A 53,922-nucleotide genomic window follows, 5' to 3' on the forward strand; every position below is an offset into this window, starting at 1 on the left:
GTGTAGCTGATCTATTATGACAGAGGGCAGAGAACAACACACACACACACACACACACACACACACACTGAGGCGCAGAAAACACATTTATATCTTAACGGAGCATTTAAAACACTTAAAGAGTTGAGCTCACTTTTTATACTATTTGTCAAACTCTCTCAGTCATGAAATCACAGGGTTACTGTTAGTTTATTTAATACAGTTTTTGCAATTTGTTTTCTGGTAACAGTGTTTGCCTTAAAGGTCAAATGTCACAGCTATATTTTCCGCTCATCTTCAGTGAAACAAATGTCCGCTGTTGACTGCAGCTCCCTCACCACCAGAGATACTCAAGAGGACAAGTGGAAGAAAATGAATGAAGGAATGAATGAAGGAATGAAGGAATGAAGGAATGAGGGAATGAAGGAATGAAGGAATGAATGGATCATCACAGATTGCATGAAAAGGTTAAGACCCAAACAAATTCAGCATCCTCGACAAACCAGTCAGATACATTCTGCTAAAGGTTAAGTGAATCATCCAGAGATCTCACTTCAGCCATCATCTAGTCCATAAAAAGTCACACCACCAGAGTGTTGAGCACTTTTTTATTTATTTAACTTCAATCCATCACTACACCCCAACTCACAATATAATCTATTTCTTTATTTGGACAGTAGGACACTAAATTGACCCCAGTAAGAGCATCAGACTTAAAGAATATCTCTACTAAATCATGTCAATCCACTGTGGCGCCCTCTAGGCAAAGAGAAGCCGGAAAAAGCATGCGCTATTTTTTTTGTCTTTTAGTAAATTTTTATATATATATATTATTTGCTTAGCCAGTGCATTGGATTTCTTGCGGGTCCATTTTTTACATTTCTGCAATTTATTAAAACAAAGATGTATTCTCAAAACAATAACATGACCCATCATGATCCAGTGTTTGCTCCAAAAACACCTTGGCCGCTGTATTTGTTAGTACTTCTTTGTGATTGTTCTTAACATCGTCCCGTGTTCTGTTCCGTCAGAACGGGAGCTTAAAATCACGTCGAAATGTGCCGTCATGATATGCAGTAGCAAAATTCATGATGATATTCACAGGAATTTCAAAATAAAAGTGTTTGTTATGATGTTGAACGAATTACACACACACACACACACTCTGTTTGACAGTGTGTGATAGTTGTCTTTGTTTGTATGTTTATCTGAAGTAAGTGCGTTTCTTTTAGTAGCATTCAGTCACGGGCTGCTTCTCATCAACACTGTACTACTCTGGTGAGCCATGACACGGACAGATCCTCCTCCTCCTTCCCTGGAGATGACTGTGTGTGTAGTAACAACCATAAACCATTTGGATCGATGTCTTTCACACACACACACACACCTACACACACACACACACACACACACACACACACACACACACACTGCATACTGAGGACCAGCATTTCCACTTTATAAATCAACACAATTACAAATATCTACTTCATGGACGACATCAACAAAAAACTACTGGTTGCAGTACCATAAAATGTCTGCAGGTGGAGCCCCAGAGCAGAAAGGGCTGAAATTTATTTATTTTTTATTTTATTTTTTTCAGTCCAAAATTTGACAAAAACGTCATACTATACTATGTCGGCCAAAATGTAAAAAAAAAATTTGACCAAAAATTTGACAAAAACGTCATACTATACTATGTCGTCCAAAATTTGAAAAAAATTTTGACAAAAATTTTTTGGTCTAAATTTTGACAAAAAACTCATACTATACTATGTCGTCCAAAATTTGAAAAAATCTTTGACAAAAATGTTTTGGTCCAAAATTTTACAAAAACGTCATACTATACTATGTCGTCCAAAATTATTATTATTTTTTTTTTTTTACAAATTGAGTATAGCATGTTATAGCAACCTAAGGAAGTGATTTCAATAAAAACAAAGTGAGGACCGGACAAAATGTCCTCACTCGCAAGTACAAGAACACACACACACACGCACACACACACACACACACACGCACACACACGCACACACACACACACACACACACACACACACACACACACACACACACACACACACACACACACACATTCAGCTGCTGCACATCTCCTTGTGTGTGAGGTGTTATGATTGTTTCTTTTTTTGGGGGGGGGGGGATTCTCCTTTGTGTGTGTGTGTGTGTGTGTGTGTGTGTGTGTATGTGTGACAGGATATATTTTTTTCTTTTCTTTTTTCTTTCAGAAGACACATTTTCCATTTACTTTCTGTAAAATCTATATTTCTGCAGTGTAGTGTTTGTCCAAAGTGTTATTTTGAAGCCTTTTGTTTCACCCTTTTCATTTATGTTCTCCTGCTTTTCACTTTCTGAGTCTAGCTCAGCTGTTTGTCATTTATTTATTTTCTGTTTTTTCTTTATGGACGATAAGATGAGGTTCATTTAGAGGTTTGGTTTATTATGTTGGCATTGCTCTTCTCTGAAGTTAATAACTGCAGTTTCTTTGGCGAGAGAGAGAAGAGTTATCCCATGGTTTCCCCCCCAAGGCCATGCAGCACCATAACAGAGCTCATATAATCTGAAGTCTGAATCTGGGTTTTCTTCTCTCGGTGCAGCAGACAGTCCCATGTGCACACGCTCAGTCCAGCTTATTAAATAAGATGGATGAGTTTTCAGAGGATCAGAAGATTTGACCCTCCGCTCCTGTTAGTTTGATCTATCCAGCTTCTGTTAGTTTGATCTCTCCAGCTTCTGTTCCATGGAGACTCGTCACTTCATCGTATACGACATGACACGCATGCTTGTGTTGACTCATTATATTTTGCTGAGTCGTGTGTAATGACTAAAGGTTTTACCTCCTGGTTTCACTGTCAGAGGGCTCAAACTGGTTCTCCACTTACAATTGTACAAAAGTACTTTTTCAATTGTGAAGATTTTTCATTCCTTTATTATTGTTTTACACAGTGGGTTCCATGGGTTCTTATAAAAAAAAATCAAGTCTAATTATTAGAAATACAAGCAATGTAATGCAATTAAATCTATATAAAGTGGTTGTAGTTAATACAAATAATGATTTCACATATATGAAAGGAAAAAAAATTAATATTTATGACAACATTTTTTGGGGGGAAAAAATGTTTCAAAAAAAATAAAATTGTTTGTTTGTTGTTTTAGGTTCCTAAAAAAATATATATATTTTTCAAAAAGCCTAATTATTAGAAATACAAGCAATACAATGGAATTAAATCAATAAAAATTGGTTTTGCTTTATAAACGTAACTATAACATATTTTAAAGGGGGAAAAATGACAATATTTATTACATAAACTCAAGTAAGTTACCTGTGACATACTGTAAAATAGAATGAAAATTAACATATTTAAAGGCCCAAATCCTACATTTTGTTGCTTTAAAGGTTTATATATTCAAATTGAAATATTTTGCCATGTGAAGTTTTAAGTTGCGCCACTGAAAACCCAGTCTAAAGTTCTGAACTAATGAGCTACACAAGACTGTGCATGTTAAAAAGCTCCATCATCACGTAGGGAAAGTCAATTTAGTATCAGGCATTCAAGTGCTCGGCTTTGCAGCGAAAATCACTTGTCTGCTTTTATCTGATTGTCTTTTTTTGATTCTTTAGATTTTACTTTTAAAAAGGGAAAAAGATCAAATACGAAGGAGTGAAATAGGCTATAACTCAAATGCACCATTCACTTTGAATGGAGTGCTGCTGAATTGCCCTCTGACTGCAGCGCCTCACAGTATATGCTGGGGTTAGCCAGGCTTCAGTCCTGAATGCTGCTGCTCGCCTGTTGACTGGAGCTCACAGACACGAGCACAACTCAGCCATTGTGGCCTCACTTCGCTGGCTCCCGGGTTATGACAGGATCAAACTCCAAAATCCTCATGTTGGCTTTTAAACCTCTCCGACTTGCTTCAGTGCTTCAGTGCTATATACGCTCCATCACGGCCGCTCAGATCTGCTGATCAGCTGCTTCTGACTGTACCCAAAACCAGGCTGAAGCTCAGAGGAGACCAGTCATTCGCCGCCCGCCTTGACTGAGTTGCCTTTTAATATTTTTTTTATATATATATAAAGCTCGTCTTAAGACGCACTTCTTCTCCTTGGCCTTTGACGCAGCATGAGCTGTTGTTGTGTTGTGCAGAAGCCTTGTGAATGTGAGATGTTGTGTTTTTCCACCTATTTCATTATTTTAAATATATTTTCATCAATTTTACCTATTTTTTTTTAATGTCATTTTAATGTTATCGTACAGCGCTTTGAGCACTTTAAATGTGCTCTATCAATAAAGTGGATTAGATTTATGGAGGACCATAACTGACATATCAATAAATAAATAAATACATGCATTAATAAATACAGGAATAAATAAATAAATAAATGCACCAATAAATGCATAAATAAATAAATAAATACACAAATAAATGCATAAATAAATAAATAAATAAATATAGAAATGCATAAATAAATAAATAAATGCTTTATATTTATTTCTACATATCTGTTCACCTACATTTATGTATTTATTTATTTCTGTTCACCTACATTTATACATTTATTTATTTCTGTGTCCGTATGTATTTTCTCCCCCCATATAATAAATAAATACGTATGTATTTATTTCTGTATTTATTTATTTATGCATTTATTTGTATATTTATTTATTCATGCATTTATTGGTGCATTTATTTATTTATTCCTGTATTTATTTATTTATGCATTTATTTATGTATTTATTTATTTATGCATTTATTTATTTATTTATTGATATGTCAGTTATGGTCCTCCATATAGATTGTCTGCGGCAGAGTAATATGTAGTGAGTAACTAATTACACTTCACTGAGTGACTTGCCCTTCAGTGAAGTGACAGGGTTATACTGGGTTAAACATGGGGCTTCACATTCAGCATGTGGTACAGACTAATCTATTAATCCTTCTGATCTACTGCAACCTTTTGATGAGACAGCAGCATTTCAGCGGCAGTGACCCGACAGATGCTGCTAATTACTCAGTACAGGTCTCACCTAAATGCCACTGATGACGTATATTTCCTTATTCCTATAGAGAATACTAAAAAAAAATTAGAGCTACAATAAAGAGTTAGCTCACAGCGTAACTGAAATACCTAAAGAATCTCTCTTTAGGTATTTCTTTTTAGGTCAACTCACATTCCTACACTCTAAGAAATAAAAGTGCTATGTAGAACCATATGAGCTTCTTTGGCTTGTCCTCATAGGAGAACCCTTTTGGAGGGTTCTACCAAGAACCCTTTTAAAAGCCTTTATTCAGGAAAGGCTTTTTAAAGGGTTCTCTGGATCAAAATGGTTCTTATTGGAAACATTAGTGTTACCAAGAACCCTTGAAAAACCCTGTCTTCTGGAAAGGGTTTTTCAGAAGCAAATGGTTCCAGGTAGAACCTCAGCCCTTGTAGAAGGACCCTTTTGGAGTGTAGGACAAAGGACCGATGACTCAACTACGCAGACCTCCCCAAGGTCGGCTCTAAGATATCAGCAAAGGAGGCGCGAGACATCCTCTCGCCATTTTTTTCCAGAACCTTAGATACACCATAACTCTGGGATTGACAGGTAGACTGACAGACAATCAAATCTCCGCAACATAAACATTGTTGACTTCCTGTTGGACTTTGATCACCGATCCAAGAGATGTTTTAAACATCTACACCTGATGCTGTATATCTATAATCTGTGGTGTCCGCAAAAATACATTGTGGTTCATCGTGTGTGTGTGTGTTCTCTGTAACGCTCTTGCCGTTTAAAGCGGAACTAGACCGGAAGTTCCTATTATCGCTGTTTTTTGGTGTGTATCTGCGTCATTACCTTGTTTATGAAGCCCTGACGGTTCGAAACAAACAGTTCAGCCATTGGTGAGAACGTTGTGTTTTATTGTAATCTCGGGGCTCAACGAGATCACTGAAAATCCCGTAATAGTTACGTAAGCAGCGGTTCTCCTGAACAACCGATCGTCCTGCTCCGGGCACTAGTCCGGGCACATCCGGTTACATACATTGAACCGCAGAAGAAGAATAACGTCCGTTGTGGAGGTGTTTCACGAGCAACAGTGTCTTCTGACTCTGGGTCTGACTCCGGTTTAAAGTCATAAAAGGGACTGCGGCGGGGAGTCGTGAAGAAGCTATTTTTAAACACTGTTAAAACAATGTTTTGATAATGAGGAGCAGTGCATCCACCGTTCCAGAGGGGGGCGCTGCGCTTCTGAGAACGGATGTGCTGGATAGAAGACTCTGTCTTCTGGGGGTGAAAGTTCACTCTGAAATCTCGCAGCAGAAAAACACTGTCAGAAAAGAGGATTTCTATCGGCTAGTTTGCAGCAACTAGGAGGTTTTTGACCATAAAAACAAGTTAATATATCTAAGTAGACCACCATAACTAGCATATATTATATGTTAGTTAAGGTCACATAGACAGGACCACTCTATGTGACCTTTAAAAAAAAAATAAAAAAAATAGCAGGTTTGGTTCTTGTGTTGCACGTCCCACTCATGACTCTTCCAATGACGACACTCTCCGACCAATCAGTGGCCGGCAGTCTGCCGATGTCACATTTTAGTATCGGCTCAACTCGCTTAGAATCTCACCACAAGATAAAAGCAAAAACGAGTAGCGTCAAGTCGAGCCGAGTCGTGCTAGAGCTGTATAATGGAAAAGCTCCACCTACCTATATATAGTAGCTATTCTAACACTCTATCCTTCTCCTAAATGCAAATAACTGTCAGCTTTGTTGTCCATTTTGGAACTGCAGCCTTTTGTTAAACATTCTTAGTGCTGTTTTTTTTTAAGGAGAAAATCAAGTACAATGCTGAATCATATGTGTGTGTGTGTGTGTGTGTGTGTGTGTGTGTGTGTGTGTGTGTGTGTGTGTGTGTCACAGAGACGATAATTGCAAGAAATTCTGAAGTGAACTGAGAAGTACAAGACACCAGTCCTTCAGGTACAGATGGCACTTGAAGATGCACAAAATCAAGGAAAAATCCTCGAGTTGCTGCTTTGTGGTGTTCTGATTCTGCAGGAAAGACGTGGCGTAAACTGTTTAGTTTTAAAAAGGTACCCTCCAAAATTCTAACCTGCCGCCCTCTTCTTCACCACAGCACTTGGAGCGAGGTTTCGGCCAGATTGTTCATCGTCTTGTTCCCCTGCCGCCAGACTCTTGAACTCCCTTGTTCTATTTGACAGTCAGGTGAGGACACAAACCAGACGCCACAAGAGAAAAAGAGAAAAGAAAAGCATTTTAATTTGAGCAGGACTTTAACGGTGGAGAGGTCGATGTGCAGAGTGAGCTGGTACAGAAGCATCTGTCATGTTGGCATGTAAAGTTTACATGACAGCTGACCTCATCTCTCTGTGTGTGTGTGTGTGTGTGTGTGTGTGTGTGTGTGTCTGGGCCCCTGCTGGTAAGTTATTGTCTCACTTCACAGAAACTGTGAACCTTAATCCTCGTGTTCCGACTAACAATACCATGAATGGTATTTCAAAAGCCGGCCATGCAGGCACACAAAGGAAAGTTAACAGCTTATATATTAAAGCCATAAGCTCTGGCATTTCAACATGTCTGCGGTTGTTAAAGGGTGTGAAGTCACCTTCTGTCATCTACTGGTGGCAAGTGTAAGTTACTTTTATTACTTAGTAAGTAAACAACAAGAATAAAGAATCCAAACAACGTTCTGCCGGTTAGTTACGGGCAGCAAAACACAAAATGTATGTATAAATAAAAAGGGAAAACGTTAAACGTTAAAAAGTAAAAAATAATGAATCTGTTTGACAATTTAATTGATTTTAATTAACATTCACAAATTATTCTTACACATGTATACATATTTTATATATTTAAAAAAGTATTTTTCTTAATTGTATCTTCATCATCTTCATCTTCATCATCATCATCATCATCATCATTATTATTATTATTATTATTGTTGTAAGTAGTAGTACTAATAGTGGTAGTTAATGTTCTCCATTGAATAACTAGCAAGTGCCCTTGTAGATTTGTTGAATAATAATAATAATTATAATTATAATAATAATATTGCTATTGATGAAATGCACATACGAGAAATAGTAGTAGTAGTAGTAGTAGTAGTATTTGTAGTATTAGTAGTTGTAGTAGTGGTAGAAGAAGTATCTTTATTTTTGTCTCAAATTCTCCCTGTACTGTTTTGAATTTGTCGATAAAGTTAGTTAAAAAAAAAAAAAAGGTTTTAGCGGAAGTACACCTGATGTCATTTCCGTTCCGCGAAGCTGAAAATTTTGGCGCCGCGTAAACACTGAAACAAAACAACCTCCGGATGATGTTGTACGTTTCTGACCGGGACGCAAATGTGAACGGAAAGTATCGCGGATATTGGTCGGTAGCTACGCGGATAATCTCCGGGTTTTAGACGATGTCACGGGCGTTAGACATGAACCAAATTCGCCTTATGTACTTGTAGCTTAAGCTCGGTGTCATTTACTCGGTCCACGGTACCGTCGGTCCGTTACACACACACACACAGCTGCCTGCGGTTTGATCGAAATAATCATGAACCGGAGCAAACTGCAGAAAAACAAGGTGAGCGGTTTCTCTCTGTAACGTTCAGGATTAAACACTAAGCATAACTGTGTGTGTGTTTATTGCTTTTCAGTGCATTATAACAAATGTCCCATTGCAGTTGGACGACATTTGCTTTTAATTACCGATATTTATATGTCATGAGACGCTACTGTGTAATGACATTAAGAGATAATATAGACTTTTATGCATGGACAGTGTATGTATTCATGCATTTATGCACTTTGCCTTTGGTGCATTTCAGGTTTTTCCTCAATTGCAGCTGTAAAGAGATGAAAAATGATTAACTATCCACTGGTTAAAAGCCTCAGAGAGAGCAAACGATCTGCAGACTAATACAAATACATGAGCTTAGTCAATGTGAATATTTTCTAATTTCTTTGCTCCATATAACAAAAATTAATCATGAAAAACGGAATAATATTTTTTTCTGACCGATTAAGCGAGTATGAAAATAAATGGTTAGTTGCAGCTCTACAACAAACACGTGGCTATGTTTTATTTACTTGTGTGGTTTCTTCCAGGTGACTCTTGGAGGACAGAAGAACATCTCATCGTTCTTCTCCTGTCAAAACCAAAAGGTAATATTTTTCTTCCGGTTTAGCCTGTTTTTCTGTAATCTGTTTGTCTTCTGCTCTCATATAATCTGCCGCTCATTTTTTGTTTTTGTTAGGTTGAGTCGTGTTCAAATAAGATATCTGTCGCAGACGCAGCTTTTACCAAGACTGAACCTCGGATCAAAGATGACGCGACCGCTCCGTGTAGACTTCACTCCCCTTTAAAAAGGTGCATCCTTGAGGAACTTGAGAACCTGCAGCCCTCGTCCCCAGATCTTCTCCTCTCTGTTCCAGAGACCCCCAACAGTGAGATCAGGCGTTACGCCTCCTCTCCATCCAAAGAGGCAACTCCACGGAGTCCGCTTTCCAGCAGAAATGTGGTGAAGATTGCAGAACCGTCCTCCTCCTCCTGTCTCGGTCCCAACTCCAAAGGGTTGAGTGTACGGAAGACAAAGAGAACAGAGGGATGTTCTGCCTCCATAAAAAGACTCTTCAGCCCTCCTGAGGAGTCTCACACTGCCAAGAGGCCAAGAACTGTGATCAACTCCACAGGAGCCAACAACCGTAAAGAAACACTGTCCGTGAATGGACGAGACCGTTCAGAGACTGAGAAGACAAAGGAAGTGAGTGCTGGCACTGACGTTGTCCTCAATGGCAAAACAACATCACAGAAGCCTCATCAGTATTTGGAGAGACAAGGAAAACATCAGGAAGAGAGAGATGAAGGTGAGAACATTTTTACATCATTTTATTTGATGACAGTAAAACAGCAGCTGAAGTGTAAAACTCATTTTGTACGTCCTACAGCATCATTTTTTTAATGTATTATTTATGGACAGAAAATCAGCCATACATGTTGTCCACATTAGCTCAGCTAATAAGGAGTTGCACTTTGAGTCCTGGGTTCACAACCCCAGCCGTGACAGACCAACACATACACACAAACACTCCCTCAGCCAGGTGTGATGGTTTTGTTTGACGGACCCTGATTTCACATGAAACAATCAAACTATTTCATTTTATTTTATTACATAGCCCAAGCGCAAATGGTCACGACTGCACCATCGTTGGATCTAAACCAGAAAAGAGCCACGACGTCACCCAAAGGAGACCAAGACAAGGTGCCAGCATCCAAACAGGAGCAAGCTGGAGGTATGACTGCAGGTCACTGAAAGGATTACAATACGAGTCGTTATATCACGTTATTCTGATCCTATTGTTGCCTGAATGTATCAGAGAAATGTTTTTATTTATTATTTTAATTTTAAAGCAAGCACTTGTCCTGCATAAATGTTGTAAAAAAGTAGTAATTATTAAAATACTGTAACAATCCTGAAGGGGATTAGTTAGTGTGGTTAGGTGGTGAACGCCAAAGCCCAATTTATACTCCTGCGTAAAGTGCAGAGTCCTCTGCGTCGACACAGAACCTGTTGTAGAGCCTCTGCGTCGTCTCCGGCTGCACGGAATATTTTTTAAGTATCCGTCACTCCGTCAAGGGACAACGGAGACGGCAAGAGCTGCGATTGGTCCTCAGGACAGGCCGAGCGAAGCTGCTCTGTGCTGGCTCACAGTGAGCACCGAGCGTCCACAGAGGGCGGAGCTGAACATCGCCGACTTCGTCGCTGCCAAACTATAAATACGTCATATCTTAACACACACAGCACATGTTTAGACTCTAAATGGCCAATTTCTCGCCTCAAATTATCTTAAAACTGCGTTCCGGGACACAGAAAAGTGACAAACGGCCACTGTTTCAACAACAACAGTCTTTCTCCCTCGGACGCCATTGCTCACTGTAGCCAAAAGCACAACAACCTTGCACAGCGACCCCTACTGATCGGGCGGGAAATTGCAGCGCGTATCCGTCACCACGACGCAGAAGTATAAAGGCTCGAGTGGTCTACGTGGTGACGCAGATGGATAACGCATTACGCAGTCGGAGAAGTATAATGTGGCCTTAAGAGTCTGTGGGCTAAGTTTGAGGCACTTCGGGTGAAAGAAGGCGTGCTGCAACGGGCGTGGCGGGACCCTTCGATGGGGGAGTAGAGGTGGCGAGTTGTGGTTCCAAGAGCACTGAGGTCAGCTGTGCTTGAGGTTTGCCACGGGGGCTCAAGTGCAGGACACTTCGGCGTTACTAAGACCCTCCGCTGCCTGCGCCAGAGTTACTACTGGGGCCTGCAGCAAAGAAATGTGGAGGACTTCTGCCGCAGCTGCGATGCCTGTTCCTCTCACACAGGGCCTCTGGACCAGTCACGTGCTCTGCTGCAACTACAACCAGCAGGCGCACGCGCACCAATGGAAAGGGTCACTGTGGACATCATGGGCCTCTAGCAGCAATGGACTACTTCTCGAAGTGGCCAGGAGGCAGAGACGGTGGCGGATGCCTTGGTGGAGGGGATCTTCAGCCGGTTCGGCACTGCGGGGACTGTACACAGCGACCAGGGCAGAAATTTCAAGTCTCGGGTGTTTGCTGCCATGTGTGGGCGCCCTTGGACATGCACAAAACCCGCACCACCCCACTGCATCCCCAGAGCGACGGACTCGTGGAACGGTTCAATAGGATCCTGGGCCAGCAGCTAGCCATCCTTACTGAGGGACTGGAACGTCCACCTTCCCCTCGTCCTCCTACAGGATTCCACCCCCTACACGCCTGCGCTGCCGATGTTGGGCAGAGAGCTCCGGACACCCGCGGAGCTAGCCTTTGGAGGACCACCCGGGACGCCAATTGCAGATCCTGGGCCGGGATACGCCAGGAGATTGCATGTCCGGTTGGAGACGGCGCACACTTTTGCCAGAGACCAGCTAGCAAAAGCGGGTATGTGTCAAAAGAGAAACTATGATCGTCACCACGAAAGGGGGACATTTCAGTGCTGGTGAACTGGTGTGGGTTTACAGCCCAAAAAGGAAGAAGGGGCGGTGTCCCAAGTTGGACAGTAACTGGGTGGGGCCATGTAGAGTATTGGAGAGGGTGGGCGAGGTGGTCTACCGGGTGCAGTTGCCACCTAGAGGCAGGAGAGTGACCCTACATAGAGACAGATTGGCACCATACAGAGGACACTCTGTTCCTTCCTTTCCAGAAGGACGCCCACAGCTCCCCCCTGCTCTGGTGGACAGGGGCCCACAGAATGATCTGCCTTGTTCCCCAGGTAGCCCAGTTCCCCAGCCTGTGGGCTCCCCGGGTCCCTCTACCAGCCCCAGGCGGCCTAGGAGGGTCCGCCAGTTACCCCCCTTGTTTTAGAGACTATTGTTCCCTCGGGGACGAGGAACTAACTGTTGGGGTAACAATCCTGAAGGGGATTAGTTAGTGTGGTTAGGTTTGTTCAACTGTTCGAAGTGTGTGTTTCTGTTGCTGTCCCTTTAATGGGTTTTCAGAGTATTCCGTGTGCACATGCGCAGTGTTGTTGTTGTTGTTGTCGGAAAAGTTTTGGAAGTTAGTGAGTTCATGCTGAGCGGCGTGGGTTGTAGCCAGAACAACAGTCCTTTGTGTATGTGTTTCAGTTATAAAATAAAGCCATTCTGTGGTTGAAACACACTGCGTCTGTGTGCGCAGACCTTACAGTACTTTAGGACTTTAGAATTGTAAGAGGGTGAACCACTGCATAGGATATATTAAACATTCCATCATGGAATCTGTAATTTAATATACTGGTCATATCTTGTTTGTTTTTTACTAAATAACTTTTTAAAAATCAGAAACGATGTCGGCTTGTCTTGTAGACGAAGTGCTGGACGAAGTGCTGGACGAAGTGCTGGACGAGGACTGGTTTACAGAGCGCATGGACGATGATGAAGGTCGAGTTGTTGCGGATAAACCAAAAAAACCCAGGTGAGAAACAACATAAATCATAAAACCATAGAGGTTTTGATCTGGATTAGATATCTCTAGATTCTTGCCAATTATAATCCCAAACATGTATCCCAACAGATGATGACGATGATGCCTCTGTGTTTACAGGAAGGTGCCAGATCATGTGATTCTCTCTGGAGGCCTCAACAACCGCTACTGGGTTTTGGACGTGGAGGAGAATCCTGGTCACAAAACGCTGACCATCTCATGCCACAAGTCTCTGCAGCCGACTGAGACGTGTCTGCTGAAGGACGGATGGTAATGCTGCGTTTTTTTCCTATAATTCCGACATACACCGCAGACCTTTCAGCTTTATATACACTATTTTCTCATTATATGCAATGTAAAGTTTTTCTTCTTTCTTTCCAGGGAGATGACGCCTGTGCGTGGTGGCGATGTGGTGCACCTGGAGGGCAGCTCTGATTGTGGGTCCTGGTTAGTGGACAGGGAGAGTGGTTTCCTGGTTTTACTGCCCGATAATCTGATCTCAGGAACCAGCATCTCAAACTCCATCCGCTGCATGAGGCGTGCAGTTCTGAGTGATATGTTCAAGGTAAAAAACCGGCGGATAATTCCCAATAAATTTCCAGAAACTATCAATGGGAACTTTTGTTCAGGAATTTATGCAGAATTTAGTCTAGTGTTTGGATAATTTGTAGAAACTGTTTGGAACTATGACTTTTCTCGGCTCTTCATAGCCTTTAGGACGGGTTTACACAAATGAATTAAAAATATAGAACATACAAATCTATAAATGTCTTTGTCCATGTCTCGAGGTGTCCTGTTTTACAGTTTTACAGGCGTCTCTTTTTACTATTGTGGTCAATTTGAAAATTGCCTTTTTGGGTAGCTTGAGTCTTTTATGTTGCAGTACCATGAGTGGCCACTACAAAAATGAACTGCAAACCGGAGGGAAAGTTACTCTATCCAGTTCTTGTTATACATCCATAGCATGTGATGGAGGAATGCACAGTGCAAGATTATGCTACAATATGTTATTTTCCAACTATATTCAAGTTCCCAACCTTTCAATTTTGAAAGTTTCAAGTTTATTCCCCTGGATTGCCATTAAATCCTGTTAATTCTCATGGAAAATGTGATACAGAAGTCTGTGTAGTGACATTTTTGTAAGGTGTTGATCTTATTCAGCAATATTGGACTAAAATTTAAGATACTACTGTATCTGGTAATATCTAGGGTTATACATTGATATTATTATTTTGGATCACATTGTATTTATAGTCGGTTATTTATTTTAAAAACTTGTGTTTTTCATTCTTTTCCGTTTCCCCTGATGCAGAGTTTTGACGGCGGCTCAAAGCAGATGCTGAATGGCACCATGGTGCACGAGGTCTTTCAAAGAGCAGCCACCGCTAAAGACTTTTCTCTGGCGACTTTGTCCAAGCTGACGGATCAGGCCCTGTGCAGTCCTCGGTACATGGGAGACATGTAAGTGGTTTGTTCGGTGAAGATTATAAAGACATTTATAAGAAAGTGATTATTATTCAGTTGTAAATGATGATTTATCTCCTGTTAACTTATGTTGCGTCCCTCAGGTACAGTCTGGGTGTGAGTCAGGACGAGATGAAGCAGGAACTGTATGATTATCTGCCCTCACTGGAACATTGGTCTAAGGAATACCTCTGCAGCCCGACACCAAAATCTATCAGTCTCAAAATGTGTGTACACACACACACACACACACACACACACACACACACAAACAAAGACTTAAAGCTGTAGTGTGTCATTTTTAAAAACGTCCATGATATTCGCTCCAGTGTCAAATGAGTTCACACGATGCTGATGAAGCCAATGATCAGCTCAGCTCAACTCATTCTGTTTTTAAGATCCACACTGGAAGCAACAGAACGATTGCGCTAGTAAAGTGAGATGGCTGCAAAGGGGTTGGAGTGTGACTGAAAACACAAAGACACACCCATGAAAAGTTTCAGAATTAACTTTAAAAAAAAAACCCTATCCTTCAGCAGGTTGACGGGATAAACGATTCTTGCCCCGCCCACCTCTGCTCTGCTGCTGTGTACACACAAGTGCTCCCTCAGTCAGGTGTGATAGTTTTGCTTGGCAGAGCCTATTTCTAGATGGACACACCGTACAAAATTGTTCCATTGTTTCTTTTCTCAAAGACGGAAAGATGACCAAAAGTTACACACTGCAGCTTTAACTATATTTGACTCTTTTTTGTGTCTTTTTTGACATTTGTGATTCTCGGGAATGAGCTGATGATCACACGTTTGTCTCCGTCTCCACAACTCCAGCCCCAGCAGCTGCAGAGCTCCGAGCCGGGACCAGAACTCTGCAGCTGTCGTCACGGTTACAGAGCTCGCGGATATCGAAGAGAACGTGTGGGCGCCGAGATTTGGTCTGAAAGGGAAAATTGATGTCACGGCGCGTGTTCGGATCCAAAGGCCACGGAGCGGCCACCACAGAACTCCAGAGGAGAAGACTCTGCCCCTCGAGCTGAAGACGGGAAGAGAGTCCAACTCGATAGAGCATCGCAGTCAGGTCGGTGGGTCACACAGTGTGTCCAACTACACAGATGCACACATGCAGTGAGAAGTGTGGAATATACATGTGTGTGTTTCTGTGTGTGTGTGTGTAGGTGATCCTGTACACTCTGATGAGCATGGAGAGATACAACTCTGAGGCCGGCCTCCTGCTTTACCTCAAGACTGGCAACTTGCATCCGGTAGTGGCCAGTCACATGGACTACAGAGGTACATATGTATGTCCTTATGTGGGGGATTCCCACGGATCATTGAAGTCCTTGAAAGTTTGTGAATGTGAAAAAAAAAAAAAAAGCCTGAAAGCTTTTGAAAAATGCCCTAAATAGACATGGATCATTGAAAAGAGCAAGAAAGAAGTTAACCTCTTCTTCACGGTTGCCCCCGGGATGGGGGGCAGCGTCAGACGCAGCGACAAAAGCGTCGTAAAACCATATCTAACTTCAACAAACACAGACATGCTGCGTACCCACAGAAAGGTCAGAAACTCAGCTAGAAGCTCATATAAATCATTCTTATGTTCACGAAACACAGTTAAAACACCGATTGATCAAACAGCAGGAGCGGAAAAAACCGTCACAGCGCACACATTGAAAAGCGGCACCGGAGCGCCAGCGTGATTATGTAAACAAAAAAAACACGTGTCGGCTGGACAGCGGAGAATCTACAGATTCCAGCGTTACAATTTTCATCACTCTACGACCAAGATTCACGGATCCAGCCCCAAAGCCGATTTTAGGCGAGTTATTATACTTTTTTTTTTTTTTTTCAAAACAAGTTCCTTTTAGATCTGTAGTGACATATAAATAAAATTTAATTGGTTTTTAATAATTTGGTACCTAAGAAATCTCAAATGGCACAGATGGTGCCAAGCTGAGCCAAAAGTGAGAACGCCCAGACATCTCTTTACTAAAACCGCTGTAATTTCACTCTGCTTTATTTCAGCAGTATCAGACTTTGCACAGCTCATGTCCACATGTTGTTACATGACCTCCATGTGTTTAAGCTCCTACTGCATATTTTAAAGGTGATATTTCCTTTAAAATGCAATACTTTTTTAGGCGAGAGAAAAAAATCCTTCATTTATGCTGTGTTCCATGTACATTCACTCTGACACAGTGACATCTACAGTGAAACTTACACCTCTGGTGGAATCTCACAAGTGTTATCTTTATTTTGATACCAAGATAATCCACATAGAGCTTGTAACTGCATAGGTTTACTCTATTTAGTTTGGGCATGTCGTTTTCAAGCAGGGACTCCAAAAGGAGGGTCAGGGAATAAGAGGTTAAGTTGATATTTAGGTAATTGTCTCCCTTGTTTGTTACGACACCACCTACTGTTTCATGCCCTGCATTGCTTGATGTGCATAGATTAACGCAAGTTGATAATTACTAGCGGTGTTGTGGACACTGCCCACTGTCTCTCGACAGATTCCACCAAAGAAAATGACAAAGACTGACTTTGTCCCAAGGACAATCACTTGTCCAGATGTACAATAAAAATGGACACCATGGGAGAAGCATGGTGTCCATTGAATTTAATGTCAAGCAAGGTGTGGGACATCATGTCTCATCATGTCTCTTTTTAGATTCTGTAATTGTATTTCTACAAAAATGAAGGATTATGATTATCCATTGTAGGTATACAAAGGCCTCTGGTGAGCACCTCTGGTTATTGCATTTAAAACCAAAAACAAAACAAAAGCGATAGTGACAGCTGATAACAGAACACTATGAAACTATGAATTCAATTTTAATTTACCAGTGAACGTCCATTTTCAAGTCTAAAAACACAATTATGCAGTAAATCTCGTCACCAGCCTCGTCACTAAAACTGTCTATGTTTATATCAGAGCTGCTGAAGTTGAGGAACACTTTGGTTCATCACGTTCACAACTGTGTGAGCAAAGAAGTGAAGCCGAGCCGCCTGTCCAGACTCCCCGACATCCTGTCAAACAGACAAACCTGCCAGTATTGTCCCCAAAAGATCAACTGTGCTTTATATGAGAGGTAACAATTATTGGCATTTAGCAGAATTTGAAATGAAAAAGTATAAATAGTAGTTTCTGATCTCTGCTGCTTCTTATTTTTCCTCCGTCCGCCTGAACCTCCAGAGCGGTGGACAGCAGCTCCGCAGACGTCGACGAGGACGTCGTGCGTGACTTCCTGCAGCAGGAGACCGGTCACCTGACTCTACCGCATCTGACCTATTTCTCCCACTGGCTTCTGCTCTGTTGCCTTGAGGCGCAGACCATGGAAGCCAAGAATGGACGAAAGCGCGTGTGGCTTCAGACGGTTGAGGAGAGGTAAAGAAGCTTGTAGACGCGTAAACGGTCATCGTCTTTGGTCTTCGCTCAAATGTCCGGCTCCTTTTTGTGAGCCATTAAATCACCAGCCCTGTTGTTTAAGCTCATCGTTCCTGGGTCAAAACATCGATTTGGTGATATAACCTTGTCCTTCCCCGTGCAGTACAATAATGGACACGCCAGGTGCTATCTATGAATATATAATATAGAAATGCATTGACTTATTGGTGTATGTATATACAGTATAACACATACAGAATTCGATTTTAATGACATAACAATAATAATAATAGTAATAGGTCTAAATAGAGAATATTCGTCCATCATAATGTGTGCTTTTTTCCTTGCACACAATTAGTGCATTTAATGTGAACTAAAATAACAAAACAATTATACAATCATAAACACTTCAAAGTACGAAAATTCAAAGAATTGAAAATTGAAAGTTTAAATTCTCCTCCAAAATCCTTGATATGATAAGTGTCACATGATAATTTACAGCACATATGATTGATCCGTTACTAATGCTTGATTAAAAGTAGGTCTGAGTGTGTTAGTGACCTCTGCTGTAAACAGTTGAGCTCACTTTTCTGTGTTTCTTTTGTGTTTTGCAGTGAGAAGAACGGGAGCTGTGTGGGGAACCTGCAGCTCAGCGGCTCAGTGGTCGTCCAGTCTGCGGGAGTCTTCCTGCATCGCTTCCACAGAGGAGGTAGCACAGCTCCAGAGCAGGGATTGTCTCACACTGGCCTCACCAGTGGAGATCGCGTCGTCATCAGCGGCCAGGGAGGTCGGCTCGTCGGCTTGGCAACGGGTTATCTGTGCGAAGTCGGCAAGTCGCAGATCAGCTGCACCCTGGACAGGTGAAAACTAACATATGTATCATTGTCTTTCAAAACCAAGGACTGTTGCCCTGTTATGTTTTTATTCTACTACTTAATTTTAGTCAAACTTTTATTATAAATTCGGTAACACTTTAGATTAGGGAACACATATTCACCATTAAGTAGGTGCTTACTAACATATATAAGTAGTTTATTAGTAATCATTAAGCACGTATTAAAGCGGAACTAGACCGGAAGTTCCTATTATCGCTGTTTTTTGGTGTGTATCTGCGTCATTACCTTGTTTATGAAGCCTGATGGTTTGAAACAAACAGTTCAGCCATTGCTGAGAACGTTGTGTTTTATTGTAATCTCGGGGCTCAACGAGATCACTGAAAATCCCGTAATAGTTACGTAAACAAGGGTTCTCCTGAACAACCGATCGTCCTGCTCCGGGCGGTAGTCCGGGCACATCCAGTTGCGTACATTGAACCGCAGAAGAAGAATATAACGTCCGTTGTGGAGGTGTTTCACGAGCAACAGTGTCTTCTGACTCTGGGTCTGACTCCCGTTTAAAGTCATAAAAGGGACTGCGGCGGGGAGTCGTGAAGAAGCTATTTTTAAACACTGTTAAAACAATCTTTTGATAATGAGGAGCAGTGCATCCACCGTTCCAGAGGGGGGCGCTGCGCTTCTGAGAACGGATGGGCTGGATAGTACTGGCCAATCACAAGACTCTGTCTTCTGGGGGTGAAAGTTCACTCTGAAACATCGCGGCTGACAAACACTGTCAGAAAAGAGGATTTCTATCGGCTCGTTTACAGCAACTAGGAGGTTTTTGACCATAAAAACAAGTTAATATATGTAAGCAGACCTCCATAACTAACATTTATGTGCAACAGGACCACTCTATGTGACCTTTAACACCTTATTCTACCTCTATTACGACATGAATAAAGATTTTTCCTGCATAAGGTGGTAATATGTGCTTAATTTACTAATAAAGAGCTAGTATGCGACTTATATGCATGTTAGTATGTAAGCACCTAGGTAATGGTGAATATGTGTTCCATAATCTGAAGTTACCATAAATTAAATGAATCATTCTCATTCTCTGTTTAATCTTAATTACTCATACTATTCATACTTCTCTATCAGCAGCAGCAGCCGCTGACTTTATTTGCGCTCTGTTTTGCAGAGACTTGTCAAAGCTGAATGCCGGGTTGTTTCGTTTGGACGGTGATGAAGGCGTCGTCGGCCTCGGCACTCACCTCACTAATCTCTCCAGACTGATGGAAAACTCTCAGGACAGGTGCCAGTTCCAACAATAGCCACAAACATTTCATTGCTTTTTATTTCTTGTGTGTAATATGCTAACGTCAACTTTATTTATATAGCACATTTAAATCAACCTTAGTTTTATTGCATTGCAGTAGGAAAAAAAGGGCAATCTGTGTGAGTTTCATCCTGAAATGAGTGCCAAGGAGAAGAGGTGTGTTTTCAGGAGTCGAGGCTGCTCTTTCACGATAAGGCAAACTATTCCAACGACTGGGGGCAGCCGCAAAAAAAAGGCTTGATGATCACCTAATATAACTTTAGTTCAACTCCCGTCTGTCTTTCTGCAGTGATCGTCTGAGGGAGCTGGTTGTTGACCTTCGTCCTCCAGAGTTTATCTCCAACCTCAGTGCTGTTCTGCCCCGAGAAGCCAAGGACACGGTGGCCAACATCCTCAAAGGTGTCGAAGCTCCTCTAGTTCAAGTGCACGTAAACATGATTAAAAAATACATTCCTGGAATTGTCTCACGGGAGCTCCGCTTTGTTCCTAAAAGAACGCGAGAGTGCTGGCGAGGGCAACAGTATCCGGAAGAGCGGAATTTTGCGAAGTGTTCTATTCTTGGCTGCACAGTGCAACACAGAGTTCTACACAAACTTCCAGCCTCAGAGGATTTACGTGTTCAGTGGATACATTTTATATACGACGGCAATGTGCCGGCTAGAGTCGGCAAATGATGGCTTTTCCAAATGCTAACTGCTGTTAGCTGCCGGAGCCTCAGTGACGCTGTGTCTCATTTGCATTTAAAGAGACAGGCACTCAAAACGGAGCGTTCTGAACAGGGCTGTTTTGGCAGAGTGATTGAACTGCTGTGGTGCTTCATCCTTAAGGTATTTTGACCAACGCATGTCACAGACATGTTCATTAGGACACCGGGGAACTAGGTTAACTTGGAGAAATAGGATATAATATAAGACCTTTAGATCATTTAAAGCGGAACTAGACCGGAAGTTCCTATTATCGCTGTTTTTTTTGGTGTGTATCTGCGTCATTACCTTGTTTATGAAGCCTGACGGTTCGAAACAAACAGTTCAGCCATTGCTGAGAACGTTGTGTTTTATTGTAATCTCGGGGCTCAACGAGATCACTGAAAATCCCGTAATAGTTACGTAAGCAGCGGTTCTCCTGAACAACTGATTGTCCTGCTCCGGGCGGTAGTCCGGGCACATCCGGTAACGTTCATTGAACCGCAGAAGAAGAATAACGTCCGTTGTGGAGGTGTTTCACGAGCAACAGTGTCTTCTGACTCTGGGTCTGACTCCGGTTTAAAGTCATAAATGGGACTGCGGCGGGGAGTCGTGAAGAAGCTATTTTTAAACACTGTTAAAACAATGTTTTGATAATGAGGAGCAGTGCATCCGCCGTTCCAGAGGGGGGCGCTGCGCTTCTGAGAACGGATGTGCTGGATAGTACTGGCCAATCACAAGACTCTGTCTTCTGGGGGTGAAAGTTCACTCTGAAATCTCGCAGCAGAAAAACACCGTCAGAAAAGAGGATTTCTATCGGCTAGTTTACAGAAACTAGGAGGTTTTTGACCATAAAAACAAGTTTATATATGTAAGTAGACCTCCATAACTAACATTTATGTGCAACAGGACCACTCTATGTCACCTTTAAATTCAGCGACCTTCTCTGCTCTGGTCCACACTTCCCAGTTTCTTCCCAATTTGGATTTCTGTTGCCTTAGAGAGAAAGAAAACAGGCTTCAATTTGCCTGTTGGCTCAATGTTGAATGCTTTTGTTTTTGTGCGTAGGTCTCAACAAACCCCAGAAGCAGGCCATGAAGAAGGTGTTGCTCTCCAAAGACTACACGCTGATCGTCGGCATGCCCGGCACTGGCAAAACCACAACCATCTGCACTTTGGTAAAACACCGTAACCGGAATTCATTCTCCCCACCGTATGAACAGAACTCTTCTCTCATGTTCCGTCTTTGTCCTCTTTTTCTCTCACCGTCTCTCAGGTTCGCATCCTCCACGCGTGCGGGTTCAGCGTGTTACTGACCAGCTACACTCACTCTGCCGTCGACAACATCCTGCTGAAGCTCAAGCGCTTCCGGGTCGGGTTTCTGCGTCTGGGTCAGGGACAGAAGGTTTGCTGCTGTTGACTCTGTTGAACTGTTGTTTTCTGTGGACACTAGTACAGTACAGCAAATAAGTCCTCACTGAATATAAATGTGGACATTTTTAAGAAAAGCTGATAAACTGGTGTGGTCATTTGCATAAAAACACAAATCATCATTAAAGGAGCTTAAAAAATGTCAGGAAACGCATGAATATTTAATATAGAAGAGTTTTTAAAAATGACAAACTGTCTTGTCCGTTTCTGTAACTATAGCCATTATTTTTGGATATGAACCAGATGTTTCCAACCAATATGTTTCATAAATTAATCACAACTTAATTTTAGGCAAGGTACTTTATAAATCGTGGGTAAACGCTTGAAAGTCCCTCCAAAATTAATCTTCCACGACCCATTTGTGGGTCCTGTTGAGATGTTCAGATCGTCTTGTACATGAATTTCTGTGTGGATTTTTGTTTTTCTCCTCGACATGCACGTAATTTAATGCCGACATGTTGTAATGCAACATGTCAGCATTCATTGTTTTCTGCCGTGGCGAGCGCTCGTGTGCTTGTGTTCATGATTGTAGTTGTTTTATTCTGACGTGCTGACCTTCTAAATAGTATTGAAATGATGGGATGTAACATAATAGTTGTAATAGTCACAGTTTTTCTCATTTAGGTATACAAATATACATATACGGTATAATGGAACTGCAAAGGCCTAAAGCTCTGTATTATTATTATTAATTATGTTTCTTTCTCTTGTGTTGTGTTTCAGGTGCATCCAGATATTCTGCCGTACACGGAGGAAAGTGCCAGGAAAACGGGAGTTCACACTCCCACTGAACTGGAGCAGCTTTATAACAAGGAGGTGAGGAAGCGTCACACGGATGAATCAGTGACATCGCAAGGGGTTCATTTTATCACAGGCTTTTCATCTTTTACGGTCCAGGATTGCAAAGGAGAATGGAGCAGTTTTTTTTTTACTTCAGGTTATTTTTTGTCATGGTGACTTTATCTATTGTCTCTGTCAGTCAGATGCCTCTTTAGTTGTTGTTTGTTTAGTTGCAAATAAAGGAGCTGTATTTTGTTATAATCACAACTAACTTGACTACATGTACAACTACCGTGCAAAAGTTTGGGGTCACTTGGAAATGTCCTTCTTTTTTTCAATGAATGTAACATTAAATGGATCAGAAATACACTCTATACATTGTTAATGTGGTAAACGACTATTCTAGCTGCAAAACTTGAAAACCCTTGCACAACTGAAAACAGTTTTGCCGGTAAAGCAAAATTATTATTTTGAATGAAAAATCATTATTTCTAATCTTTGTCAATGTCTTGACAATATTTTCTATTCATTTTGCAACTCTTTTGGTGAATAAAAGTGTGACTTTTAATGGAAAACGCAACAAAAAAAAAATCTATAGTTGACCCCAAACTTTTGAACGGTGGTGCAATATTTGTAACACCTCGATGAACATTTATCCCCTTCTCTTTCCAGTTGGTAGTGGGAACCACCTGCATGGGCATCAAACATCCCCTTTTCACGCGTCGCCGCTTTGATTTCTGCATCGTAGACGAGGCGTCACAGATCAGTCAGCCGATCTGCCTGGGACCGCTGTTCTACGCCAAGAGATTTGTGCTGGTCGGAGATCACCAACAACTGCCGCCGATCGTGCAAAACCAGGAAGCAAAGTAACGCGTTTACTCTATTTGTTTGGATAAAGAAAAGGTATTTGGTGAAATTTGCATTGAAATATTAAGTAAGATTGAATTGATTTCCTTTTTTTTCCCCCCCAGGTCTCTTGGGATGGATGAATGTCTGTTTAAACGACTAGAGCTTCACCATGAAGCGGTCGTCCAGATGAATGTTCAGTACCGCATGAACCGGTAAACACACACACACACATTCTTGTACTTGCTGCATACTGAGGACTGGGTTGCTGACAAAGTGAGGACCAGCATTTCCACTTTATAAATCAACACAATTACAAATATCTACTTCATGAATGATATCTATAAAGAACTACTGGGTGCAGTACCACAAAATGTCTGCAGGTGGAGCCCCAGAGCAAAAAGGGCTGGAAAACTTAAAAAAACATTTTTTTTGTAATTTTTGGTCCAAAATTTGACAAAAAAAACGTCATACTATAATATGTCGTCCAAAATTTGAAAAAATCTTTGACAAATTAATGTTGGTAAAAAATTTGACCCAAAATTTTTGGTCCAAAATTTGACAAAAACAAAACAAAAAAATTCCCCAAAATGTGAAAAAAAATTGACCCAAAATGTGAAAAAAAAAATTTGACCCAGAATTTGAAAGAAAAAATTGACCAAAATTTGAAAAAAAAAATGTAGCCAAAATTTTTGCTCCAAAAATTTTACAAAAACGTCATACTATACTATGTCGTCCAAAATTAGATTTTTTTTTTTTGACAAATTGAGTATAGCATGTTATAGCAACCTAAGGAAGTGATTTCAAAGTGAGGACCGGCCAAAATGTCCTCACTCCGTAAAAATGACCTCACTTTGTTGGTTAAAAACCCTCACTGGTCCTCAGTATGCCGCAAGTACAAGAACACACACACACACACACACACACACACACACACACACACACACACACACACACACACACACACACACAGATACCAGTGTATGTATTGAAGTAGCTCGATAGGCGATCTACACCCTCCAATATTGGCGACCATCATGATTATCAGGTCACCTGGATTTATTTTGATTTTATGGCTGTAGAATTGTCCAAAAAAATTCAATAAGTGAGTGCTTCTGCTCCTTTTTTCCACGATAACTTTCACTTTCGATATCTGGTTAGTTATTCAGTTGTTTAGGAATTACGGTACTGAGAAAACGTTTGATGCGGTGGTGAATCTCGTCTGTGATTGGACGTTCAGTCGTTCAGCGGAAGTCCTGAGGGCTGCCGTAATAACAAGTGTACGGGCACAAAGCTTCATCCATCTTCTAGCACTTATCCTCCACATTGAGGGTCTTGTGGGAGCTGTGCCAATTTCAGCTGACATGGGGGCTGAAGGTGGGGTCACACCCTGGACAGATCGCCAGTCCATAGTTTTTGAATTTTCCAGTACGCTTGTCAAATCCTTCTGTGCAACAAGATGGCGGCAGAATAACTTCTTTACAACTGTTTGTGTATTCTTGTGTTTTCCAGGCAGATCATGTCTCTGAGTAACTCGCTGATGTACGAAGGCCGTCTGGAGTGTGGATCAGAGCGCACGGCCTCGGCCCTGCTCACTCTGCCGTTCCTGACCTCTGTCCAGTCTGAGCTCAGTTCCTCCCCTCACGCTCGTCCACAGCATGATCTGGCATGGATACACGCCACCCTGTCGCCTAACAACCCCGTTTGCTTCCTCGACTGCTCAATGGTTGGTCAAATATAGAGCAGTTTTCTTTATTTTGTTGGTTCATGTTCCCTCTTTCTCTTGTTTTCTCCCCTTCCATCTATTTTAAAGCGGAACTAGACCGGAAGTTCCTATTATCGCTGTTTTTTTAGTGTGTATCTGCGTCATTACCTTGTTTATGAAGCCCTGACGGTTCGAAACAAACAGTTCAGCCATTGCTGAGAACGTTGTGTTTTATTGTAATCTCGGGGCTCAACGAGATCACTGAAAATCCCGTAATAGTTACGTAAGGAGCGATTCTCCTGAACAACCGATCGTCCTGCTCCGGGCACTAGTCCGGGCACATCCGGTTACATACATTGAACCGCAGAAGAAGAATAACGTCCGTTGTGGAGGTGTTTCACGAGCAACAGTGTCTTCTGACTCTGGGTCTGACTCCGGGTCAAAGTCATAAAAGGGACTGCGGCGGGGAGTCGTGACGAAACTATTTTTAAACACTGTTAAAACAATGTTTTGATAATGAGGAGCAGTGCATCCACCGTTCCAGAGGGGGGCGCTGCGCTTCTGAGAACGGATGTGCTGGATAGTACTGGCCAATCACAAGACTCTGTCTTCTGGGGGTGAAAGTTCACTCTGAAATCTCGCAGCAGAAAAACACCGTCAGAAAAGAGGATTTCTATCGGCTAGTTCACAGCAACTAGGAGGTTTTTGACCATAAAAACAAGTTAATATATGTAAGTAGACCTCCATAACTAACATTTATGTGCAACAGGACCACTCTATGTGACCTTTAACATATTTGTTGTGCCATCTCTCATCTCTCCTCATTACTCCTCCTCTATTTTATGTTCACCCCAACCAGTCGAGGCAGATGCTGCACATCTTTGAGTCTGGTTGTGATGCTCAGAGTTCGGTCATTGTGTGAACCGTTGGGCCTTGAAGAAGCTTTATTTGACTGTTAAGCACTTTGTTAAAAAACTTATTATTATTATTATATATACATGAAGTATCCGAACTGATTTTAATCCCATTCTTTGCTCTGTTTCCTGCAAGGTTCCAGCGCTGGAGTCTGTGGAGCAGGGAGGTGTAAGCAATCACACTGAGGCTGCTCTCATACACAAGCTGCTTTCACTGCTCATAAAGGTACAGCATCGTCCTCAAATCAACCAAGGTATCGGAAATGATCGGCCTCGTTACTTATCGCGCTAACCTGCGTTATTTTCTGTTGTTTCAGGCGGGATGTCGACCCAGCGATGTAGGAGTTATTGCTCCGTACAGACAGCAGCTGAAGAGCATCTCTGCTCTGCTGCAGTCGTCCGCTTTCACTGGCGTGGAGGTGAACACGGTGGACAAATACCAGGGACGAGACAAGAGTTTAATTGTGTTTTCGTTTGTCAGGAGCACAGCAGAGGAAGGACACGTAAGTTGGGTTTTTTCTCTTTGGCCTTGTTCAGACTCAGACTGACAATTCTATCCCCAGTGGTTTTGTGAAAAAAACACAACATCAAATCAGATTTATTTCTTTTTTTGCTTTTGGATTTTTAATTTGATTTCATCCACTTACGGAGGTGGTTTCAAAGGGCAATTTAAATCAGACGTCTCTTCGTCTTTTTTAGAAAATGTAGCTTTTTCTGTGGATTAGGTTTCTGAAAAATGCACATTTTGGAGAACTCTTGCTGGGAGGAAGATTCTAGACTATGCTCACACATACACTACCGTTCAAAAGTTTGTGGTCACTTAGAAATGTCCTTATTTTTGCCATATATTTCTGTCCTTATAATGGAAATCATTTCATCTTTTACGGTCCAGGATTGCAAAGGAGAATGGAGCGTTGTTTTTTTTACTTTAGGTTATTTTGTCATGGTGACTTTATCTATGGTCTCTGTCAGTCAGATGCCTCTTTAGTTGTTGTTTGTTTAGTTGCAAATAAAGGAGCTGTATTTTGTTATAATCACAACTAACTTGACTACATGTACAACTACCGTTCAAAAGTTTGGGGTCACTTGGAAATGTCCTTCTTTTTTTCTAATGAATATAACATTAAATGAATCAGAAATACACTCTATACACTGTTAATGTGGTAAACGACTATTCTAGCTGCAAACGTCAGATTTTTAATGGAATATGTACATAGGTGTTTAGAGGCCTATTTCCAGTGTTCTAATGGTACATTGTGTTTGCTAATCACGTTAGTAGACTATTGGATGATTAGAAAACCCTTGAAAAACCTTGTGCAATGATGTTAGCACAGCTGAAAACAGTTTTGCTGGTTCTTTGATGAAAGCAAAGTTTGAAGGGCAAAATGATTATTTTGAATAAAAATCATTATTTCTAATCTTGTCAAATTACCTGAATGTATTTTCTATTCATTTTGCACATTTTGATGAATACTGACTTGACTTGGAAAACACAAAACAAATTGTAAATGTGAGCCCAAACTTTCTGAACGGTCGTGTACTAACGCCTGACCTCCCTCCTCTCTGTTTGCAGTTAGGTGAGCTGTTGAAGGACTGGCGTCGCCTGAACGTGGCCATCACCAGAGCCAAACACAAACTGGTCATGGTGGGCTCGGCCGCAACGCTGCGGCGCTACGCGCCTGTGGAGAAGCTCCTGAACCATCTCCAGCGAGAGAACATGATATCCTTTACAAATACTCATCAGATTTAATGTACTCTGAGCAGCGCTCCGTGATGATTGTTTAGTGCCACATGGACAGAATAACACAATCAGGATCCACTGGTGTGGGAGTAATGAAGGGAACTCCAATACATTGCCGACAATTTCCAACAGGGGGAGACATAGCATGTTCCGCCAGGGACTGGCGAATATACAGTTTATAGTGAATGTGTGTCATTTGTCACAATATACAATAAACAGTAAAGGCAGTATTTAAGTTGAAAACAAACTTGTTACTTATGACATATTGATGTATACTTTGTGGAATCTATCCTTATCTTAACTGACTCATTATAAATATTAATTTGTTATTATGGCTGTTAAAGTATCTGGACATTTATGTTCAAAAGTTCTAGTTTTAACTATAAATTACAAGGAAACTTCCAGGAAACCAGCTCCTTACTTTTACGTCGACACGTGACCATGGATGATTGAAGCAGCTTCAGTAGAGAAATGACCACTAGCATGAATAGGAGGATAGAAGAGTGAGCATCAGGCTTTTTCTCTTTCCACGTCCTCTTTTGTCTACAAGGTTTATTCCTTAACCTTTTGCGTTACATTATCCAGCTCCCACCAGCTGCACATAAGGCCTTACCCAGCATGCACCTGTGACAAGAAGACTGACGAGCCACGGCGGCGTTTTCCTTTGGCACAACAGAGCAGACGGCAGAAGTGAGCAACTTCCAACCAGGCAGCAATTCAGAACCGGATCCATGTTTGATGTTTTGAATTGTTAATCATTACACTAGTGCAGGTCTGAATATGTCATCTTTTTTTGTAGATTGTTGGTTGGTTAGTTTTCATTGTGTAGTCTTTTAGTCTTGTACCGACTACGGTTGAAAGAGACCTCACAGACTGAATCTAGAGACTGAACCTCAAACGGTGTCGCTCTGTTGATTTATCTTTAATGCCACACACTTTGCATTCCAGTTTTAACAAGTAATTATCTGACTGAAACGCTGAAGAACGACTTAAAAGCGTACAGCGCCGCTGCAGCTCGTGGGACTGAGTTCAAGGCACGGAGAATCAAATACTAAGCCAAATATCTCACTCCATACACTGGTCAACGTTTACAGAGAAGCACAGGAAACAAGTAAGCAGTAATGACAATATAGAGAAGGAAATGACACTACTATGTCAAATCAAACAGAATTACTGATTCATGGAAGGACTCTAAGTTTTAATTCACCGAATCACGGTTTACAGGTTGAAAGTTGTCGTTGTTAGGACGAGGTCACGGTGACGCTGGTGTTTCCTGGATCTCTGGACGTCGTACAAACAATCTGTGAAGCACTAACTGCAACGTGAATGTCCTAACTTTTTGGTAACAACAGAAACGAGTGAAACAAAGCAGTCCAGTCGTTTATTTTATTTAAAGCTACAGAGACTTTGTTATTACAGATATGACATGACATCTTTTTTTTGCAGCTAGAAATTCAATTTTGATTTAGTTTTCACCGTTTCCAGTGACTACCAGACGAAATGTGGTTTTACCACTGCTTTATTCTTACACCTCTGTGAATTTTGTGAATTTGTTTTATGTTTTTTTATTAATTAAATAAATAATACAAATCTGAAGGTATTCTGTATCCAGTATTTTTGTTGATTTAAGCTGAACAGCTTTACTAGTCTGCTCCTCTACAGTGTGAGCTTCCCCTTCAGCACAGTGACCGCTTGTCCGACGATGTTGATTCTTCCGTCGTCTCTTACTTCCAGTTCCAGGTCCCCGCCGCGACTCGAGCACTGGTGAGCTGCAAAAAAAAAAACCGATTCATATATTAATTGGCTTACTTATACATTTCACACAGGACAGGGTTCTTTAGCATACACAATCGATATGAAACTATACACAATACAATATAAAATGAAGTCATCCACATCTACAGGCAGATCCAGGCCAAAGGCATAAGCGAACTGAGCCGCTGCTTAGGGCCCCGTGACCACTAGAGGGCCCCCAAGAGCAATTAACTAAAAAAAAAGTTTGGATCGCTGTAATTTATTTAGAATTTTTACCAAAGCTTTTTCACAGTTTTTACATAGTTGTCAGATGTGATTATTTAACTTTATATTTTATTTATAAACCATTTTTATTACCTTGTTCTGGGTGCCTCTGTTGATTTACATTATTATTTTAATTTGTTTATTTTATTTAATGCTGTTTTTTACATATAAAAGTCAAAATATTTGTATCACAGGAGTGTATTTTGAATCCCCCCCCAATGATTGTCCACATTTTTAGATTTTCAGACGTTAATATCTTAATATTTTATTTATAAACCGTTTGGTTTTATGTATTGATTCTATTTGTTGCCAGTAGGGGGAGTTGCAGATGTTTCCAAATACTAATTGAAAGATGTTTCTGTAAGTTTGCAAAACTGGCGTCTGCTTCCATGCAACAAAAAGTTCTCACATTTAGTTTTACAAGTGTATTCATATTCGTGACAGAGTAGAATAAGTAGAATAGCTTTAGTACAGTAGGTGTGTGAATGATTAATAATCTTTATTATTGGCAGTAACAGAGGGCCCCAAAATCTAATTTTGGGGCTTAGGGCCCCATGGAGGCTTGGGCCGGCCCTGGGCAGATGTTTCTCCCTCCAACACTTTGCAACTAAACAGATTTAGTTTCCTACAGGAAAGTCATTTGGTCAAACTTTATTTATAAAGCAATTTTCAAACGCAGTCTGAGAAGCTTTATAGATGACGGAAAATAAATAAAAATAATGCATCATTCGAAACAATTAAAAAGACCATTAGATGTTACGATGAGAAGAGCTATGAAGAAGTGAAAGACTTAATTGTAAAAGTGCAATGAAGTCGAATGCAACAATCAACAATATAGTAATAAAACAAAAGTAAGAGTTCAATAAGTTATATAAAGATTGAAAACAAATGTGCATTAAAAACATAATTTATTTAACAGTGCTAAACAGATAGGTTTTTAAAGTGTCTGCCCAATAATTAGATGCTATATAATGTCTATAAAAGTTAATTACCCAGCATTTTCTTCTTTCCCAGTTCCTTGGACCAGTAGCTACCCAGGACTGTGTGAGCAGAACCTGTAAGAACAGTGAGCAGATGTGAGCAAAATTTTTATTATTATTATTATTATTTTTTTTAATACATTTGAATCATGTTCATCATTGTTTTTGGACCTGCCAAAGAATTGAAAGTGTATGGAATTTCTCCCTCATCTGACATAGAGGTGTAGTTTGCAGATGAAGTGCTTGACTCACCTGTGACTGGATCCTCTGGGATACCGACCCACGGAGCAAAGTATCTGGAGTAGAAGTCGTATCCAGGCAGGCAGTCTGGAGAACCTGTAAGTGGATGTCCATTAAAAGTGCATCTAAACCACTTTTATTCAAGTGACAGTCGCTGGATGCTTGTATCGAGTCATGTTATCCGATGATCCAGGTGCAAACCTTCACAGTTTAGTATAAAACAGTGAAATTATACGCTACCGTTCAAAAGTTTGTGGTCACCGATCTTTTTTTTTTTTTGTATACCATTAAAAGTCACATTTATTAATCAAAAGAGTTGCAAAATGAATAGGAAATATAGTCAATTAGAAATTAGAATTAGAAATAATGATTTTTATTCCAAATACTAATGTTGCCCTTTCGTCAAAGAACCAGATAAACTGTTTTCAGCTGTGCTAACATCATTGCACAAGGGTTTTCAAGGGTTTTATAATCATCCACTAGTCTTCTAACACGATTAGCAAACACAATGTACCATTAGAACACTAGAAATGGGCCTCTATACACCTATGTACATATTCCATTAAAAACCGTTTGCAACTAGAATAGTCGTTTACCACATTAACAATGTATAGAGTGTATTTATGATTCAGTTAACGCATATTTACGTCATCTATCATTCTGTTAGTAGTAGAGCTGTAATTCTGACCTTTAATGGTGACGATCACTCCTCGGACTCGTCCACTCTTCTCACTGCGCTCCAGAACGGCAGCATCCACTTTCAGGCATGTGAGCACTGACCTGGTGACGACACACGGTGCAGCATTTTAGTTTCCATTGAGAGGGAAAGTGTGTGTGTGTGTGTGTGTGTGTGTGTGTCCTTGTACTTGTGGCATACTGAGGACCAGTGAGGGTTTTTAACCAACAAAGTGAGGGCATTTTTACGGAGTGAGGACATTTTGGCCGGTCCTCACTTTGTTTTCATTGAAATCACTTCCTTAGGTTGCTATAACATGCTATACTCAATTTGTCAAAAAAGAAAATACATTTACGACTTTTTCTCAAATTTTGGACCAAATTTTTTCCAAAAAGTTTTTCACATTTTTTTTTCCAAAAAGTTTTTCACATTTTTTTTTCCAAAAAGTTTTTCACATTTTTTTTTCAAAAAAGTTTTTCACATTTTTTTTTCAAAAAAGTTTTTCACATTTTTTTTTCAAAAAAGTTTTTCACATTTTTTTTTCAAAAAAGTTTTTCACATTTTTTTTTTAAAAAAGTTTTTCACATTTTTTTTTCAAAAAAGTTTTTCACATTTTTTTTTCAAAAAGTTTTTCACATTTTTTTTTCAATACTTTTTTTTTCAAAAAAGATTTAAAAAAAAAAAATCACATTTTTTTTCAAATTTTTTGTTTCAATTTTTTGGGGGGATGACTGTATAGTATGATGTTTTTGTCAAATTTTGGACAAAAAATTTTGGGTCAAATTTTGGACAAAAAATTTGCTAACATGCTATACTCAATTTATCAAAAAAATGTTTTTATTTTGGATGACAGTTTAGTATGACTTTTTTGTCCAATTTTGGACCAACATTTTTTTTTCAAAGGTTTTTTTAATTTTTTTTTTTTAATTTTTGGATGACAGTATAGTATGACAGTTTTTCAAATTTTGGACCAAAAGATTTGGGTCAAAATTGTTTTTCAAATTTTGGACGACATAATGCATTATTATTACTATATAGTATATTATGACGTTGGGTTAGGGTTAGGGGTTTGGACCAAAAAAACCATTTATGGTACTGCAACCAGTAGTTCTTTGTCATTCATGAAGTAGATATTTGTAATTGTGTTGATTTATAAAGTGGAAATGCTGGTCCTCACTTTGTCAGCAACCCAGTCCTCAGTATGCAGCAAGTACAAGAATGTGTGTGTGTGTGTGTGTGTGTGTGTGTGTGTGTGTGTGTGTGTGTGTGTGTGTGTGTGTGTGTGTGTGTGTGTGTGTGTGTGTGTGTCAGTCAAACCCTTCGCAGCTGTCATCTAGTCGAATCATCAGTTTCTTGGTCTTGGTGTTTAGACAAACATCCTGGACAGGGTTGTTTCCAACTACTGCCTGTATATCACGCACACAAACACAGAGACCAGAGACAATGAGATTTGAAACAGTGGAATGTTAATGCACTGGTTTGAAAACAAACAACAAAGCAAGAAGGCCTGCAGAGTTAGTGTTGGAAAACATTCACTCACAAGCAGAGGAGGAGCCTGTAAGATTCTTCTTACTGACCTTGATTATTTCGCTGAACTCATTTGGATCCTGTGGGGGAAAAGTTATTACTATTAGATATTTTATTTTGCTTCAGATTTGGGAAATGTTTCACTGTTAAACAAGTAAAGAATTTAAAAACCTAATAAATTAATCAATATTATATCTATAACATGACATGAGACATCGTCATATCATGATAAGGTATCTGTGATGACTCATCATATTTAGTATATTGAATTAAATTGTGAAACACACAAAATATTATATATATTAGTAAAAAAAAATACATCAAATCGACAAAATTATGTTTAAAAAGACATTTTAACAAGATGTCTTTCATTTTCAGTCTAATTGTTTGTGTTGTAGCAGATTAACAACATTAAAGGCCAAAGAAATAAACATTATCTGATCACGTAATATAGATCTATATAGTAATATAGATAAACACTAGTCCTTTTATTTTAGAGTGTATTCACTGTGTGTTGTCACTCTCATTTGAGAAGCACAATATTTTTGATGAGCCCAGAGAAACAATCTGTGTACAGCCTAAAAAATACCTAGATATTATTATGTGCCACAGATACAGCCTTGGTCAATTGCTGTGGGAATAATACACAACTCCTTATATGGAAATCCTGTGTGTGTATGTGTTTATAGTAAAAAATATATATTTTTTTTTCATCTTCTTACGTGTTTTATATCGCATTTTTAGTAGTATAAAGTAGTAATAATTGTGCAGAAGTCACAAAATAAACAATTTTTCTTTTGTGTTTATATAGTTAATATAGATTAACAGTATAGTATATAGTATAGATAGTATATCGCGATTTAAAGATTTTTTGTCCAATGTTTCCCAGAGATAATGGGTTCACAAAAAGCTTTTTTTTTTTTTTTTTAAATATCGACACTGAATTACATTACTTTACACCTCTGACACAAAAACACATCTTGAGACAAACTGTGATTGTTTATTTCAGATTGTTTATATCGCCATTGACCTTCGACACATTGATCTTATTCTAGTCTGGACGTGTGTGTTGATCTAAATAAACACACTGTACCTGCTTTATGGGAGGGTTGAGAGGAAAGTCCATGACGTAGCTGTCGCCCCGCTGCGACACAGCCAGGTCTCCACCCTTGGTCTCAAACACCACGACAGGATTCTCATTCTCTACACATTGTCACATATTAGTCAGTTAGTGCATTAGGCATTTGGTTAGAACGGTTACCGTGTATAATTATTATGTTATATCATATTGCATTGCGTAAAAGGTTTCGGAGAATCGTCCTTTACGTGCGTCAGAACTTTCCAGCTCAACATTTGTGATCCTGGTAAAAAAGTGAGTGTCCTCACTATGACTGCTGTGCAAACCTGTGTGTGTAAATGTGTGTTTGTGTGTGTTTGCTGTGTGTCTTACTCATATGCTGGAACAGCACAGCTGCAGAGGCCAGAGTAGCGTGACCACAGAGATTCACTTCAGTGGTTGGCGAAAACCATCGGAGGTGGAACCTCGATCCTGTCGTCACATCACATTTTCCAGGTGAGCGATTTATCACAAACGGCGCCTTCGACATTCCACAAAAGTGATTAAATGTCCATCGTTTCACACGTGAAACACGTGCATGTGTCACAATTGCTCTGTGCAGTTGGTAACTGCTGCAACCAAAACTTTTTTATTGCAAACACACCAGCGCGGTATTGTAGTTGCTAATCCATACGTACAAGTGTCCAGTTACTTTAAATCACACTGCTGAGCACAGACGTGTGTTTTATACGCACACCCAAAAACACAACAGTGGCTAAACTGCACAGAGCCTTTAAAGGTCACATAGAGTGGTCCTGTTGCACATATATGTTAGTTATGGAGGTCTACTTACATATATTATAACTTGTTTTTATGGTCAAAAACCTCCTAGTTGCTGTTAACGAGCCGATAGAAATCCTCTTTTCTGACAGTGTTTTTCTGCTGCGAGATTTCAGAGTGATCTTTCACCCCCAGAAGACAGAGTCTTGTGATTGGCCAGTACTATCCAGCACATCCGTTCTCAGAAGCGCAGCGCCCCCCTCTGGAACGGTGGATGCACTGCTCCTCATTATCAAAACATTGTTTTAACAGTGTTTAAAAATAGCTTCTTCACGACTCCCCGCCGCAGTCCCTTTATGACTTTAAACCGGAGTCAGACCCAGAGTCAGAAGACACTGTTGCTCGTGAAACACCTCCACAACGGACGTTCTTCTTCTGCGGTTCAATGTACGTAACCGGATGTGCCCGGACTAGTGCCCGGAGGAGGACGATCGGTTGTTCAGGAGAACCGCTGCTTACGTAACTATTACGGGATTTTCAGTGATCTCGTTGAGCCCCGAGATTACAATAAAACACAACGTTCTCAGCAGTGGCTGAACTGTTTGTTTCGAACCGTCAGGCTTCATAAACAAGGTAATGACGCAGATACACACCAAAAAAACAGCGATAATAGGAACTTCCGGTCTAGTTCCGCTTTAAATTGTGCCCTTTAATCTCTCAGTATATGTTTAACCATGTCTCACCTTTGATATCTATAACCACCACAATCATTGACATGCCTTTGTTAATCAGACCCACACCAGGGTTGCTGAGGGTCAAACTGTGCTGTATTAAGGCCACATTATACTTCTCCGACTGCGTATGCGTTATCCGTCTGCGTCACCACGGAGACGCCCCGAGCATTTATACTTCTGCGTCGTGGTGACGGACACTCGCTGCAATTTCCCGCCCGATCAGTAGGGGTCGCTGCGCAAGGTTGTTCTGCTTCAGGCTACAGTGAGCAATGGCGTCCGAGAAAGAAAGAGAGCGAAAGACTGTTGTTGTTGAAACAGTGGCCGTTTCTCACTTTTCTGTGTGACGGAACGCAGTTTTAAGATAATTTGAGGCGAGAAATTGGCCATTTAGGGTCTAAACATGTGCTGTGTGTGTATAGATATGACGTATTTATAGTTCGGCAGCGGCGTTATCGGCGGGGATCAGCTCCGCCTCTGTCAGGACGCCCGGAGCGCACTAAGAGCCGGCACAGAGCAGCTTAGCTCAGCCTGTCCTGAGGACCAATCGCAGCTCTTGCCGTCTCCGTAGTCCCTTGACGGAGTGACGGACACTTAAAAAATATTTCGTGCACCCGGAGACGACGCAGAGGCTCTTCGACAGGTTCTGCGTCGACGCAGAGGACTCTGCGTCGCTACGCAGAGTACTTTACGCAGGAGTATAAATTGGGCTTTATTATTTACACTGACTCACAGCATCACAGTATGTAACTGTGGATCCCTTTAGCATGTATCCATATTCACTAGATAATATTATAAAACCATTTACCTCTGCTGCTTCTCCATTTATCCATTTATAAGCACACATTATCTTTATTTAAGCATGTTATTTTGTGCATGTTTATCTTAACTGTTTTAAACACCTTTTTAAGCCTTCGCTTATTATGTGAAATACACATAAATTGCACCGTCTGGATGACACACTTTAATTTCGTTGTACTATGAGCAATGACAATAAAGGGTTCCTGATGCTGATTCGGATTATTTTAAAAATACACTCACCCTAACACGGCGTCTGGATTGACAAATATAAATTGGATTTCCCCATTCATTGAAGAACTTTGTACTGCAAACGGAATCGTTTCTCTCCTGCAGCATATTATCGGAAGACGAAGAAGCTCTACTTATTTACATAGTATGACCAATATTTATACAAGCACTTTCAATAAACAAAACCGGAACTTCAACTCCCTCTTAAACAGCCTTAGGGTGAAGGGATGCATTATATAATATTTGAAGTATACTTTTGTATGCTTATAGCATAACCAAATAGCCTCAGTAACAAACTGACAAACAGAGCAACATTTTTGTAATAATAATTATATTTATCAAGATTAAATTTGACATTTAATTATAATCTTGCCTTGTGTTTTAACTACAATTGTCACTTACAGATCAATTTTACTTTGAAATGGTGAGCAATATCATGCTAAGTATGTTTAATTGCAACATCGTGATGGATTATCAGGATATTATTTTAAACTTTTAAACTCCCACTTGACCAGCCCCCCAACCCCCTCCTGAACAAGTTCACTGGCCCCCAGGTCATTTTGAGTTTGAGGCCTCTGATAATTTGGTTTATTTGATTATAGTGTAAGTTAAAACTATAATCTGACCTGCGGTGAAACTGTCAGAGGGTTTGATCCTGGTGATGAATGCAGTAACAGTTACCCTCTGACCTGTGGCGAAAGTGTCGAAGGTGTCGATCGCGGTGATGAAAGCCGTCTCCGACAGACCCATCTCTGCTGCTATCTTCTGATACAAGTGATCCGTCAGCTCCTGTTACAGTACACACACACACACACACACACACAGTTTGTTAAGCCATTTAATTGTGTTTTCTTGAAAACACGAGCAACAGGATATTTGTGCCAAATACCAAAACACACAATAAAATTAAAAATGGGGCATGTTGGAGTGTCCCAGTATATTTGTCACTTTGGAAGAGACCATATGGTTTTGTTGTGACATTGCAGTATAATATAGAAAACGTCATAACTGATTCAGAACTGTACTGAATGTCTTTTAATTTATTTTATTCTGACTTTTTTTTCCACAGAATTCCTACTTTCTGACTTAAATCTCAGAATTCTGACTTTAATCTCGTTATTCTGACTTAAAAAAAAAAAAAAATCAGAATTCCGACTTTCTGAGTTTAATCTCGTAAGTCTGACTTTTTTATATCAGAATTCTGATGTTCTGACTTTAAACGACTTCCCTCAGAATTCTGACTTTAACCTTGTAAATCTGACCTTTTTTAATCAGAATTCTGACTTAATTACTTTTTTTTCTCAGAATTCTGACTTCAATCTTGTAATTCTGACTATTTAAATCAGAATTCTGACTTTCTGACGTTAATATCGTAATTCTTACTTTTTTTTAAAATCAGAATTCTGACTTAATTACTTTATTTCCCTCAGAATTCTGACTTTTCTTCCTCAGAAGTCTGACTTTAATCTTGTAATTCTGACCTTTTTTAATCAGAATTCTGACTTAATTACTTTTTTTTCCTCAGAATTCTGACTTCAATCTTGTAATTCTGACTATTTTAAATCAGAATTCTGACTTTCTGACGTTAATATCGTAATTCTTACTTTTTTTAAAATCAGAATTCTGACTTAATTACTTTTTTCCCTCAGAATTCTGACTTTAATCTTGTAATTCTGACCTTTTTAATCAGAATTCTGACTTAATTACTTTTTTTTCTCAGAATTCTGACTTCAATCTTGTAATTCTGATAATTCAAAACAGAATTCTGACTTTCTGACGTTAATATCGTAATTCTTACTTTTTTTAAAATCAGAATTCTGACTTAATTACTTTATTTCCCTCAGAATTCTGACTTTTCTTCCTCAGAAGTCTGACTTTAATCTTGTAATTCTGACCTTTTTTAATCAGAATTCTGACTTAATTACTTTTTTTCTCAGAATTCTGACTTCAATCTTGTAATTCTGACTATTTTAAATCAGAATTCTGACTTTCTGACGTTAATATCGTAATTCTTACTTTTTTTAAAAAAATCAGAATTCTGACTTAATTACTTTATTTCCCTCAGAATTCTGACTTTTCTTCCTCAGAAGTCTGACTTTAATCTTGTAATTCTGACCTTTTTTAATCAGAATTCTGACTTAATTACTTTTTTTTCTCAGAATTCTGACTTCAATCTTGTAATTCTGACTATTTCAAATCAGAATTCTGACTTTCTGACGTTAATATCGTAATTCTTACTTTTTTTTAAAATCAGAATTCTGACTTAATGACTTTTTTTCTCAGAATTCTGACTTCAATCTTGTAATTCTGACTATTTCAAATCAGAATTCTGACTTTCTGACGTTAATATCGTAATTCTTACTTTTCTTTTAAATCAGAATTCTGACTTAATGACTTTTTTCTCAGAATTCTGACTTCAATCTTGTAATTCTGACTATTTTAAATCAGAATTCTGACTTTCTGACGTTAATATCGTAATTCTTACTTTTTTTAAAATCAGAATTCTGACTTAATTACTTTTTTTCCCTCAGAATTCTGACTTTAATCTTGTAATTCTGACTATTTCAAATCAGAATTCTCACTTAATTACCTTTTTATTCCCCTCAGAATTCAGATTTAATTACTTTAATCTCAGAATCACATCCGTCTGCCTATTAATTTATCTCAATTATTATATAACTACATATAATATTAGTTTCACTTCTCGTCTCAAGAGGCCTCTCCAGTCCAGATCAGTTCCCCAAAACTTGCACACCCAGTACATGTTTGTTAACCTCAGCAGTTACGAGAGTACTTTCCCTTGTGTGCATGGATCCACACGTTCTTACTCACATGAACGAGTGGACATACAGCTGCAGGATTCCCTCTGAAAGGTAAATTAGTGAAAGCATCCACTGTGAATATCGGAATCTCCATTGCGCCTTTTCACCCAATGCACAGTGCGCAGTTGCAGCACGGCTCGACTCCGGACAGTCCAGGTCGTTTTACAATACTTATCCTAAAGGACCTCCTCGGCGAAGGCGGGTCGTCAGGGCCGTGACGTCGATTTATACGCGACACAAACGGGTGACGGGGAAAAAACAGTTGTATTCAGTTGTGATGAATTGTTAGAATCACTCAAAAAGAAAGAGGAGTTCTCTACTTCCTGTCGTGGCCGGAGCAGGAAAAAGCGAAATAGAAGGACGACGCTGAAGTTAGCCTCCGTTTCGTCACTTAAGGGGAAATAAAACTTGATGCGCAGTGAGACTGTTTACACACTGGTTGTCTGTTTTTTGTGACACTTCTTGATGTGAAAACATTTTAAGACATGTTAGGTAAGACATTAACTTGCATGACATCCACTGTTGTATTTGTGAAGCTTTTATTTCATTTATGGAAATTCTAAAGGGGAGATTTAACCGTTTTTGGTTTATACTCAGACCTCATTAGAACAGGTCCTGATCCAAAACCACTGCACCTAGACTTCTCAAATCTGGACTAGATTAATCTACAGACCCTGAAGATTCATAAAAACACACTCTCTGATTTACGAAACCTTTATTCTATTTGTGAAAATGCAATAAAGGCTAATTTCAACGTTTTTTCAGCATATAGACCACTTTGGACCAGGTCCTGATCCAAAACCACTGTACCTAGACTTCTGAAATCTGGACTAGATTAATCTACAGACCCTGGAGATTCATAAAAACACACTCACTGTGTATATATATACAGTGTGTGTGTGTGTGTGTGTGCGCGCGCATATATATGTTTATATTGTTGATCAATTCTGTTTGCTTGCATATTAAAGGCGCAAATTAACTTTTATATATATATATATATATATATATATATATATATATATATATATATATATATATATATATATATATCCTATCAAAGGCTACAATAGGGCTTTGATGACTTTTAAAAAGACGATGACTTACAAATCGAATGCACCATGTTCTATATGTAAGAATGTGAGCGACAGAAACATTGAGAAGAAGCGATTTGATCTGTATCGAACCTGACTATTTAATTATTTATTAGTTGTAAGAAGAAGAGCTGTGACAAGTAAGAACTTAAGATTAAACCTCACATTACAAACACATTACACCCTTACATCAGTGTACACTAGCCTGGGAAGAAGAAGAAGAACGGCAGCTTGCATCTGTGCTGCACCACTGCCATCTTCTGGATTTAGAAAACTCCTACATGACCCACTCTGTAAAGGCAGGTTTGTAAAAAATGTGTTTTAAGGAGTGTGTGTTGCTGACTTATATTATTTAAGCCATGTTTACAAAACATCTCAGTACACAACCCACATTGCTGTTAATACTACTGGTAGGGTTAGTAATACAATTATAGATCACTCTGAAAGATTATCATAGATGCTTTACCTTTAAGATCAAATAGTGAATGTATTACTATGTGATCTTAAAGGTAGAGCTGCAATGATTATTAATCGTCAACTATTAAATCAGTTAGTTTAATAAACTAAAACTAAATTAAAACAAGCATTCTGGTGTTTGCTTCTGAACTGTGAATATTTTCTGGTTCCATTGCTTCGTTTGGTTTGTGGACCAAACAAAAATAAATTCAATAGTTTTACTACAGACGAGAGCCTTAAACGCACTACTAGTAAGGCTAGTTGTGTCAATGTAAATCAAATTTCAGTATTTTCAAATTTGATTATTTAGTTTTATTATAAACACAATGTAAAGCCAAGTCACATAGAGTTCACAAAACTTCTTCTCAAGTCAGGAAAGCAAATGAATACAAATCACTATCACGTCACATTTATAAATACAATACAATACAGTTATTGTTATTATTTGGTCGCTCATACGTCAAAGTCTCGCGATAGCTTACCTGAGATTGTCTCCTCGGCCGGCGTTGTCACCTGAGGCTCGGGGGGCTGGAGCAGCAGGAGACCGGGGACGAGAGTAGACGGTGAGAGACTTTTTTTTTTTTTTTTTGTACAATTTCTTGACATTTTGTCAGTGACACCTGACACGTCTCTGTGTGCGGATATGTGTCCACACACAGTGACGTCGCACGAGTTTTTGAACGAACGGGTTTGTCTCGTTTCCGTGTTTTGACCGCTGTCTGTGTCCTCCCGAACCGATAGCCTTAGCTGCTAGCTGCTAACTGCTAACTCCTACAAGCTAACATAAGCCCATCAGACTGACGGTACAGGAGGGAGAGACGTTAGCATGAGCAGCTAACGCTTCACCCAGGCTGATAAATATAGAATAGAATAGAATAGAATGCCTTTATTGTCATTATACAAGTTGTACAACGAGATTTACTTGACTTCACCTTGAAAGTGCATACAGCTAAAAACAAGGAACAATAACAACAACAACAACAACAACCAGAGTATGGGTCAAAAAGGACATACAAAAAAGTGACCCTAGTTAACGTGAGGTGGGTTTTCAGTTGCAGCGTACAACATTAAAAGGATAAACAGCCATCAAATTCTTATTGCACAGTATGAAATAGCAGGTATATAGCAGGGTTTAAATATAAAAAGTGCATTTCTATGAGACGTGACCCATAGCAGGGTATAAAAAAATAATAAATAAGACTATTTCCACAGTATGAAATGTATTTTTTTTTTTTACAGTATATGAAATATAGAAATATAAATATCACAGTGTGAGATGTGATTTTAGCAGCATATAGAATATAAATATCACAGAATGAAATGTAATTTTGCAGTATATAAAAATAGAAATATAAATATTTACACGGTATGAGAGTGATTTTAGCAGGGTACCAGTAAAAATATAGATATTGTACAGTTTGGAATGTCATTTAAGCAGGATAAAAATCTGTATATACAATATAAGTATTGCACAGTATATAGTATTGCATAGTGTGGGGTATTTATTAAATAAATAAGCATTTCAGCATGCCAGAATGTGTGAGAGTATGTGGTAGAGGTAGGATTGTCAGTGCATGTCCAGGTTCAGTGTGGTTATGGCTCTGGGGAAGAAGCTGTCCTTCAGTCTGTTTGTCCGAGCTCGGACACACCTGTAGCGTCTGCCAGAGGGCAGCATGTCGAACAGATGAAAGCCGGGGGGTGGGAACTGTCCTTAACTATGTTCCTCGCTCTGTTCAGGCAGCGAGAGTGGTAAATATTATCCTATGGTGAACTTTAAATGAGTAAATGTACTGAATGTTCGAGAGGTTTTTGATGACTTTGTCGAATACACTCTCATAGACTCGAGGAAGTAACACACGTTATTTGTTGAGCTACATGAAACTGGCGTTATAATATTAATAGACTTTATTTGTATAACACTGTTCTTTATGACGAATCGCCGCCTTGTCATTAAGTCAGTTTTGCCATGTCTTCATGTAACTCTATATGTATGCAAGGACCTTGATCTGCAAATGAGGGTATTTCACTTTTATTTATTTATTTATTCATTGTAAGAATGAAGACAATTAAAATTAAAAACGCATCTTAAGAACGTTGAACCGTGGAGGGCATTTCACCAATCAGACAGACTGTACCTGTCCAATTATTCTCGTGACAAGCTCTAAACTATTCACCAAACACAAAAATCAGTAAATATTTAATTTCATGTTCCGTGCTGTGTATATAATTCTAAGCAGTGTCCTCAGCTGTCACAAATGTGATTATAATAGTACAATACAAGCTACTTCTTGCTCAACCTATGTGCATGTCATCTGTAAAATCAGTTTATAGTTATGACTGTTAAGTTGTAAGTAGAACAGTTAATATAATATATAATTGATCGTAATTGCACACATCTGTCAAGTGGACTGGAAACACCACATTGTTTGGTGATGGTGTATATTAACATACCTCAGATACAGTAGTGTAACATGTCGCTGCCGTGTTGTGCTCTGTTGCAGTGAGGATGTCTTTGAATGACGAGGGTTACGTGGTTCGAATCCGAGGACTACCCTGGTCCTGCACACAGGAGGAGGTGGCCAGTTTCTTTTCTGGTGAGAGCACTCGTTCACATAGCTATTCTTCATAGAACACTGTGAGGTAACACATAAGTATTCATACATGGACTCACATTTTGAAAAGGGTACCATCATGTCACAAAGTTCAAAATAACAAATGAGTGTATTCTTTAACAGAGCTGTCCCCGACACTGGTTACAGCGTGAGGAACGAAAGGCTATTGATAAGCATAAAACTGAAACAAATTCTAAAAATGATGCTTCACTCTGTGTTGAAATTGTTGTGTTATTGTTTTTTGTCCTTTTCAATGATGTTGACATTGACACTCGATGCAATGCTCCGTTTAAGTATTAACATCAGATCTCATGTGGATAGCACGAAGTAGGACTGTTCACACTTGGCATTAAACCTGCGTCATGATGAATGGGTCTCCCGTGACAACATATGGTCGATGTTGTCACGTATTTTTTCCCCCCTCAGTCTATGATACTGCTTGTATAAAAGACATTGTAGAGCTATAAACGTGAGATTCAGAACTAGCCAAGCGATTAAAGGCCCTCAAGATCTGAAGAAATCAGTTGATAGTGTATTTTTTTTTCTTCATGAGCATCCTGTTAAGCAAGTTTTAATGAGTATTCCTTGTTGACAGATTGTGACATCATTGGTAAAGTAGACGGAGTGTGTTTCACCTACTCTAAAGAAGGCCGTCCCAGTGGAGAGGCATTTATTGAGCTGAAAACAGCAGAGGACTTTAAGAATGCTCTTGTCAAGGATCGTAAATACATGGGACATCGATACATAGAGGGTAAGCAGCAATTCAAACAGCTTCATGATTTCATCATTCATTTTTCCTGTTTTATTGAGTTTGTCTTTAAATATTTACTGCACGCTGTAATGCAAATGACACAGTAACTCACACTTTGCCTCTCTCTTTTCCAATGTAAAAGTAAAGGTCTGTGTCATAGCTTTCTTGTACAGATAACTTTCTCATTGTGTGTGACAATTGTTGAATGGTCTCCTTATAAACATGTTTTTATTCAGTTGTCCTTTTAGATGACGTATAGTACAACATGTTTACTATTCTAAGTCTGTCCGTCTCGTCTTTGATTCAGTTTTCAAGTCAAACCGTAGTGAAATGGAGTGGGTGCTGAAACGAAGTGGTCCTGCTGACTATGACGGCTGCAGTGGTTGCATGCTGAGACTTCGAGGCCTGCCCTTTGGCTGCAGCAAGGAGGAGATTGTTCAGTTTTTCTCAGGTACATGAACACTTCTAATTATGTACTGACAGTGTGGATTAATCCAATGTTTAGGTTTTGCAGACTCACAATTAACCAGTTTTTTTTTCGTTTTTTTTTTACTGTCAACACAGTGCAAGGTGTGCACAAAGCTACGGCTAGTAAACGTGCAAAAGAACATGCAGTGCAGGGATAACTACTTAATACTTAATGCATTACTCCTTACCACATGAATCACAGATATTCAGGCTAACAACTAATCAAGTGTAATTAACAATGCAATGACATTATTATCAATTGTTACATGAACAGTTTTTTTAATAATGCAGCTGGAGTGCTCTCCACATAGTGGATCGGCCTCAAAAGCACACAATCTTCTCACAGTATTTTTTTTCTCTCATTTTAAAAATTGGTATTTACTTGCATACACCTGACCCTTAAGTTGGTAGGACATCATATCTGAATATATGTGTCATGGTCCAAATGTCTAATGTATGTTTGTTCTTTTAGTACAAGTGTAGTCGTAATGCATTAACTAAGGCTACATCCATGCGACTACACTTTAATTTTAAAACTAACTTAAGTTGAAGTCATTCAGGTTCTCTGGGCATGTGATCACTAGTCTTAACAGGATGATAATTCTCTGCAGTAGTCGGTTTCAGAAAGAGCAACAAAACCACAATGGTGAAAACGGCACACGGATTTCTGTTATCAGGCCAAAAATGAGCTGGAACTGAATGTGAAAGTCAGTGTAAGCTCAGCAGATGTGAGGAATATCTAGAGCAAAATATATGCATTTTGAAAAATGGAATAATGTGGATGTAGCCAAAATTTTCTCTGTAATGAACTTTTCTATCACCATTAATTGCATTTCCTGGCTCCTAAGGAGTGTGTTTTAAAGGACAGGCTGGGCTGGGCTGGTTTGGCTAAGGGAGACTGTTCTGTGACACTGATCTGGGGTCAGTACTGTGATTCTGCTTACTGGCAGCCTCTTTCTTTCAACACAAACAAATAATTATATGTAAAATCTCTGCATCCATCGCTTAGAGCCGTGTTCTGTGTTTCACATGTGCATTGCTCATTGAATTTAAACACCAGCATTGGTTTCCATGGTTGCGTCTTCTTTTTCGTCTCTTTTGAGCAAAACGAGAGCCACCAACTGACCTTGAAATATGTTGTGCTTCACGGAATTGAAATGATGAAATTTATGTCTCCCTAACCTTAGTGGACTTCTGTGCAAATGCAATAAGTATAACTCAGACTTATACTGACTCCAGGCCAGTGTTTGTTCTCTTCCCTTGCTGAACAATGTACATTTATATTGTCTGAATGCAGTCTCACGACACGGTACAGCTGTTTTAAATAGCTGTTATGACGTATATCCTGAATCCTCACATGCTCCAGTGACGCAGTGGGTGTTGTTCTATCTATCCTATATCAGTTTACCTTACCGACCTATGTATTGAACTCCAGCAAGTCCCAGTCCAGCAAGTTGGCCTACAGCTTGCTACTGAAGATGTCTATGACCTGGATGACTGAGAACCTTCACAGACATGACCTATGTATTTGTGTGCTTGGGTTGAAGGGTTGAGAATCGTGCCAAATGGGATTACTCTGCCAGTGGACTACCAGGGGAGGAGCACAGGGGAGGCCTTCGTGCAGTTTGCCTCAAAGGAGATAGCAGAAAAGGCTCTGGGGAAACACAAGGAAAGAATAGGGCACAGGTGGGACAGATGGGAAAGGGATGGGCTGGACTGGGTTGGGCTTCTGTTGTAGTACTTAATGGGTGATCATTATTAGACTAAGTGTGGTATTAATGAGAGGGGTTGAATGATTAAAAGAAAAGGGTTGGTGTGCTTAAATAATTAAGATAAAGTGGTAAATTAATTTTTATGGGGCATGTAATATCAATTGAAATGCTAATGGGCTGGGTTTAATGGGTTTATGTCTGTATGTGTAATTATGGTGACATGTTGCAAACTGGAATGAGAGGTTTATCTAATCCATGAATTAAAGGTGGTGACAATTTTAAGATTTAATTTAATTTAATTTAATTTAATTTAATGCCACTTTAAGAAAGGATTGGGATATAAATTTAATTGTGCTGAAACATTTAGGCCTATTCATTAGTTCTGTTGTATTTCATACATGTATCGTCATAGATTATTTGCATTAAATGACAAAAAAAGGGAAATAAGCAAAAAAATCTAGCAGAGAACAGTCAAGGCAGCCTTCACCATTGAAGCATCAGACTTATTTTCTGCTGTGTAAAATCTCTGCAACAGTCAGTACAGCAGCTTAAATGCCCATATGGTTTTCCTCAACTACAAGTAAGAAGACTACATTGGTGTAGTAATCAAGTTCAGCCCTAAGCCCAGCTAATGGTTAGTTTTGTTGAGGTGGTTCAGTCATTCAAACTAATTAAGCCACTCCTCAGAATTATTGGTGTACGTTTGCCTTCACTGTTCATCATATCTTTATCCACTGCTACTCCTTAACCCAAACCTCTGCCCCCCCCCTCCCCCATACGTCCAATGGGCCTGCTATATTTCAGGTACATAGAGATTTTTAAAAGCAGTCGCAACGAGATCAAAGCATACTACGAGCTGCCTCGACGAGGGATGGGAGGCCAGAGACCAGGGCCGTACGACAGACCCATGATGACGACGGGACCCAGAGGGGGGTTTTTTGCACCTGGGATGGGCCGTGGTGGGACTGTGATGAACACCACGAGGAGCGGAGGTGGTTACGGAGGAGGTACGCGTATGGAAGTGTAATTGATGAGAAGTTACATGTGATGCTGCACTTTCATTAATTTTGGTAGATACTGAAAAAAAAAATCGTGTTACTGAATAAGTAGATTGCACATAGCTGCAGCAATTCAATAAATGAGAGTCAAATAATTGTTGTTAGTTCTTCTAAGAATCTATATATCTTGTCATAGAAAAGAAAGTATACAATTCATCAAATCAGTCAATCAATACATTATAAAGCCACTTAATACGTAACGGTAATGGACTATCATCTCAATTAATAGAATCTATGTGTATTATTGTTTTATTTTGCCGTCAATTCACCCGAGCTCCACTTGTTATGTTTTCCATGTGTGTTAATTAACGCGTCTCCCTCTGTTGCTCTGTGTTTGACTCTGTGTCCAGGTTACAGTGGCTTTGACAACTACAATGGTTTCAGCAACTATTGTTTTGGAAACGGCATGTTTGACGAACGAGTGAGAGGAGAGAGGGGAGGAAGAGGTAAAAAACCCAATCACACCTCGAGCCCGAGTTAGTTATTGTTGGTTGTAGTTCAAATCCTTCCTGTCCGAGTAGCTGTAGTAATGAATAAACTCATAAATTATAAACTCCAGGCTAGGAAGTGTCTGGAAAAGGTCGCAGTTGCAGGCACAGATGCCTGTTGTAAACTTGTTATGATTCATATTTGGCAGCAATGGCTCGTAACACATTTTCCTGTGGGTCGAAAAGTCAGATGAGATGTTTTTAATCACCTTATTGAACTTAAACATTTGTAAAGCAGTTGATTTTGATGCTGGGCTTATGATTCTAACCATTAAAACCAGACCAAAGCTATGACTATTTTATCTTTAATAAAAAATAAAACTGTTTATAACACTCAAATAATAATAATAGCATGTTTTAATTAATATCCACTTTTGTTTAATTTCATGATTTAACGCAGTGTATGTATTGTGTCAGATGCACTAGTAACGGTTTGTTTTGCCTCAGGAATGGGAGGCCACACGTACAGCAGTCAAGTTGATAGCGGCTCAGGCTTTCACAGTGGCCATTTTGTTCACATGAGGGGTCTGCCTTTCCGTGCCACCGAGGGAGACATCGCTAAGGTAAGAACGCACACAAAGCAGCTACTTTTATCATTTCTCTTCCCTGTAGCAGCTTACCGGGCTGTTGGCTCTAACTTTTTTGTAAACAATGACACATGAACTAAAATAGGGTCACAGCAGTAGACGAAAGTCACTACTTGAGAGCTGTTGTACCGTATTTTCCGCACTATAAGGCGCACCTTAAATGAATGTCCTATTTTAGAACTGTTTTCATATACAGGGCGCACCGGATTATAAGGCGCATAGAATAGAAGATATTGCAGTCAAACGTTTGACTGGGGTTGCGTTATGCATCCACTAGATGGAGCTGTGCTAAAGGGAATGTCAACAAAACAGATAAAGTCAAACTTTACCAATTGATACATATATAAGGCGCTCCGGATTATAAGGCGCACTGTCGTTTTTTGAGAAAATGAAAGGAAAATACGGTACTTCACTATAGAAAGTGTAGTTTAGGTTCGTTCGGTGTAAACCGTACATTACAGATACAGAGAACTGGTATTAAGTTTCATTCCACGTCTTAAAAAGTCAATCATTTAACTTTGTGAACCCTCTGTGTTTCTGTTTCTGTGTTTTCCTGTTTCTGTTGTTTTCTGGCTGTTTAATGTTGGGAAAGGAAGGCCATTAAAATGGGCGGCTGCCTTTTGAATAAACATTGACTGTTGGAATTCACGAAGAGAAGAAAAAAAAAAGTGACCAGATGGACATGTTTGTGTGCGTCTGCTTGTTGATGTGCATATATCTGTGTGTACATGTCTGTTTGTTTGTTTGTTTTTCTCCATGTAGTTCTTCTCTCCTTTGAATCCACTGAGGGTTCACATCGACGTGGCTCCTAATGGCAAGTCGACCGGAGAGGCAGACGTGGAGTTTCGCTCCCATGAAGACGCTGTGGCGGCCATGTCCAAAGACAAGAATCACATGCGTATGTTGTTGTGTTATTTTTTTCCTTCTTCAGCTCGTCTATTTGCACTTTTATGCAACGTGGCTCCTTTATTTATCTCCTGAAGAAGACCCAAATGAATGTTTAGAAATGTTTATAAACGATAGGATACTCATGATGACCACTTACCAAAGGCTCAGCTAATAACAAACGCTTGTGAAAGTGTTTGCCACTGTGTATCGCCCTTGAACAACCGTCCCTCTGCTGGAAATCTCATCCTACCAATGTCCAATGAGAAAATCGTCAATTTTACCTGATGGCAGACGGGAGTTGTCGATCCCCTGCTACTCCTATCATTCAGTTCAAATATGACTTTATGTGAGCTTGCAGAACCTGCAGCTCCAGAGTCCCTGTCAGCTAAAAACACACGTTTTCTCTGTGGGCTTTGGTGCAGGAGAGTAACCAGTTTACAAACCTCTCATAAGTGTGAGCGAGTAACGAGCTCCATAGTGGATCTACAGAAATGACCGTGGGATGTTGATAATGCGTCAACTAGGGCTGCAACAACCACTCGGTCACTAAGTTAATTGTCTCTTATTTTCACATTCAATCGTTTTATTATGGGGTTTTTTTTCACAGATCTTTCAACTTCTAAAATGTGATTATTTTCATATATAGAAACACAGGTTAATAAATAAATAAATAAATAAAAGGTGATATTTTCTCCACAGAGCATCGCTACATTGAGCTGTTCCTCAACTCAACATCAAATGGAGCTTCAGAAATGAGTGAGTTTTTATTTGAGCAGTTTTAACAACTATTGATAAACTGCAAGCGAGAGAGTGGGACTACAAGTTTTATCTGCTAATTGACCTTCTTCTTCTTATTATTATTATTATTATTATGACATTGTTATGTTTTTTGCTTAATGGACATCTCATTTCAAACCTATTTCAGGTCGTGGCAGTGGTGGCAGTTACTACAGTAACTCAGGAGGCGGTGGAAGTTCGCGGAGCAGTGGGCTGCGAAGTGGATACTGATGATGTCATCTCGCTCCTGTCCGTCCGACCACCCTGGTGTTTGTCTCATTTCTCTTTAGACCACATTTACTCGGGTTATGTTTCCAAGCAGGAAAGCTGATGCAAAGTCACTCATTTGTTATGTCGGATCCGTTGTCGTAACCATGGACGTCACAGTGTATCGTCACCTTCACGACTGACGAACCGAAAAATTACCTTAACGGGCTTTTCTCGCACCATTCCTTAAAGCAAATGAAGAACAAAACAGGGTTGTTAAAATGTTGGAGCCGTTTGTCTGTGCTGAACATCGTCAGAGAGTTGTTTTATATGTTTTTAGCTGGGATATTATAATGGTTTAAAAAAACAAACAAAAAAAACACTTGTTTTATGTTTCTCGAGTTTCGGGATTGAAGGGATTGATATCAGAGTTTGCAGTGATTTAATTTGGCTTCACCATTAATTCATGTTATTTAACGTCTGGCCTGTTGGCAGAGCAGGTTGTGAGTTTTTAATCCAGCCAGTTCATCATAACACAGCTTTGACTTGAATGAAGCATCCGGGTGCTTATTCTTAGGAGACCCGGCAGCGAGAGGCAAGCTCAAAAACTAGCAAGCAAGCATCGGTTCTTGGGGTTTGGTTTTCACCAAACATTAAACCCTCACCATCACGAGTCTAAACCTGATATCTGAATCAGCTTTCCTGCTTTGAAGGTTTTTGATAAATGTGAGCTGTTGTTTTTTTTTAATGAATGTTTTCACAGTTAATTATAGAGTTTAAAACTAAACTGCATATTATATTCCACTCATTGAGAGTGGAAGTGGAAATAAAGTCTATATTTGAGCTGTAATATAGCTTATGCAGCTGTTGTACATTTTGCCTAATAAATTTTATATTTAATTATCCTCTGTCTCCTCAAGTAAATGATTAGTAAATGAATTGCCAATCAGCTAATTCTGGTTTCTTTGCTCCATATGACAATTAAATGGCTTGAATTTGTGGACAAAACGAGACATTTGAGAATGTCATCAACTAATAACAGAACTGAAAGGTTAACTATGAGAATAATTGTAAATTGCAGCCCTGCTATATTTCAAATATATACATTGTCTGCGCATGAAGGGAATAAGGGAATAAAATGTTTTCTTCTACTTTTAGTTTAACAAAGAAAGAGAATTTGCATACAGTGAAATGACGGCACAAACGCCAACTGTTTTGTCAATAACTTGATTTAATTCCCAAAAAGATTTTTTTTTAGTATGTCGTCCAAATTTTGACAAAAAGTCATAGGTTAGCATGTCGTCCAAAATTTTAAAAAAAAGTCATACTTTAGTATGTCATCCAAAATTTGACAAAAAGTCATAGTATAGTATGTCATGCAAAATTTAACAAAAAGTCATAGTATAGTATGTCTTCCAAAATTTGACAAAAAGTCATACTTAAGTATGTCGTCCAAAATTTGACAAAAAAGTCATACTTTAGTATGTCGTCCAAAATTTGACAAAAAAGTCATACTTTGGTATGTCGTCCAAAATTTGACAAAAAAGTCATACTTTAGTATGTCGTCCAAAATTTAACAAAAAGTCATAGTATAGTATGTCATCCAAAATTTGACAAAAAGTCTTAGTATAGAATGTCTTCCAAAATTTGACAAAAAGTCATACTTTAGTATGTCGTCCAAAATTTGACAAAAAGTCATAGGTTAGTATTTCGTCCATAATTTGACAAAAAAGTCATACTTTAGTATGTCGTCCAAAATTTGACAAAAAAGTCATACTTTAGTATGTCGTCCAAAATTTGACAAAAAAGTCATACTTTAGTATGTCGTCCAAAATTTGACAAAAAAGTCATACTTTAGTATGTCGTCCAAAATTTGACAAAAAGTCATAGGTTAGTATTTCGTCCATAATTTGACAAAAAAGTCATACTTTAGTATGTCGTCCAAAATTTGACAAAAAAGTCATACTTTAGTATGTCGTCCAAAATTTGACAAAAAAGTCATACTTTAGTATGTCGTCCAAAATTTGACAAAAAGTCATAGGTTAGTATTTCGTCCATAATTTGACAAAAAAGTCATACTTTAGTATGTCGTCCAAAATTTGACAAAAAGTCATACTTTAGTATGTCGTCCAAAATTTGACAAAAAAGTCATACTTTAGTATGTCGTCCAAAATTTGACAAAAAAGTCATACTTTAGTATGTCGTCCAAAATTTGACAAAAAGTCATAGGTTAGTATTTCGTCCATAATTTGACAAAAAAGTCATACTTTAGTATGTCGTCCAAAATTTGACAAAAAGTCATACTTTAGTATGTCGTCCAAAATTTGACAAAAAAGTCATACTTTAGTATGTCGTCCAAAATTTGACAAAAAAGTCATACTTTAGTATGTCGTCCAAAATTTGACAAAAAAGTCATACTTTGGTATGTCGTCCAAAATTTAACAAAAAGTCATAGTATAGTATGTCGTCCAAAATTTGACAAAAAGTCTTAGTATAGAATGTCTTCCAAAATTTGACAAAAAGTCATACTTTAGTATGTCGTCCAAAATTTGACAAAAAGTCATAGGTTAGTATTTCATCCATAATTTGACAAAAAAGTCATACTTTAGTATGTCGTCCAAAATTTGACAAAAAGTCATACTTTAGTATGTCGTCCAAAATTTGACAAAAAAGTCATACTTTAGTATGTCGTCCAAAATTTGACAAAAAAGTCATACTTTGGTATGTCGTCCAAAATTTGACAAAAAAGTCATACTTTAGTATGTCGTCCAAAATTTAACAAAAAGTCATAGTATAGTATGTCATCCAAAATTTGACAAAAAGTCTTAGTATAGAATGTCTTCCAAAATTTGACAAAAAGTCATACTTTAGTATGTCGTCCAAAATTTG

At 39.3% G+C, this 53,922-nt stretch overlaps 3 protein-coding genes across 4 annotated transcripts; 2 read left to right on the top strand and 1 right to left on the bottom strand.

Annotated features, from left to right (window-relative positions):
- Positions 1 to 13,134: 13,134 nt before the first annotated feature.
- On the top strand, positions 13,135 to 28,850 carry dna2 (DNA replication helicase/nuclease 2). Its single transcript, XM_083900831.1, has 21 exons — positions 13,135 to 13,245; positions 13,357 to 13,540; positions 14,288 to 14,436; positions 14,544 to 14,666; positions 15,267 to 15,513; positions 15,611 to 15,725; positions 17,368 to 17,524; positions 17,629 to 17,820; positions 18,435 to 18,680; positions 19,840 to 19,953; positions 20,267 to 20,376; positions 21,729 to 21,838; positions 21,937 to 22,065; positions 22,815 to 22,907; positions 23,544 to 23,737; positions 23,843 to 23,932; positions 25,230 to 25,443; positions 26,473 to 26,562; positions 26,654 to 26,839; positions 27,910 to 28,056; positions 28,654 to 28,850. Exons 2-21 carry the CDS (start codon positions 13,361 to 13,363, stop codon positions 28,705 to 28,707), a joined length of 2,940 nt encoding a protein of 979 aa, XP_083756957.1. The 5' UTR covers positions 13,135 to 13,245; positions 13,357 to 13,360; the 3' UTR covers positions 28,708 to 28,850.
- A 94-nt stretch (positions 28,851 to 28,944) lies between these two features.
- Positions 28,945 to 40,268, bottom strand: LOC310936675 (phenazine biosynthesis-like domain-containing protein 1). 2 transcript variants are annotated; one of them, XM_083900784.1, is made up of 10 exons: positions 39,949 to 40,268; positions 37,806 to 37,905; positions 34,970 to 35,068; positions 34,613 to 34,722; positions 33,570 to 33,599; positions 33,310 to 33,398; positions 32,005 to 32,096; positions 31,329 to 31,412; positions 31,089 to 31,151; positions 28,945 to 29,846 (listed from the first exon to the last, which is right to left on the bottom strand). In XM_083900784.1, the coding sequence occupies exons 1-10, from the start codon at positions 40,030 to 40,032 to the stop codon at positions 29,734 to 29,736; spliced, it is 864 nt and encodes a 287-aa protein (XP_083756910.1). In that variant the 5' UTR covers positions 40,033 to 40,268; the 3' UTR covers positions 28,945 to 29,733. The 2 variants fall into 2 exon arrangements, with proteins under 2 accessions (XP_083756910.1, XP_083756909.1); XM_083900783.1 differs by having other exon boundaries at positions 37,743 to 37,905.
- Positions 40,269 to 41,987: 1,719 nt separating this feature from the next.
- hnrnph3 (heterogeneous nuclear ribonucleoprotein H3 (2H9)) lies at positions 41,988 to 51,850 on the top strand. Its single transcript, XM_083900525.1, has 11 exons — positions 41,988 to 42,048; positions 43,987 to 44,079; positions 44,693 to 44,848; positions 45,156 to 45,299; positions 46,864 to 47,002; positions 47,833 to 48,035; positions 48,437 to 48,532; positions 49,022 to 49,137; positions 49,924 to 50,059; positions 50,749 to 50,805; positions 50,975 to 51,850. Exons 2-11 carry the CDS (start codon positions 43,992 to 43,994, stop codon positions 51,055 to 51,057), a joined length of 1,218 nt encoding a protein of 405 aa, XP_083756651.1. The 5' UTR covers positions 41,988 to 42,048; positions 43,987 to 43,991; the 3' UTR covers positions 51,058 to 51,850.
- The last annotated feature ends 2,072 nt before the right edge of the window (positions 51,851 to 53,922 follow it).

The sequence above is a fragment of the Microchirus variegatus genome, assembly GCF_963457635.1.
Source record: "Microchirus variegatus genome assembly, chromosome: 14".
In the NCBI taxonomy this organism is placed as follows: domain Eukaryota; kingdom Metazoa; phylum Chordata; class Actinopteri; order Pleuronectiformes; family Soleidae; genus Microchirus; species Microchirus variegatus.

Excerpts from the sequence above, each read along its gene's own strand:
- dna2 (XM_083900831.1), top strand. The coding sequence starts at position 13,361 with ATGACGCCTGTGCGTGGTGGCGATGTGGTGCACCTGGAGGGCAGCTCT. Across the intron at positions 15,514-15,610 it reads CGATAGAGCATCGCAGTCAG|GTGATCCTGTACACTCTGAT; the intron begins GTCGGTGGGTCA and ends GTGTGTGTGTAG. Across the intron at positions 22,066-22,814 it reads GTCTGGGTCAGGGACAGAAG|GTGCATCCAGATATTCTGCC; the intron begins GTTTGCTGCTGT and ends GTTGTGTTTCAG.
- LOC310936675 (XM_083900783.1), bottom strand. The coding sequence starts at position 40,032 with ATGGAGATTCCGATATTCACAGTGGATGCTTTCACTAATTTACCTTTC. Across the intron at positions 35,069-37,742 it reads CTCTGACAGTTTCACCGCAG|GATCGAGGTTCCACCTCCGA; the intron begins GTCAGATTATAG and ends ATGTGACGACAG. Across the intron at positions 31,152-31,328 it reads CCCAGAGGATCCAGTCACAG|GTTCTGCTCACACAGTCCTG; the intron begins GTGAGTCAAGCA and ends CTGTTCTTACAG.
- hnrnph3 (XM_083900525.1), top strand. The coding sequence starts at position 43,992 with ATGTCTTTGAATGACGAGGGTTACGTGGTTCGAATCCGAGGACTACCC. Across the intron at positions 44,849-45,155 it reads GGGACATCGATACATAGAGG|TTTTCAAGTCAAACCGTAGT; the intron begins GTAAGCAGCAAT and ends TCTTTGATTCAG. Across the intron at positions 48,036-48,436 it reads CGGAGGTGGTTACGGAGGAG|GTTACAGTGGCTTTGACAAC; the intron begins GTACGCGTATGG and ends CTCTGTGTCCAG.